The sequence below is a fragment of the Culex pipiens genome, chromosome 3 (genome assembly GCF_016801865.2).
Source record: "Culex pipiens pallens isolate TS chromosome 3, TS_CPP_V2, whole genome shotgun sequence".
NCBI lineage: Eukaryota > Metazoa > Arthropoda > Insecta > Diptera > Culicidae > Culex > Culex pipiens.
Genome location: NC_068939.1, coordinates 104,999,291 through 105,071,379, shown reverse-complemented (window position 1 = coordinate 105,071,379; position 72,089 = coordinate 104,999,291). Strand labels below are relative to the sequence as shown.

Below are 72,089 nucleotides of genomic sequence, written 5' to 3'. Positions count from 1 at the left end.
AAAAAATAATTGTAAATTATATTTATTTTCATTGAGAATAAGATTGAATTAACTTTAAACACTTCCATCCCATCAATGTAAACCAGACTTTAGTTTAGTTTAGTTTAGTTTAGTTTAGTTTAGTTTAGTTTAGTTTAGTTTAGTTTAGTTTAGTTTAGTTTAGTTTAGTTTAGTTTAGTTTAGTTTAGTTTAGTTTAGTTTAGTTTAGTTTAGTTTAGTTTAGTTTAGTTTAGTTTAGTTTAGTTTAGTTTAGTTTAGTTTAGTTTAGTTTAGTTTAGTTTAGTTTAGTTTAGTTTAGTTTAGTTTAGTTTAGTTTAGTTTAGTTTAGTTGAGTTTAGTTTAGTTTAGTTTAGTTTAGTTTAGTTTAGTTTAGTTTAGTTTAGTTTAGTTTAGTTTAGTTTAGTTTAGTTTAGTTTAGTTTAGTTTAGTTTAGTTTAGTTTAGTTTAGTTTAGTTTAGTTTAGTTTAGTTTAGTTTAGTTTAGTTTAGTTTAGTTTAGTTTAGATTAGTTTAGTTTAGTTTAGTTTAGTTTAGTTTAGTTTAGTTTAGTTTAGTTTAGTTTAGTTTAGTTTAGTTTAGTTTAGTTTAGTTTAGTTTAGTTTAGTTTAGTTTAGTTTAGTTTAGTTTAGTTTAGTTTAGTTTAGTTTAGTTTAGTTTAGTTTAGTTTAGTTTAGTTTAGTTTAGTTTAGTTTAGTTTAGTTTAGTTTAGTTTAGTTTAGTTTAGTTTAGTTTAGTTTAGTTTAGTTTAGTTTAGTTTAGTTTAGTTTAGTTTAGTTTAGTTTAGTTTAGTTTAGTTTAGTTTAGTTTAGTTTAGTTTAGTTTAGTTTAGTTTAGTTTAGTTTAGTTTAGTTTAGTTTAGTTTAGTTTAGTTTAGTTTAGTTTAGTTTAGTTTAGTTTAGTTTGGAGAAGCTAACATATTAGAGTTTGTATACACTTTGTTTGATTTGTTTGATCCCGTTGTTTTCACACTAAAAAATCTTATTACAGCTTACGGTGACGGCTCTCTTCATTTTAAATATGTTTTGCTTAAAAATATAAATTTTGATTCGGTGCACGCTAGGTGAAATCCTAGTAGAAACTGTGAATTAATTTTAATCAACACTTTAAATTTCCTTTCAGTGACGATTTTTATTTCCTTTAGCTGAGCATTTCGAATGACGATCAGCGAACCTTGAGAATGATGGACGATTTCGCGTTGAACGTATCAAGCCATGCGCGTAATTGGAACAAGCTTCCAATTGGCCCCAATTGATTCCAAAAACCCTTCGTCATCGATACATGACTCTGTTGCCCGTCGAGATTGCCAACACTAGCCAATTTCCGTCAGACATCACACCTTCCCGAGATGATCGACATGGACATCAATCTGAAGGTAGAAATTCCTCCAATTCACCGGCTGCTTCAAGCAACGTGGCGCCCGGAATGCGCTTGTTATGCTCGTCGAGGAGCAGCGCAGAATAGGAGTGATTTCTGCTTTCCTGGGAAATCATGCTCTGGTTTGTATTTATAGCTAGAGGTGTATGTTGTTAGTTTGAAGGCAACGTTGTTCGTATACAGAACACAAACGCTGAGTGAGTGCGGAAACGGGTCGAGGAAAATGTTTGTCCTTTAAATTAAATCCTTGAATAATGAAAAATCTCGCTTGGCAGCTGCTCAAAGTGAACTTATAGAGAAGGTTTGAGATTGAGACTTCAACGCACAACTAACATTCCTCCAAATACTCGTTTCACTTAGTAATTATTGATGAAACAGCTACGAACAGGGATTATATTTCCTGGTTCTTCATGGTACGTTGAACGATTCAGGGCTTGACTAACCATGACTGGAGGGCGAAAGCCTCAGTAACCGTACGTTGTAATGCCACCGAAGCCTCCTTGATAAGGAGTCAGAAACGCTGGGAATAGCGGGTTATCGTCTAGGTTAGAGAGTGCTGCTGCTGGGAAAATTTACAATATCTGGTGGGGTGGGAACTTACCTGCTTCAGTAGGTATGCCGTTTATTGGAGCATGACTTCTACAAGGTACTTAATGGTAAAATCTATATTATGCTAAGTTTCTAAGTTTTAGGCAGATCAATGATGAAGCATAATAACAATTAATCTTCTTCACCTGTAAATATGAACATTACCAAAAAAAAAAATACAAGTAAAAATAATGACCTTTTTGTTTTCAATCTACCTTGGCAATGTCCGATGCACACGTACTCCAGGGTTCAAATATATGCGAGGCGAACCGAAAAAACTCTGCGGCTGGCACACGAAACCGGTCTGACGTACATCAACGGTTCTTTGACCATCTCGACCGTGCAGGGCACCACACCATCGGCCGGGCAAGTCTGCAACAACGATGCCGACCCTGGGGGCTCCCGTAGGTGGTGGTCTGATTGCCGGCGTAGAACCACCACCACTACCACCACCAAGAATTTGAACCTCCTCACTATTGTGAGTCGTTGTTTCGTTGTTTTTGTCGTGCAAACACTTCCCGCCTCGGATGCCCTGGTGGGGCTGAGCTTGAACTGGTTACCGTAGAGTTCGAGCATTATCAAAGCACCGGAAAACAAAGAGCATGTCCCCAGAACAAGCAAACTTTAGCCCATGGGCTGGCCGTGGCACTACAGGTCGGATACAATGCGTTTACCATAACAAGGAAAGTGGTCAAAGAGGAATGGACTGCATTGGCCAAACTGTGACCAGTTGAGCTGGAAAAATGTGCGGTCGAGGAAACTAGAGATTGTCTAGCAACAGATTGTTCATTCAAGCACAGACAACAGACGTAGCGGCTAGAACAAAATAATTTGAAAATCGTGTGTAAAAACATGGCTGCCGCATCCTGCTAATCTACTAGCGCCATCTGTTAGCCTATTGCCACTCTCTAAAGCAGCCATGATGGTTTTCTGAGAAGGTGTGTTTGAAAATGCATCACCCAGAAATATAAAAAAAATATATTATTTCAATTTTTCGAAAAAAAAAATAAAAAGTTAAAGATTATGTTTAAATGCTATAGTAAATCTACTTTAATTATTAATTAACACGATTTACAAGCACGTGGATGTTTTTTTTTTTCATTTAATTATCGATATTAAAAAAATAGTCTAGTCTGATGCTTTTTTAAACACAGCAACCAAGGCCGCGCTTGAGGCTGTCAAATTCTTACTGGTTGTGTTTATAAACAAAACCAATAGAGGTGAGCGAAAAGGAGTAGGAGACCCGGTGGAAATCGGGAGGATGAGCAAGCGTTTCTTGGAGGATAAAAGATCCGGAACCAGAAACGAAACAATCCGGAACAAGAGCTACTATCACGGCCAACCCCGTAAACGTTTTGGCCCCAAACGACCGCATTCCGAAGATTATCTCTGGAACCGACAAACCAGCTACCACGATCATTTCAACGCTCACCTCCAAGACATCAACCTCTTCAACGCCCTCGAAACCCACCCCACCTTCAAGTGCCGCCACTTCCAGCGAACCCTCGTCGCCATACCAAAGGCCTCTCCCCGGCGCGTCAGATTCCCCCACCGGATTTCTAGTGCAAGCGATCCTCAAACACCCCCACCCCCCTCCCCTTCCCATCCTCTTCCTTGATGCGCACCAGGTTCAAGAAGCGTAGCCCCGTCATAGAGGTCATTTTGCGAATCATGCTGACAAGGAACACAAATAAAATCAAAATCGGGTGCGGGGGGAGTGTGGCAGCTTCCGTTGCGTTGATGATGACACCGGGCGACCGTATTTTCCGAGGGGATCTTGATTGGAACGTCGGTCGTTCGCACACCTCCTCTATAACGACGCCGTACTCCAATCGGCAATCCGTCGGGGCTAAAATCGGTTCAGGAACCAGGTTGGCCACTTTGGTTGCCTCACATTTGTCAAGCAGCTGCAAGCGCGAGTGATTTTACTGAAATCGGCTGAAATCTAGGCTGAAATCAACTTTTCATCCAGAACAAACGATTACAAACGTTGAAAACCAACAAAATGAAAAATGACAGTAGGCGGAAAGCGATATTTTGACAGCGGGCAATGTGTCAGGGCAAAGCGACTGCAGCGCCACAAACGGATTGCCACAACTAAAAAATCTGTAGCAATGATTTACACAAGGGAAGAATCGAGCCCAAACGTCTGTTGTCTGTGATTCAAGTTTGTGGCCACCCAACACTGGCAGACCCGAGAGAGTTTTTTTAGCTTCAGCAACGCCAGAAACAAAAGTTGCCAATCTGAGGAAACTGATGAATCGGGCTTAATAGAAATCGTAACTTGTATGCTAACTTGAATATAACTGAAAATAAAAAAAAACATAAAATTATAGAGTTTTATCTTCAAAACACCCAACTCTTCAAAAAAAACTCTACTATTTTTGAAAAGAACATGCAAAAAATGATTTTTCTATTCCATGAATATTTCTAGACAGTACCATTTTACTTCACTTTGGCAACATGGTCGTCCGCTTAATATGCGGTGACAATATTGACACTACGTTGTTAGTTCTGGATGTCTTGAACGTGGCATGGCAGCCTGAGGTCGTTTGCAGAGGTACTTTGATAACCACATTAACGTTCAAACACTGCTGTGTGTCTCTCGCCCAAGTTCACATCTGCCGAACACACACACACACACATACAAAGGTCACGTTCACCAATGTTTTTGCAGCATCTTTCTTCCACGTGTTTTGCAGATTCACCGCAGTGGTCAGCGATGGTCCGGGTGTGGTGGTGAAATTGTACAACTTATTGGCCAAACTTGGTGTTGCACCATTAAGGATCTAATGCAGCAACGTGCGTTTCTACGAGACGTCCATAGGATGGGAAGGTAAGCGCAGTTGCAGCAGCATCCCAGCTGGACCAAGTTTGCAATCTAATGGTACAAATGGAAAGATGCCCCAGTGAACAAACGTGCATGAGCTTGTTATCACGGGATCACTATGATTCTAGGTTTAGGGAAAAAAAATCAGCTGCTCTACATCTGCCGTGTCATTCATAATCATTATGCATTCGGAGCACACTGTGCACATATAACCAAGCACTGGTGGTGGTTTCAGACGTACGATAATTGCTTTTTCACTTTTCGTTACAGGTTACAGTCATCATTGGAACCCGAATCTGATTGTTCTTGTCCGCAGAAACACACATAGGAAAGCTGTAGGAAACATGAGAATGTTATATTATGTGCTTTAAAGATCCAATGGAACCTAGGTCTTGATTTATAAAATGATAAGCAATAAATAGAATTTACATTATAAATTCATGACTTATGTATTTCAAAACTGTGCTGAAGTAGAAATTCTCTAATTGATATTTTACAAGTCTATTTTATACTTGAAAAGTTACGCACAAATCATGTGTGTATAAGAAACTTTAGAAACCTTTTTTTCAATATGTTCTATTTTTTCAGGAATCAGGGGTTCATCTGTAATTTGACATTTACATTATTTAGGGGAAATATGCCCATTTTAATCACTCTAAGCCGTTCAACCAATTCTCATCACTTTTGCCGATTTCCGCTATTAAATCAACATTTTCAGATGTATTAACAATGGAGAGTTGCTTGCTCACTTTTGTTTGAGCTATTTATTACTTTGGAACAGTTAAAAACACTTTATGAAAGCTGTAATCCATTATCAAAGTGCTGATAGGCCGATAATAGAAATAGGCTGAGAAAGGGTATAGTTCCCCTACGTCAGAACATTTCTGATGTGACCCTACACAGCAAATAAAGTAGTAATCGAGCTGCGTGTGAAAGGCCTTGGTGTAAAATAAATGTTGCATTATTTTATGGAATTCTATGTAATATTACACCCTGAAATATGTAGCCCATCTGTATGGGAACCCTACTTGACCGAAATGTCAAGCTCATATATGCGTTTATCCTTTCCTTTCTTTATCAGTCTGATGGCCGAGCGGGCTAATGCGCCAATCCTTACTGTTGGTGCTGGGTTTGAATCCCGTCGGTTGCAACATTTTTTTGTGTTTAAAAAATTGTACATGCAGTGATTGTACATTGTGACGAAGGTGATGTGCATGCTTTTGCATGCGATTTTACCATCGGATTTTTTACTGTGTAGAAACGTCTAACCTTATGATCCTAAGCTAATGCAAAGCAACTGATTTTCTCGGTGTACGTGAGATGTAAAGTGAAGAAAAAACGTTACTTAATCCACCATTAGGTGGTTGGTGCCTTCCTCACATTTATAAAGTCAATACATTCAGTAAAAATAGGCACATTCCCCCTCAACATGTTTAACAAATCAACTTTATTACTCATTTCTTTTGATAGGGTTCGCAGACCTTCAATATTTCTTGCTCATCGGCAAGGTCTGATAAAAAACCTATCTAAAATCCGGCTTCAAAAAGTGTATAAATAACACTTAAGTGCTAATAACTTGTGATAGGGTTATCAGTTCTTCGATGTTTTGGGCTCATTTGAAAGGTCTTTCGATTATCTTACTAACGATGGGTTGCATAAGGGACCCGGACATCATTTTCATTGAAATATCTGATATCCAACCTCCAAAACGTGTATAAATAACACTTAAGTGCTGATAACTTTTGATATGGTTGTCAGTTCTTCGATGTTTTAAGCTCATTCGAAAGGTCTTTCGATTATCTAACTAACAACAGGTGGCATGATGGACCCGGACATCATTTTCATTGAAATATCTAATATCCGGCCTCCAAAAAGTGTATAAATAACACTTAAGCTCTAATATCTTTTGATGGGGTTGTCAGATCTTCAATGTTTTGGGCTCATTAGAAAGGTATTTTTAGTACCTTTCTGAAAATGTATAACATTATAGGTTTTCTTGCAAAAACCATCCTTTTTACAATCTTCCGGGCATACGCCAAATCGTTCTTTAGCATATTTTTTGAAGTACTTAACTAAACTTACTGATTTTAAATAGAGATCTATGGGACCCCAAGACGGATCAAATATTTTTTTTGTCCACCCACCTACACACATCCACACAGAAATTTGCTCAGAACATGATTCTGAGTCGATATGTATACGTGAAGGTGGGTCTACGAGGTCAAATTAATAAGTTCATTTTTCGAGTGATTTTATAGCCTTTCCTCAGTAAGGTGAGGAAGGCAAAAACAACAAACGTCATCGTTTCTGTGTGTAATACACAGTAACTTATAATAACAAAGTGTATCATTTCCAGGAAATTGTCGTGCTTGCGCTTGAAATGGTGTTCTGTTTTGCGTATGAATGCACAGAGATGCAAATATCAAACATAAAACATTAAACATCTCAATAAATGACAATTCAAGTGCACTTGCCAAAAAAATTTGGCTTTGTTTTCTTGGAAAAATAAACAATAATAGACAAAAATATTTGCAAGATTAACGACATAGGGGATACATACCCATTTTAATCCAACTAAGCCGTTCGACCAATTCTCATCACTTTTCCCGTTTTTCGCTATTAAATAAACATTTTCAGATGTATCAACAATGGAGAGTCGCTTGCCCACTTTTATTTGAGCTATTTATTACTTTGAACCGTGGTGTAGGGGTAAGCGTGATTGCCTCTCACCCATTCGGCCTGGGTTCGATCCCAGACGGTTCCGGTGGCATTTTTCGAGACGAGATTTGTCTGATCACGCCTTCCGTCGGACGGGAAGTAAATGTTGGCCCCGGACTAACCTAAAAAGGTTAGGTCGTTAGCTCACTCCAGGTGTAAGAATCGTCTCCCTGGGTCCTGTCTCGGTGGAGAGTCGCTGGTAGGCAGTTGGACTAATAATCCAAAGGTCGTCAGTTCGAATCCCGGGGTGGATGGAAGCTAAGATGTAAAAAGAGGTTTGCAATTGCCTCAACAATCAAGCCCTCGGACACTTAGTTTCGAGTAGGAATCTCGTAATCGAGAACGCCAAGGCAATGCTGTAGAGCGAATAATTTGATTTTTTTTATTACCTTGAAGCAGGGAAAACACTTTATGAAAGCTTTAACTCATGTTCAAAGTGCTGATAGGCCGATGATAGAAATAGGCTGAGAAAGGGTATACCCAAGTAACCACGGGACACTAAAAAGTAACATTATATCAACTCTATATCGGTATATAAAATAAGCCATTTACGGTAACATAACTCTATATTCCCTTTTAAAGTGGGATAAAAGCTAAAAGTGGCGACGTTCAGAGGTAATATACAGTAACCCTAGTAAATGTTGATATAGAGTAACACTACACTAAAGAAAAACAACAAATACTACTTTACCGACATTTTGGCCGTGGAATCAAAAAGCTTTTCAACGTCGCTCTCTTTTTTTTATTCTCTTTCTCTTTTACTTGAAGGAGCTTTCTCAGCTTGTTTGGATAATTTTTTGATGCAATGCCCCACTTTAAAGAATCGAACCTAGATGTTGTTGTTGAATGTTCCCTGCTAATTTCACGCGACGATCATCTCTCCTGTCGAGGAGTATGCTTCAGGAGAAGATTTTAATCGATATGTTTCTCACGTACAACAAAAGTAGTTCGATTTGTAGTTTTTGCGTAGTCTTGTTTAGCTTATCTTCTGAAACCATCATGCACAATGTGTGGCTTTCTGTGCATCTTTATCTTTTTCGCGATCTATCAAACAGTAAATAGTTAACAACAAAATCTTCGTTTATTTTTTCTCACTCACGATTATATGAACTGCAAAATTTAGATGGCCACTAACTTTTCCTTCAAGTCTTTAAAGTGTCCTACGCTGCCGGCGAGGTTTTTCCGCTGACTGAGCTGCCGCGCAAGCAAATTACCGTCCCGGAGGAAAACAAACTCTTGCTCCGGCCTACGACGGGTGAGTTTAGTGTACTATTTGCGGCACTGGTCGGCAACGATGGTTGTTCCGGGTCCACAGCCGCCACAGTTTGAACCGAATCTTCCGGTACGGTTGGTGCTCGCGAACGCAATCTTCCATTTAAATTTCTTCAAATGAACACCCAGATCCTGCAGAATGATAAACATAACTGATAACTTTCGAAATAGTCCCAAATAATCCAAATTTACCTACCGAAAAGCCGCACGAAACAATTTTCCGTAATGTTTACATTTTATGATCGAATGCTTTACAACATTAATTGCTACTACTAAAGTGGATTTGGTGGTTTGAAACATTAGAAGAAATGTCAAAGTTTCAAAGCATTTTTAGAAGTTGATTTAGTGTTTTAGCGCATTAAAGGCTTACTCTATAGAGGCATTAAATCATACCATTAATGCTTTGAAGCATTATTGTGCTTAGTGTTTTGAAGCTCTAATAGGAAGTTCTAAATGTAATTATAGAGTTAGCAATAATGCTTCATGCTATAAATGTTTCGAAACATTTTCAAAGACTATATAAAGTGACATAGCATCGAACATGTTTATTTAGAGTGAATTTAGAGTTTTGATCTAGTGCTTGTGGTTACTTGGGTAGTTCCGCTATAAAGCCTAATTAACATTTCTAACGGATTAAGAGATGTTTTACAACAGAAAAACGTGCACTTTTTCTAGCATTCAAGAGTTTTCAGGGACGTTGGGAAAACATAGTAAATGAGTTCAACAACAAGTTCGGAAATCTCTTAAGGAATCACGTAAGAATTTTCTTGAAAAAAGTGAAAAAGTTTCTCAAGATCATAATCCAATCCAATAAATAATAAAATATGCTATCCATCATAAACAAATAATAAAATAGTAATAAAATAGGCTTTCAATCATATTACGTCACATTTTATATTCGTCAAGACATTTTGCCCCTCGTGACAATTTCATCACATATTTTCCTAGCAAATCGTGCCAAATCAGAGCACACACCATCAATCATACATAGGAGCAGATTCATCATTTCCTGACACAAACATAAATTTGCGACAGACGACAGGGCTCGATGAAACACCAGCGGCTCCAACGTTCTTTACGGCCATTTCTTTACGGCTCCGCGAATTAATTCAAAGAAGTGTTGACAAATGGAATCATGATAACGAGGGATGCAGAATGCGTCCTCAGCTTGCTCACTTTGACGGCTCGTATGAGTATATTAAAAGATTATGGGGCTCTCATGGAACCATTCTTTCCATATTCTCCATCCATTTCAAACGATGAAAATTCAGCAACTTGTGATGCTGGCCTTGGGACAATCAAGGAATCTTCCGTAAATATGCCGATGGCGATGCAAGATGACTCTCTACATTTACATCGTCACCCGGCTCATTAAGTGCAAACCAGAACGCACTTGTAGATCCGTGTGGCATGTCAGCCGGAAGCATTTTGCCTTCGAATGCTCCATTATACACAACATTGTCAGTCAGAAATACTTGGCAAGGTTGGAGGATCCCGTCAAGGGTGGCAAGAACAATTTAAAGTTTTGCAAAATCGCAAGAGACTCGATTCTTTAGGCAAAATAAATAATTTGTATCAATTTTGAGCCTAACGCCCACGTTTGGGCCCACGGCCATTCCAGGATCTTGTCATGTCCTACGAGTGGGGTCTAGTACCAACTTTGAGAAACACTGCTCTAAATTGTGAAGCTGAACTTTCAAAATTTCATGTTTCAATTGATCTGGAATATCGTAGAGAAAATTGCCACCAAACTCCACAAAAAAATATACAGTAGCGTGATGGCACGTTTCTGTTTTACTAATTGTTAAATGAATCGTTCAAAATCGTTGAACCAAAAAACGCCCTGATTTCGATTCGGAAGGTTTATTGATTTGTTCTAATCAAAACTGAACGGTTGGGAGCGGCACTAAACGGTGCAACAATACTTTGAACAACTTATTCGGTCAGCGAGGCGTAAAATATCCCCACATAATGTATATTGTTTGCATTCCCAGTTTTGATTACGTGCCTATCTGGGTTCCTCACAAGCTTCCGAGTGTGTACACGTGTTTGTGTTGTGGTATGGAGGGAGCGGGGTTTGAAGGGTTGTTCATTAACTATTCCATTAAAAAGTGGAGCATAATTTCAACCCATCGAGATTAATCTGGGCTAGGCTTTTTTTATATGGACAGTATAAAATATGGTAATTATATGCATATTAAAATTGTGCCACCTCTACAAGTTGTTGTAGCTCGTGCAGTTATTTGTGTAGGCTTTTAAGGCATTCGATGCCAATCCGGAACTTTCAGATGAGACGGACGGGTGGGCTTTGGCAGGCACCGACGAACGGATTGTTATTCCGAGCGCGTTTTCAGCGAGGTGTCGTTTTTTAGATCGAGTCCTGGCCGGCATTCCGACCTGTCGCAGCCGGCAATCCAAATTGGATCATTGCCCGGGAAGGGAAATTGTTTTCGTCCCTCTGACCGGTCCCTTGTCTAGCCTTCCCATTCCCTTTTTCGAGAGACGAGTGCAAACAATTGGAGTTTGCTTATTTTTGCATTATTTATTCGAAACTATGAAGCAAAACAAAACTGGACCGTGTTCAGTTGAATGAACGGTAATTTGCCTGTCGGGTCTAACTCTATTTTTTAAATTGAATCAAAGAAAGCGTACAAAAAATGTACTTGATATTGCACAAAATGTCACCTAACGGGTTTCAAACAGAAGTTATAAACTTAGTACAGGTTCGGAAAATAAATGGCATTCTGTTTAAGAACCTAAGCAAAAGAATGTGATTGATTCGCATTAAATTGCATGAAATGTTTTTAAATTTTAAACTTTTTACAAAATTCTTTCTTCCTGGAAATCTTGCCTTCTTCAAAAAGTTCCCCTTTATGCTTTCTTTGTTAAGAAATCACTACCATGAATGCTGAAAAAGAAATTTCCATTCCTTAGCTGCCATGTTCCATGCCTACGGCTAAAAAAGACCAGGTGTTTTACGCGAAAAAAAGCGGGATATTGAATTAAATTGCCCACCAACAAAACGCTGGAAAACCGCACAAGAGCTGCGCTGGTGTTTGAGCAGAAAAGGAAAACCGTCAAGAATGAAAAAACGCTTCTACAGAGAAACTCACTCAAGAAGCTTTTGTGTATGGAGAGAAAAAATCAGACGAAAATAAATTTTCTCTCATTAAAAATTCTATTGCAGAACATTTTTTTGCTTCACTTTTCGCCGGAGGTGCATAACATTTTTTGGTCTTACCGTTTTCTTTTCTTGTTGCGTCAGAGTTCTTATCATTAGGAGCATGATATGCAAAAGCGTAGAAAGGAAATTTTGAAATCATAAATATTTATCTAATAAAATTTGCAATAGTAGATAAAGTTTTCTCCCACAAGGAATTGATTTGATCCCTTTGTTCGTGGTTCCCAAATTAACAAACGCTTGTGTACGATTTGAAAAGTCATTTTTCTCCGTGCAGAGTTTGAAAGTATTGAATGAAAATTGAGTTTATCAATATTGCCCATGTTATGACTTCTTTCGGAAAGGCTGTTCTCAATGTTCCGCTGACCCGATTTTTTTCCGTGTGAGAATTGGCATATTTTTCCTCTGATCTAAGAAAAATGAATATAAATCGTTTTTTGAATCTGACCTCTTGTCCTATAAAAACAGTTTTTGAGCCTGCATGATAAGATTTTGAGCAATGTTCACAGAACCAAGAATAAATTACTCCGGTTGCTTCTATGAATTTAGATAGGGCAAATGTTTACCGAACATTCCAATTGGCCAAAACAAATACGTTGAACCGTTTCGATGAAATTGAAGGTTAAGTTGGTTACGTTAGGATAAAGTCAACAACGTACGGATAGAGTTTGCAATATATTTCATTCCTCGGAATTCATTCAGCTGTAAACGTTCGAACATGGTTTCTCCCATCACGAAAAAAACATGAAAAATCGCGAAATTTATAGCAGAGGTGATTCCAATTGCTTCCGCCAGATGAAAACGTGACATCACACACGTGTGTAGTGTGGCAAGGTATGATCATGATGGTGTGCTGTAATGTTAGGTGTTTTCGAATGTATTCAGAGATTTATTTTTAAGGCTGGACATGGACAGAAATATTATTAAATAAATATTATTAAATATTAATTTTGTCAAATAAACTCACAGAAAACATCTTAATGTGTCGTTGATGAAGGGTTGAATACATTGGATGTAATGTACATAGATATTGATTTACTTTTGAGAAGTTGGATCCTAGATATTTTGATCAAATTGATGTCCGAATCATTTAAAGGCTCATCGTTGAAATGTTAATTGAAATATTTTGTCGATAAAAACAAAAAGTTGGGAAACTTGTGTAGAAAAAAAATTCTCGTTTTCAATGCAAATTTTTTTGACAGGTAGCATTCTTTTAGATAATTGGAAAATGTTTCAAAAATGATTACGAATTTAACGGATTGGCTTGCAAGATTTCCACCCATAAATTATTTTTGTGATCTTTGAAATCCATATCTAGATTTTTGGTCACCGTTGGATCCTTATTCATCGGTTTAATATCAAATGCCAGAAATATAAGGAATATTTTAAATTATATCTCCAATTGAGCCATACTTTTCGGCTTTAAACGTGGCTTCTGAAGAATTTATGATTTATCTGGCCACTGGGTGAGGAAAGATTGACCACTGAAATCGCAGCGTCATAAGTCCATAATTAGAAGTGGGAGCGGAAGGTTTTAATTGAATTATGTAGACTAAAAAGTGAACTTTTGTTTGTGTATGCCTTTTGTTTCGCATTCTTGGGAGTTTATAAAGCAAATGGTGTTGGTTTGATTTTTTTTTTTTGCTTTTGCTGCATTGTAGTTTTATTTCTTTAGTTCAGTAATGCTCAAAGCCGTGGCTGATTTTGCGTTCGCTTTTCATCGTTGTCGTGCTATCTTGTCGCACCCGCCATTTTGACGTTCCGAGAAAAACGCGTTTTAATGTTTGACCTTGAATAAACAAAAACGAGAGCACGCAATGTAAACAATAACAAACACGTTTTGTTTGGCTGACCATTCTGTGCATTGTCCCGAAGGTTGGTTGAGGTTGGTTGCTGGAGTAAAAGTAAATCTTTCCCAGTTCCTGAGGGGAACACCCTTGAAGAGTATTGGGGCCGGCATTTATAAAGCGGATTCAATGGCAGTTTCATTCTCAACTTAATGTTAACATGTTAAGGTTAATGATAACATTCCATAGGTCGCCTCCCTAAGGTGTCGTGATAAGGTCCAGTTTGTGACGAAACACTACCTTCCCTTTACTAAGCAATCGATTCCAGAAGGGAAAAGATCACCAGTTGTGTTGGTCCGAGCCGGGATTTGAACCCCGATCTACCGCTTACGAGGCGGAAGCGTTACAACTGGGCTACATGGCTCGGTCAAGTTGCTGGAGTCCCGAGTTATAATTACAAATGTTTACTGTAGTCTAGCTTGTACGTGCGTCAAACGTATCCTGACCTGAAATCCCTTTGACTTTTTGTCGCACTTACATCAATTTTCAGGGAGTGACAAGATAGCACGACAAGACTTTTTTATGAAAAGTGACAAAAATTTTCGGAGCATTTTTGGTTTTTATTGAATATCTTAGGATTGAAATCGAATTTTGGGGGTCTGTGAAGGTCAAAAGATGTGGCATTGTGAGATGCACAAAATGGCGTTCTTAACTCAATTTGGCCCAAAATGCACGTACGACAAATTAGCACGACGGCGACGTTTTGTTGTTTGCAGTGGTAGCAGTTTCATTATTGAATTTATTAATTACATAACAAATTTTTAATTATGGTATTTTGCATTGTCTATCCTAACTTTATGTAATTTTTAGACGGTAATGGAACCATCTGGAGTATTTGTACTTTAAATAATGGCAATGTTTTTGACAGGTTCCTGAAATCATCTTTCTAATCATCATTCATGATTTTAAAACATTACTCTCCATCAAAACTATATGCACTTAACGCACTTTTGGCACTATAAACCAACAAAGATCACAAACATCCCTCCAAAATCACCTAGGAACTTTGAAGGCAAAGTCTTAGATTGTACTGGGCAACAGTCAAATTGTATAAAAATATTGAAAATACCACACAGAAAAAAATATGGTAATATTCATCAGGAAATGGTGACAGATTTTGTGTCGAAAAAAATGTCTAATATTACATAAAAAAAATTAAATAACAAGCCATGGTCTCAACCAGGGGGTAGCGAAGAAGCCGCCATCTTGGAAGTTTAGATTACAAACACTGTGAATCAGTATTAATCATATTACTTTGGTAACACGAAAGGTGTTATCTTGGTTAAACTCAAAAGTCCCATGCAAATGTGTAAAACCAAACTGAAAAAGTTGTATTGCCGATTCATAGTGTACGGGCGCACTGTTTGATCGACCAAAAGAAAAAAAGCAAAAAAAGGTAAACAGAAAAATCACTTTTTTCTATATGAACTTTCAGCCAATTTTGAGATGGAATCTCCAAGGATATGATAGATTTTGCCATCAGAAACACAATTCACGTGTTTTTTCAGGTATTTATCGTTTGAATTGGGGCAAATTTGAAAATCAAAAACCCAAACAATGATTTGTTATGGGCTACCATTTGACATGCTATTGGCTTCATTTAATTGCCGAGAACAGTACCATGTCGATGGCCCTTACGTTAAAATAGGGCTTTTTCTGAAAACTTTCGACCATAGTTTGTAACAGGAGATGCACTTATCTAACTTACCAAATTGATCCCCCCCAAAAAGAGCATTGCAGTAAATTATCGGAGTTTGATCACACTTCACTAACTTGTGTCGAAGATTAGATGGCAAAAGTGGTACCGACTCATATATTTAGCCTCCAACCAAAACATGAGTTAGTTTATTGTAGGTGTTAAGTTAAAATAATGGTACTACATAAATGTATCCAGGGTCGACCCACATTAATAACAGCTAATGATCTATGCAAAAAGATCTTTGGAAAATGTATCGAGGGTTGGGCTTTTTTGTGCTCCTTTTAGATATCCGCATTTGACCGTTTCAGAAGGACCACTCTTTAAACTGGACGCTGAATCGCTCATGCTCCATCGGAAAAATATCGACGGATCAACATTAATGCCGGTGGCCACCGGGGACTCTGTACAACGGAACGGCACGGTGCCTTGCAAAACAAGATTAAAAAAAGGTTATCGGGATAATGGAACCGGGTGAATCCGTAGCGATGGTTAACATAAATCAACTGGCCAAATGTGTATATCTGGCCAGGTACGGTGGAGCCTTGGGCACAATTAATCTTGGCAGAAGAAAAATAAGGTTTGTTTCCGAATAATGTCACCAAACAGAGATGTTACGTCTTATTGAGATACCTTTTTGCTATGTTTGTCTAGGGTGTAATATGGTTGTATGGAAAAAATTAAAGTTGTCCAAATTTGGTGAGCACAGCAATTTTTCAGTTCCTTTTGGGGTCCTCAACAACTCCCCAAAGTTTGAGACCGATTGGTTTAGTCCTCACTTTGCGCAAAGCGATTCAATTTTCCATATGAATTTGTATGAAGAAAACCATTTTTTTGGATTTTAATATTTATTAAATCCACGTGTCATGCTATATCAAACCAGGACTCATATTCGGATGCTCTGGAATCTGCTCTACAACTTTCCAGAAAAGAGTATGGTGCTAGCTTGCCCCTAAAAAAAGATACAGCGTGTTCAAAACTCGTCTAAAACGTGTTTTTTGCTCGAAAATCACGTTTTAGACGAGTTTTGAGGACGCTATACCTTCTTTCAGGAGCAAATTAGCACCATACTCTCTTCGGCAAAGTTGTAGAGCACCTTCCAGAGCATCCGAATATGAGTCCGGTTTTGATATAGCATAAAACGTCGAATTGTTAAATATCAAAATCCTAAAAAATGGTTTTCCCCATACAAATTTATATGGAAAATTGAATCGCTTTGCGCAAAGTGAGGACTAAACCAATCGGTCCCAAACTTTGGGGAGTTGTTTAGGACCCCAAAAGGAACTGAAAAAGTGCTGTGCTGGAAAATCGATTTTGATATTACACCCTAATGTTTCTCCCGTACAAAAAAGTTTGTTTGTATCGACAATTTGACACGAGGAGGGAGGGGGGAGGGGGAGGTTTGTATCCAGTCTTGAATTTAAAAATAAAGTGATGCAATTCAAGTCAAATCCAATTATTCGCTCTACAGCATTGCCTTGGCGTTCTCGATTGCGATATTCCTACTCGAAACTAGGTGTCCGAAGGCTTGATTGTTGAGGCAATTGCAAACCTCTTTTTACACCTAAGCTTCCATCCACCCCGGGATTCGAACTGACGACCTTTGGATTGTTAGTTCAACTGCCTACCAGCGACTCCACAGAGGCAGGACCCAGGGAGACGACTCCTACACCTGGACTGAGCTTTTTTTTTTTTTCTTGGATGGCCCACCTCTTACCCATACACAGTTTTTGTAGCATGGAAGATTTACGAGCAGATATCTTTCGATAATTCGTCGTTCGTGTTTTGAGAGTGTCCTTTAATCTTAACTCTACTTCCGTGTATGCCCATCCTTATCTCTCGTATCTTATCTCAAGGCGCTCTTACAAATCCTATGTCGAGTCTTTTTATCAATCAGATTGCAGCACTTTATCCATTTAGGGTATTGGAACCATTTGCTATTCCACACGCATATGAGCACATAGGGTTAAACCGCGCCCAGATTCGCGTTACTTTTGATCAGGTTTATCATATGCGGCCCAAAGTGATCCCATGCGAATGCGTACCGATAATGAAGATGGCCGACTGTCATAACGTGCTCTTCCTCACAGTACCATCGTGGGTCACTTCTACTCCAACGGCCGTTGCCGTACAAACTCCTTGCAGGTCCGTTTGAACTCGTTTATATTGCTCGTCATCTTTGCTGCCTCTGGAAGCTGGTTGTATAGTTTAAAACCTTTGTAAAACAACGTGTTCTGCGTACACGCCTTCCTCCAAATCTGCAATCTGATATCGTCAGCTCCTCTAGTGTCGTGCTCATGGATATCCCTTCCGCATACCATGGCTTCCGTCAAGTATTGTGGTGCCATCCTTTCCTTCACACGAAAAACAAAGACAAGTGTGTTGTATTCGATCCGTTGCTTCACCGACATCCACTGCAAACATTCCAGCATGCTCCGTCTCGGTGTCAGTCTATCACATCTAAGGATGAGCCGCATGATTTTGCTCTGGAGAACTTGCATCCTCTTCAGTTGCCGTTGTGTTGCCAAGAACAAGATCGATGAGCAGTAGTCGAAGTGCGGTGCGATCAGCGAGTTGTACAACTGAACCTTTGTCTCTGCTGTCAAGTAACGATTAATCCGACACAAGACGCCAAACTTCCGCGCTGCCTTCCGAATGGTGTAGTCAATGTGCTCGTTGAAATTCAGCTTTTCATCCAGCATGACCCCGAGGTATTTCATCGTAGTTACCCGCTCCACGCTTCCACCATCCATCTGTACACACCTTCTACACTCGTTGGTCTGCCGTGTCGTCACCACCATGCACTTTGTCTTTGCAATGTTCAGCTGCAGCTTCTTCCACTTTAACCATTCTGAGAACCGGCCCAACTCTTCATTCAGGACATCAAAACATTCATCGAAACTGTCACCAACCACAAACAGGACCGTGTCATCGGCGAACAGGTTCACCTGTACTCTCTTCAGCGCTTGTTTGATGTCGTTTATGTAGAGGATAAATAACAGTGGCCCTAGCACGCTTCCTTGCGGTACACCGAGGTCCACTGCTGTTTCCGCTGAGACTGCGTCGTTGTACCTCGTGACCTGCTTCCGGTTTTCTAGGTAACTGCCGAACCATTTCAAGACCGTTCCGCGAATCCCGCTTTTCCTCAGCACACTTAACAATTTAGTCCGGTCAATGGTTTCGAACGCCCGCTTCAAGTCTACGAAGACTGACAGAACAATGTTTCCTTTTTCGATACACTGCTTCCACTTCAGCAACAGAAGATTCAGGGCCGACTCGCACGAATGATGTTTTCGGAAGCCGGATTGCTCTTTCAGCAGAACACCCGTTCGGTCTATGAACGCCGCCAGTTGTTCCTTCACGATCGTTTCCATTACCTTCTCATACAGCGGCAGCATGTTGATAGGTCTGTGATCTTCAGGTTTCTTGGATTTTGGAATTTTCGGGATGGGAATTACCAAGGTCTTTTTCCATGCGTCCGGGAATTCACCTCGTGACAGCGATTTGTTGACGATGTCCAGTAAGTCCACAGCAACAACGTCCAAAGCGTCCACCATTACCCGTTTCGTGACGTTTTCAACACCAGCACAATCCTTCAGTGATCGTACCGTTTCCTTAAGCTTGCTAACGATCTAACCTCTAGGTTAGACCGGGGCCAAAACTTACTTCCCTGTCCGACGGAAGGCGTGATCAGACAAATCTCGTCTCAAAATTTGCCACCGGGACCTTCTGGGATCAAACCCAGGCCGACTGGGTGAGAGGCAATCACGCTTACCCCTACACCATGGTCCCGGTCAAAGTGATGCAATTATCATTTCAAAATTAAAAAAGGAGAAAAATTTAACTGAATTATTTTTTTTTTTATTTTTACACGAAAACCATTTCTGAAAAATGGCTTCCATATCAACACAATTTGAAGTACTAATTTTTCAAGTTTAACATAATCAGCCCTTTTTTCAAAAAGCACATGAATTGTCAAAAAACCTAATTTCATCATGTTAAAAAAACAAAAACTTTGAAAAGTTATAATAAAATAAAAAAGTAATTTCAAATCTAATAAATCTGAAAATATCAAAAGCATGTAGCCACCATAACCATATTGTTAATAATATGTGAAAATTAACAATAAAGTTGTTAATAATCATAAAAGGACTACTTTTAAGAAAATTTTATCGAAACGAATGTGTTCCCCAAGTTAATATGGTTATATCTTGTGAAATTCAAAATAAGATTTGATTCATAACCCTTGTCTTGATTTGTTGTTCGAAAACGTAAAGTTTTTTTTTATCTCAAGTAATGAGAAAACCAGCCCATAACAAAAATTACAGGTCTCTTTCTTTAGCACCCAAGACAAGGTCCAGCTCAAGATTTTGCACTACCTTCCCTTATTATGCTAAAAATTATACGCACAAAAAAAATGGTTGCCAGTGTTCTTCATTCAAGCCTGCGGGAGGGTGCATTGAAAATTTGCTTGACGAGATGAGACGTAACGCTCATCGGATTACGTTTGTTTACGCAGTTGATCTCGGATAAGCTCGGTGTTGTTTTCGAGCATGGTTAATACTTTAAATTGAAATTAGTCACTTATAGCAATTATAGATCAATCACGTTTCCAGTTATTTTTTTAATTGATGAATGATTCATAATTGAAATAGATTGTGGCTTTATTTTTTGTACCGTCACATTTTGTATTTCGAAATAACAAAAACTTTTTAAATGGTATCGAAAAATTTATGAACTTTACTTTCCATGCCAAGCGTTGTAAAATCTGAATAAATGCTAAAAATAATATAACCATTAGCTCTGTGGTGAATGCTGGGGCCGATTTGTTATCAGCGGTTGAAATGGGCCCCAGTATCGAGTATCACGAGAATTGCACAATTCTTGGCATAGTTTTCAGTAGAAGAAAATGAAAATTCCCAGGCGCCGTAAATATTTTGCCCATCAAAAGCCCATAAATCACTTTCAACTTTGTCGCCTGGAACACCACTCGAATTCACCAGTGATACGGCACTGTTTCGTCCCGTGCTAGTAGAAATGGGGGATAAAATTCAACTTTTCTTCAATGTGGCTCTGAGACTGGCAGATAACGTGCAAAAAACCGTACGCCGGTGATGAACCATAAAGTGAAAGCAATAACAATGCCTCCCTAATCCTCGTCACTTTTCCAAACGACAAACTTTCATTCCTTCGAGCAGAGTAGAGAACTTTCAAAGAGAATTTATGTGGCACTCAAACCCCGTCCCGTCTCTTTCCCGCTCATGAGCTTCTAATCGAAGGAACTCAAATTTGATAAGAAATCCAAGCGCTGCACAGAGTGACGACGCTTCTCTCTCAGGTTCTCTAGTCACTTCTCTTTGAAGGTTCTCTAGTTTGAGAACTCATTGAAAGGGTCACTCACGAGAGGAGAGTGATGGGTACGTATTAGGGTGGCTCGACATGATCGATTTTACAGAACAGGCATTTTCCGGTCCCATTTGGGCCCCCAAACAACCCCCCAAAATTCGGGAGCGATTGGGTTTGACCCGGCTTTCCGCAAAGCGATTCAAATTTGTATGGAAATTTGTATGGGAAAACCATCTTTTTTACATTTAAATTTTTAAAATTTTCATTTTTCACTCAATTTTAAAACTAACACCGTAGAAGTATAATCCTGAATGTTCTCTAAAACTTTCCCGAAAAAAGCATGATCCCATCTTGCTTCTGGAAAAAGGTACAGAGTACCAGAGTACATAGTACTGGCAGTGCTGGCAAGAAATATAATTTTCAGCACTTATTTTGAAACGCCTCTTTTGAAAACTCTGTATCTTTTTTCAGAAGCAAGATAGGACCATACTTTCTTCGGGAAAGTTTTAGAGGACATTCAGGACTATACTTCTATGGTGTTAGTTTTAAAATTGAGTGAAAAATGAAAATTATAATAATTAAAATGTAAAAAAGAGGGTTTTCCCATACAAATTTCCATACATATTTGAATCGTTTTGCGGAAAACCGGGTCAAACCCAATCGCTCCCAAATTTTGGGGGGTTGTTTGGGGGACCAAATGGGACCGGAAAATGCCTGTTCTGATTGAATTATTCCATTTTGAAATATTCCCATACAACTTCAAGCCACCCTAGTACGTATTCACGCTCGCAACTATTTCAGGAGAAGATACTTTAGCGTTTCGAGGAGTACCAAATGTTCGGTAAGTGGGGGGGAATGTTTTGGGTCGATTTTATGAGCGAGTTTGTTTGACCGGCAAACCTTTACATCCGGAAATCTTAGTAGCATTGAGCATCAGGAATGTGGAGGATATTTATTAACCCTTTGAGGGACTTCGAGCGCAAAGGAAAAGATTCGTAACGAAACAGGCGAAACGGAACCGGACACAAGCAAGGTCACGCGGTAGCACAACTAGTGTGTCAGTCGGGCGGAAACACTGATTTGCAATTCTAGTGTGTTTAGTAGGATGTAACAAAACGGGTCAATTTTGCGGACATTTCAGGGCATGATCCCTTAGGTGTAATGAGCTTGAATCCCAAATATGAGCTTGCTTGGCCAGTTTCATGCCCCTTAACGATTTTCCAGGGAACAATTTTGCCGAAGAGTGCGAAATGATTCGTCCATTATTTAAAATGTAACAGAATTTATAACACCGTCGCTGAAAACATCAACCTTTTTTCAAGCTCTTCTGGCAGCACCATCAGCTTACTTGGTTGCATGAGCGTCGCAACGCCTGCCTCAATCTTTTCTACAGGATCAGCAAGTGCTGCCAGAAAAGAGTGAAGAAAAAGTTGATGTTTTCAGCGACGGTGTTATAAAGTTTGTAACATTTTAAAAAGTTGACGAATCTTTTCGCACTCTTCAGCAAAATTGTTCCCTGGAACACGGACTATGAGCTCATAAGGTTTTTAAAAAATGCAAAAATCGTTAAATGGCACAAAACTGGCCAATAAAGCTCATATTTTGGATTCGGGTTCTTTACACTTAGGGGATCATGCCCTGAAATAGACCCGTTTTGTTACATCCTAGTGTGTAGCGACTCGTAATGATGATGGTTCAGGCGTACCTGAGAGACTTTTATTCCGGCATTTACGTAAAAACAAGAGGATTTGACTCTCGAAACAGCAGTTGTGATTGTTTGTTTAATTTACGAACAAAATGCAAACAGGCTGTTTTATTTATCCAATAAAACATAGTTACTCAACTAAGGCAACGACAAAACAACTACATAAATTAAAGGGGATTCTTTTCAGCTTTCATCTCGTCTGATTAAAAGTGCCTTCGGCAGGGCTGATGTCGCTTTCAGTTGAAAGCATACATTTTTCTCTTTTTTGCTCTAACTGGACACATGCACGTTCTGCCAATTGGATCAGCTATTGCTGGCCAATTCGAACCTGTCATACTATTCTGACGCACTACCATGCCGGCCAGCACGGGCATATTTTAGCAGGTGATTGGGTTTCAATTTGTAGATTAATTTCACGTTGCTTAGCACATGATGAGCTTTGGTCAAGTGGAACAGTTTGTTTCAAGGGGTCAATCAAAAATAATTGCAAGGGGGTATGGTACATTGTTTTAAATTGCTTTTCTCAAATTTTCACAACCATTTCAGATTTCTGCTAAAACTTGTAGATAAGAAAACAACTTCGCATCAAATCAAATTCCTTCCGTCCATATCCCAATCATCATATGATTCTACCAGAGGCAAACTAATATTCCCAATTCAAAAACTTCGGTTTCTCCAAACTGAATAGATAAACGGTCCTGAACAAACAAGAATTCATTGTTGGTCTCTATTAGACCACAATTCGAAGAATGCAGCATCATCTATTCTGCGGATTACGAACCCCAGTAATATGGAAAATACTTTTGGCTTGTGTCTGCAGTTCGTTGGGGAAGAAGGGAAGAAATTCATCTTGTCCATACCGAAGCAAATATAAGAACATAAGCAGACCTGCAAATTCAACCGCACTGGTCAGGCTGAAAATTGAATTTATGGTCAAAAAGCATCTGCACCACGCTCCACATGTGGACTAGACCAACATTGGTATGAGCCACAGTATATCATACTGGAGTTATCGTGCCAACTTGTCACACTTCACTATTTGACGTTTCGGAAAACGCGTTTTAATGTTTGACCTTGAATAAACAAAAACGAGAGCATGAGATGTAAACCATAACAAACACGTTTTGTTTGACTGGCTAATTTTTTGAAATTTGATTGATTTTGGTTGCCGAGGTCTAAAATTATAATTACAAATGTTAACTGTAGTCAGGCATGTAGGTGTGTCAAATGCGTTCTGACTGAAATCCCTTTGGCCAGTTGTCGAACTTAGAGCAATTTAAGGGTTTGTCAAGATAGCACGATCTGTTTGAAACTTGTTTCATATAAATAGAGACAAAAATGCACGGAGTTTTCCCGGTTGTTGTCGAATATCTCAAGATTGAAATCGAATTTTAGGGATCTGTGAAGGTCAAAAGGCAAGGCATTGAAAGGTTCACCAAATGGAATTCTTTCTTAACTAAATTTGAACCAAAATCGACGTGCAACAAGATAGCTCAATCACGACGATAATACTTGTTACATCATGACTGTATAAATATGACCAGGCATTTCGTGATGAAAGGAGAATCAAACTGAAATAATTCATTGGAGACTTATTCGTAGAAAATTGTGTTTCATATTACTGTGATGAATGGATATCAAATACATAACCAACCAAATAAAAGTGATTTTCCCCGGCTAAACTGCAAACTCTTTCTCGCATTCATTTTGAAAGATACATCTCCAAGAAACCGCCATATGCTACCACTGGAAGCTGAACGGAACAAGATGAGGGGGGAACACTGTGATTAATTGGGTAATATGTATCATCTTCAAAAGTTAAGCGAAACAGCGTGCACCAGCCAACCATGAAGTCACCGTCGCTGAGGTTCTTTAGAGATAAAACTTTCGACCACCGAGAGTGATTATCTCAACACGCGATGTGGAAGCAAAACTAGAACTAGGGGAAATAAACCCATTTTAAGCCTAATAAGCGGTCGTGTTTGAATGATGCTGGATAATCTGAAGTGTTCCTTGAAATTTACTAGAATCAAGTATACATTTCTGTTTATTTCCACTTTTACTAAAAGTTATTCCATTTCTTTTACAAGCATTTGAAAAAAATATTTCCAAAATGTATTCTAATCAAACGAATGCCTTGGGCCACGTCCATCTTCCTATTTTCAGCGTTTTTTTTACCTCTACCGCTCTTTTGGGTCTGCCTAGTGCTGCCAAAATTGATGAAATGTTAAGCGAACACTCACGAAAAGTAGCATTTATAGAGAAAATTTCCATACAACACTGGCTCACTCCAACAGGCGCTGCGGTGGAGTTGGAAGCCACCCTTTGTTCTTTATTTGCCTTCGCTTCTCGTTTGGTTTTCTTCAGCCTTCGATTGGAATGGGTAGTCAAAATTGAAACGTCAAAAGACTTGGCGCGTTTGTTTTTTTGTTTGCGCTTGCTAACTATTTACATGCTTGGGGATTATTTTTCAAGTGAGTGACTAACTACTGTGCAAAAGAACACGATGGTGAGTTTAAAGCCTAAATAACGTCATGATTCGAAATCCGGACACTTAGTAGCATATCATTTTTGTTATAGCTGGCAAAAAAATCATGCAATAAGTTGGAAATGTAGAAATATCATCAAGATGTAGTATAAACAGTCAATTTCAAGAAAATGCACGCAAAATATGTCTTTTCTAACAATTTTTCACCACAATTTGTAAATCAAAATGACTTGTTGTGCTTCGAATCCCGGACACTGATAAGAGCTGATTCGAAATCCGGACACTCGATTTTACTTATGAATCGCACAAATTTGGACTGAAATGTTAGTGAAAGGCATTCTCTAGCTCTCAAATAAGCTGTTAACATCAAAACAATCGATAGTTTATATAAAAATTTGCTAGAATTGAAGAAATCGAAACCACATATTTCTGCGCCTATGAAATGTTTCAAGTGAAATGTTTCGCATTTTTGGTAAATTTACAATTTTATTGTATTTAATTGTTTTTACATTAACTATAGCGTGCAAACAAACTTTATATAAAAGTTGATATTGGAATTCATCAAATCACACAGTTTTGACATTCATAATGCGAACTTATATCCAAATAATTGATAAAACAAGATGAAGTGTCCGGGTTTCGAAGCGTCCGGGAATTCGAATCATGACGTTAGTATTTTTGTAGCTTTAATCGAGCATCAAACTCTTCATATGATGAAGATAGATGTTTGATTAGAAAGGGTATATTTCCCCTAATTATTATACTCTTGTGTGGATCAGCATTTTCTGTGCTTTTAACTCTTGAAACAAATCCCACAATCGAATAAACTCTACGAAGAAGAAGATACACCAATGTTACAAGATTGCTTACAGTCGCGAAATTATCTTGATTTTTGGAGCAGAAAACGCTCTCAATTTTATGGCAAGATAGACAATGACAGTCTTATTAGTGAATTTTTTGACCGGCAGTATGAAACTACGAGCTCGCAAAAGTACGGTATGGCTAAATTGAATCGTCATTGTTTGATTCAACTTTATCGTGTCCTACGTGCAAGTGCAGTGAAAGGCAGCTGACGCTAGGAATTGAGTTATAAATACCATTTTGAGAGAAATGCCCAGACAACTTGCCAGCATCTGTGGATTTCTCTCTGTGCGCATACTACAAACATGTGCAACTTGGTGTGATAAAGCACGTTCGATGTGGCAAATGCGAGGAGAGTTTAAAGTCTATTATAACTTCAACGGACTTTTCCTTCTCGTCGAGCAGCAGAGCTGGAAATCAAACGACATTTGGTATTTGCATTCTGTGTTTGTCACCACCGGCTTCCGTTCCAGGGTATGCTTTGCCTTGATAAATTTGCAGAACTGCATCATTATGGGCAAAAATGGATTTGATGTTCACACTTCAAGTCACACCTTTTATTTGAGATCACAAACAACAACTGTAAATGTTTGCCTTTCTTACAAAAAAATGGATTAGCTTGGAAATAAAGATCTAAGTTTCCGTTCTCAGGCTAGATACAACCACATTAAAAGCAGTGCACAAACCACAACAAATCGATGACACTGTGCTCTCATGTCTCTAGGAAAACCTACAATCTTAGTACAAGAAAGCCCAGAGGTATCGAATATCCAAAGAGTCATTCATATGCAAAATTTGATAATTTAAAACAACGTTCTATGCTTTTGCAATTTGAGGCGTTTTGGCCACTACAGCGTTAACTTTCATCATCTTTGGCGTTGTTCGCGCGTGTGGTCGGTTCGGGGATTTCGGACCCAGAAAAACACCGTTTTTACACTATTATAAAACACTTTATTACGCGAACAGAAAAACGTTTATTCTAACGTGCAAACGGTCGGGTGTAGTCAACGGTTTATTTAAGACTATAATCTAAAATCCATTGTACATGGGAGGCTGGCCGGGAGAGATCAAGTAGAGCGAGGATTCCCTCTGCTCTCTGCTGGCTCTCATCAAAGATGGACCAGGGACGGTGTGAGAAAGACAAGGACAGTGTAACATTTATTCGTGTGGATCACATCTAGGGTGTAACAAAATTAAATTTGATCTCTCGCGCGATCATACCGGCCGCCTTGGAATCACACTGATTCAAATCATCTTCTCCGTGTCGCTATCACAACTACTACTCTAATTCCCACTGATAACCCACTGGTTTGTTTTTGTTTTGTTCCTTATCCGTTATCTTCGTCTCTTATCTACTTCTACTGTTTCTGCTATTACCCTAAATCAAGATTGGTCATTGTTCTCCTTATATACTAGCGATCGCGGCTGCGGCCGTCGATCGAAATCGAACAATAGCCAGATATTTTTCTTCTTCTGGACGGGCTGGATCGTGCACTTTGCTGCAGTCAAAATGCACCGATTTCGCGTAAAAATCTGCTGTTTCTGGACTGGACTGGACCTCGGGCGATCAATCAGGATGCCGCGCTGCTGCTGGGGACGCTGCTAGGTCGATAGGTGTCGCGGTTCTCTGCCAAATGTTGATTTTTGATGTTCTTTCCATGGCGTCAAACGACAGCAGGTCGACCTTGAACTTGGGCTGGAACTGGGATGTGCTGCTACCGTCTGCTGGTGTTGATTTGACATGCTTGCTCTGCTGTGCTCGATCGGTTTAATCGTCTGCTCGTTGCGGGGGTGGATGCTTCGATGTGCTGCGGTTGTTCTTCGACGGCGTGCCGCCGACGTCGGTTGTCGGTTCGTCTGTCTGCTTGCTTGCTGCTGTTAATCTGCGAGGATCTGCTGAACGCAAAGCCACCGTGCGTGGGTGGCGCCGTGCGTAATCTGCTGCTCTGCTGTCTGATGCTATCGGTGACGCCGACGTCGGCGTCGATGCGATGCGAGACTCCCTAATCAGATGAGAGGGTGCTTTTTAATCGGAAAAATTATATTCTAAAACGACTTGCCTGAACTGGGGGAGACCTCCGTGGCCTCCCCCGACGCCTCCTGGCGTCGCTGTTGACCCTCAGCGGTTACCGACACGATGGTTCTCCGGGTGTACGATGCTGCGATGACGGGGGTTGGCTCCATCGGGCTGCGATTGGGAACGAGCTGGCCAAGCTCGCTGCTGGTCGTCGCAGATGGGACCGGGAGGACGTCTCCTCCGCTGCTGTCATCGTGTGCGTGTGTGTACCTCGAAGAGTTCCAAACGTGGAATGGATTTAGCTGGGTTCAGAATTGGGAGCAGTCTTTGCGACTGAAATGGCGCTGAGCGCCGCTGTTTTCCGTAACCGTAATTATGCTGGGCCTTTGCCAGCTAGATCGCAAGCAAACATCTTCATGCAAACCACCACCGAAACAAAACAGGTTACCTCAGAGCATTTCGAAAGTTCCGATCTTTTTGACGGCCTCCGAGCGCAGAACGACCCGCAGGTCTGGGCGCAGACAGGGTGGCGACTCTGGAGGAAAAAGATTCGGTGAACTTTTTGAAATTCAAAACAACACATAACTTAACTGGTGTGCGGAGGCCTTTCGACCTCCGCCGTTGGAGGAGTCCTAGTTCTCCCCTTGCGCGGTAGAAAGGTTGTCACGGATCGGCAGAATGCAGATCTTAGAGATCGCACGCTGATAGCTGCCGTCCTTTGTACGCACCGTGACGACACGGATATTGCCGTCAGCTCCCGGGTGGATATCGGAAACGCGTCCGAGCTGCCACTTCAACGGCGGGAGATTCTCGTCCTTCAGCAGGACCATGGTTCCGACAGCAACGTTGTCCTTTTGCTTTGTCCACTTCGTGCGATTGTGCAGGTCCGACAGGTAGAGGTTGGACCACTTCTTCCAGAGCTGCTGCGTGTACCGCTGGACGGTTTGCCAGGCCGACAGTCTGTTCTCGGGAATGTGGTCGAGGTTTGGTTCTGGAATCGCAGTGAGTGGACGCTGGATCAAGAAGTGACCTGGGGTCAGTGCTTCAAAGTCTGCGGGGTCGTTGCTGAGCGGCGTGAGCGGTCGCGAGTTGAGGATCGCTTCGATCTGAACCAGCACAGTCTGGAACTCGTCGTACAGCAGGGTGTGCAGCCCGATCGTACGTTTGAACAGCAACTTGAAGCTCTTCACCGCGGACTCCCAGAGGCCGCCGAAGTTCGGCGAGCGAGCGGGAATGAACTTAAATTCGATGCTGTCGTTCGCTGTTTCGCGGATGATCTCCTCTTCGAACTGCTGACTTAGGAACAGCTTGGCGAGTTCGCTCAGCTCACGTCTTGCGCCGACGAAGTTCTTGGCGTTGTCGCACATGACCAGCTTCGGTTTGCCACGCCGGGCAGTGAACCGTTTGAGGGCCGCCAGAAATGCCTGCGTCGTTAGGTCTGCTGCTAGTTCTAGGTGAACGGCCTTGGTGACCAGGCAGACGAAGATGGCAACGAAGCACTTCACTGGGCGAGCTCGGCGCTGCGGGTACGCGACCTGAAAAGGTCCGCAGTAGTCAACTCCGACTCGTGCGAACGGTGTGCACGGAGTGACTCGTTCGGGCGGCAGATCCGCCATAAGCTGGTCCAGAACCTTCGGCTTGACACGGAAGCAATCGACACACTTGTGGATCACCTCGCGAACGAGGTTGCGGATGTTGATCGGCCAGAACCGCTCACGCACAGCAGAGATCAACAGTTGTTGTCCAGCGTGAAACATGGTCTCGTGATAGTGTGTGACGATAAGCTTCGTGAACGGATGACGATGGTCGAGAATGTACGGATGCTTCCGATTGTCCGAGACTGCGGCGTGCTGCAACCGGCCGCCGACGCACAGGATTCCATCGATGATTCTTGGGTTCAGCGCAGCGATGCGGGAGTTGTTTGGAATCGCGCGATCTCTGGACAAAGCATCGTACTCTTCCGGGAAGCATTCTCGTTGAGCGAGGCGCACCAGCTTCTTCAAAGCGACCTCGAGCTCTTCAGCCGTCAACGGACCAACTCTGCGACAGTGCTTGTTCGCCGCACGGCTGTTGAAACAGAAGCGGCAGATTACAGCGGTCGTCCGTATTGTCACGGTGTACGACGAATTCGCTGTGAACAGTCTGCAGGGCTCGGCGTCATGTGCAACTGCAGCGACAGCGTTGTGTTCCTCCAGTTCTTCGTGGTCGAAGTCTGCTGCGTTCGGCACTTGAGCGTGCGGCCAGTGCTGGTGGTCGAGACTCAGCCAATCAGGACCGTTGAACCAGAGCTTTGAGTACTGCAGCTGCATCGGTGTCATGCCGCGAGAAATGATGTCAGCTGGGTTCTCTATTCCGGGCACATGGTCCCAAGATCCGCTCTCCGTCAGGTGTTGAATCTCGGACACACGGTTGGCCACGAACTGGTTCCATCTGGACGGCAGTGACGCAAGCCAGCAGCGTACGATCATGGAATCCGTCCAGAAGAACGCTTTGCCTCGGAAGTTGATGGCGTTGGCCACCTTCTCGTACAGATGCGCCAGCAGCAGAGCGGACGCCAGCTCCAGGCGGGGAATCGACTGCTTACGCTTCTTCTTCTTCAGGTTCTCGAGCGGTGCGATGCGGGATTTGGAGGCCAGCAAGCGGACGGTGACGTCGCCGTTGGCCGAAACGGTTCGGATGTAGATGCACGCACCGTAAGCGTTGACTGAAGCGTCGCAGAACCCGTGAAGCTGCACATTCTGGTCATCTGCACCTGTGCCAATCCAGCGGGGTATCGACAGGCTGTCTAGACCGGCTAGATTTCTGCGGTATTCACGCCAGTACTCCTGCAGATCTTCTGGCAGAGCGGCGTCCCAGTCCAGTTCCATGCGCCACAGCTTCTGCACGAAGATTTTTGCTTGGACGACGACAGGACCGATCAGCCCGTACGGGTCGAAGATCATGGCCATGTCTGAGGCCACGACACGCTTCGTGATCACTGCAACGTCGTTCCACTTTGGCGATCTGAAACGGAAACAGTCCGTACTTGGCTCCCAGACGAGCCCGAGCGTCTTGACGGTTGCGTCAGACGTGTCCAGTTCTAGCAGAGTCCGTTCGTCGCGAAGATGTTCCGGGACGTCGAGCAGGATGTCTCGGGAGTTTGAATGCCACTTTCGCAACGAGAATCCGCCAGATTCCATCAGATCGACCATTTCGGCGACTAGCTCTTTTCCTTCTGCGACCGTGTGCGCACCTGCCAGCATGTCGTCAACGTAGAAGTCTCGTTTGAGGACCTTGGCAGCGGATGGGTGCGTCTTTTCTCCGATCTCACCGAGTTTTTGCAAGCACTTGGTCGCTAAATACGGCGCAGACGCCGTTCCGTACGTGACAGTTGTCAGCTCGTAGATTCGGATGGGTTCGTCAGCATTGTCTCTCCAAACGATTCTCTGCAGTCTCTGGTCGTCAGGCTGGACGCGAATCATACGGTACATCTTGGCGATGTCAGCGACGATGGCAACAGCGTGGAGTCGAAAGCGTAGCGCAATGTCCAGTAAATCGTCCTGCACAACTGGTCCCACCATGAGCGCATCGTTCAGAGCAACTCCGGTAGACGTGCGACACGAAGCATCAAACACCACGCGGAGCTTCGTAGTGGTGCTGTCCGGCCTCAAGACGCAGTGGTGTGGCAGGTAATACGCTAACTCTCCCCCGGCCGTGTCGCCGGCAACCCGTTTCATGTGTCCCATGGCTTCGTACTCGTGAATAAAATCACTGTACTGTTGTTTCAGGTCTGGATTCGCTGACAGCCGCTTCTCCAGTCCCAAGAAGCGTTTGATGGCTGTTGATCTGGACTCACCGAGACGCTGGACAGCGTACTTCTTCTTGGGCAGCGTCACAACAAATCTGCCAGTTTCGTCACGAACCGTCGTCTCCTCGAACAGCTGCTCGCACGTGGATTCTTCGATCGAGTGCGTGCTCTTGGTGCGGCACGTTTCCAGTTCCCAAAATCTGGTCAGCAGCTCGTCGATTGCCGCGACGGATACGAGAGACGTCGATTCTGGAACGCTGCCGGGAAGCCGGCCGGAAATGATCCAACCAAACACCGTGTTGTGCAGCGTGGGACCGTCTGCAGCTGGTTTCACCCGTTCGTCCGTCAGCAAGTCCATGTAGAACTCGGCACCGATAATGACGTCCACTGGACCGGTTTTGTGGAACTCCGGATCAGCCAGGAACATCCAGTCGGGCAGCTGAATTGTAGACGGGTCGATGTACGACGTCGGCAACGAGATGTTGAGCTTGGGCAGGACGTGGAACTGCATCTCCGACTCGTACGCTGAAATCTGATCGGAACGCGGACCGACATCTGCACACACGAGCTGAGTCGACACACAACGGGAAGTTCCGATCCCTTGGATCGGCAAATACGACGATTGTCGCTCGAATTTGAGTCTTCGCGAGAACTCTCTGGTCATCAGACAGTGCTGTGAGCACGAGTCAAGAAGCGCACGCGCTAGCAGCGTGTTTCCGAAGCGGTCTTTAATGCGGATGAGCGCGGTTGACAGGATGATGTTGTGTGTGGGCGTGACGGGTAGTGCAACGTAGTTTTGGCTAGTGGTTTGTGGCTGTGTGGCTTGAGAGTCTGTAGTCTGTAGGTTAGTCGGATTAGCAGGTGCATTGTTGGCTGGAGTGTGTGTTGTCTGATTCGTGTTCTGTGGTCTGGGTTGTTGTCGCTGTACTGAGGTCGTCGCGGTCGGTCTCGACTGCTGTTGTGGAACGGAGGATCTCATCTGATCGTTGTGCAGCATCGAGTGGTGTTTCTGGTGACAGTGGTGGCAAGTTCCTCCTTCGCACGTCCGCGGGTAATGTCCAGGCTTCAGGCAGTTTCTGCACAGCTTGTTCCTCGAAACAGCGTCGTTGCGCTCCGAGATCGTCATCTTCTGGAACTTGAAGCACCGGAACGGGGTGTGCCACGGGCCGCTGCAAAACTGACACTGGTTACTGCTCCGCACAGCAGTGTGACAGACCGCTGCCTTCGGAGGCCGCTGTTCCGACGGTTTCGTTTTCGCTCGTTTGATCGACTGAAGAACCGAACAGTGGCCGCGCAGGTACTCCAGTAGAGCCTTGTAGGTTGGGACTTCCTTGCTGTTGTGGTGGGTCTCCCAATTCCTAAGCGTGGCCGAGTCCAGCTTTGAGCACAGGACGTGCGCCATAACCGTACTCCAGTTGGCAGTATTTTCACCCATCTTGTCCAGCATCTGCAGATTTTTCTCAAACTCACCGAGCAGGTGGCTGAGACCGTCGTACGACTCCTTGGTCAGCGGTTCCAGATCCAGAATGACATCGAGGTGGGCTTTCACGATCAGCTTCTTGTTTCCGTACTCCTCCTCCAGCGCGTTCCACGCGACGGAGTAGTTTTCTTCCGACAGGTCGATGCCACTGATCTCCAGCAACGCAGGACCAGAAAGAGACGATTGGAGATAGGTGAACTTGTCCATCGATGTCAGCTTCGAGTTCCGGTGGATGAGACTTTTGAAGGTGTCACGGAAGGTCACCCACTCGCGCAGATTTCCGCTGAAGTTCGGCAGATGAATGTCAGGCAGCTTGACGCGCAACGGAAACGAGGTATCCGCATCACCAACACTTGGAGCTGTCTGTGCGAAGATCTTGACCGGCCGCTTCGCAATCAGCATCGCCTTGACCTTGCAGAATTTGTTGTCGAACTCCTGTACCACCTGTAGATTGGCCTCTTCACGATGTGACACGACCTCCTGCTTGACCTTCGGCTCCGCATCCGCGTACTTGGCCGCATCCTTTTCTTCCAGCAGCAACTCCAGCTTCGTCCGTAGGTTCGTAAACTCCAGGTACACGTCGTTCAGCATACCGAGTCGAACTTCCAGCTGGCACTCGTGTTCTTCCGCCTTGTAGTGCTCGACGAACTGATTCAACACCTCCAGTTTATTCAGCAGGATCTCCTGCTTCTTCCGCAAAGTCTGCAGATCGCCCATCGTGACTACTGATCGCCAACTGAATAACATTCACTTCACTTTCAGATTCACCAGAGACAGACGGATCGACTCGACGTTCCACGACGCGACCGCGCAAGACAGATTGCGAACTGTACGACCCAGTATTGACAGCAGCGACAGGGGAATCGACCAGGGAACTCCAGAGGACCAGACAGAACGACACAACACTCATGCAACCTGACCAGACTAATAAAAACTCTCGTGCAATTTTATTTTCAAAAGCCACTTTATTTCGATCCGCAAAAGAGCCAAATTAACCAAGCCACCGTACTACGTGCAAATACTCTCCTGTATCTCCGTCTTGATCCGCCAAATCCGTCCCGAAAGCTCCCAGCGCCAATCAATCACCGACTCCAACGATGACGTCAGCCAACCGGTTGAGATGGTGACGTCGCGACGCTTGCCAAAGCGCGCGCACACCGTGAGTCGCCGTGAGTTCCGCGATGGCGAAATCTTCTTCACCGCACTGCACTAGTCGCCGCCGCCTTTGTTCAACACGAACAATTCACTTTTGTATGCACAATTGTGCCACTGTTCAGCTCCGCTTTTTGGGTTTTTTTCCCGTGTTTTTTTGCACTTTTTTCACGGATTTTCCGTGCACTTTTTGTCCGTTTTCACGCGCAACACGCACCAAAACTGTCCAGGCGCGCTTCTGCACCGTACACTTTGCGCTGCTCTTCGCGAGCAGGCCAACACTTCGCGCACTGAACTGTCCGTTTCGCGAAGTGTCCCGAACCTGGCCAGACCGGATCCTTCGGATCCGGTTCGAAGGACCAAATGTTCGCGCGTGTGGTCGGTTCGGGGATTTCGGACCCAGAAAAACACCGTTTTTACACAATTATAAAACACTTTATTACGCGAACAGAAAAACGTTTATTCTAACGTGCAAACGGTCGGGTGTAGTCAACGGTTTATTTAAGACTATAATCTAAAATCCATTGTACATGGGAGGCTGGCCGGGAGAGATCAAGTAGAGCGAGGATTCCCTCTGCTCTCTGCTGGCTCTCATCAAAGATGGACCAGGGACGGTGTGAGAAAGACAAGGACAGTGTAACATTTATTCGTGTGGATCACATCTAGGGTGTAACAAAATTAAATTTGATCTCTCGCGCTATCAGGCGTATAGGCCAAACCTTTGCGTAAGTTGAGGTATTTATAGCAAAAAAGTGTTAGACACATTGAAGCTTCATAGCTTTAATTTTTTGGAAATGGCCCCAGCAAAAAAACAAACATCATCATATGAATTGCCTGGCTAAAAGTGCATCAAAAATTGAGAAAAAGCCGTTTTACGGGTTAGTTCCATTTATTCAAACGCAAAGCGCCAGCTCCTGTTATGTTCAATCAAGCTCATATATGGGATAGGCTCAGTACGCCTATCGGAACAAGCCTCCACCCAAAGTTAAAGAACGAGGGGATAGTCCTCACGAAAAGAAACGTGAGGAAAGTGCTATTTTGTGAGAGTATAGCCCTCTCGCGTGTTCATTCGTTCATTGGAACAGTTCATCCTATTGAGTTGCTTATATGTACAAATGACCGCCACTTAGTCACCGAACCATGGTGGCCCATACGGCAAAGGTACGGTTCAATATCCCGAAGGTCTTGGGTTCGAGTCTCGATATCGGTACTTTTTTTTGATAAGTGAACTTTTTCTGAAGATGAACCCATAAGTAAAGTACTCTCGGTTATTTCGGGATTTATCCTCTCAGTCCGCACACAGTACCATTTTACTACCGAATCGTGCTCTTTATCCTCTTGTATGCCGATGTCCAGTTCTGGGTGTCTGAATGCTCAAAGTAATTAGCTATTAAGAAATCGTTTTTGGTAACGTGAAGACTTCCATCATTGCCATAATTTTTCGTTCAAGGTAAACATTATGCGTCCCTATCCATATTTTGAAAAATGCTTGTACAAGTTGTTTAGAATAGTGCCCTACACATGCTGATACTTTTTGGTATCGATGATTCCATTCCTTGTAATGGATTTTTTTTTATCGAGATCAATTGTGTTTCAAAATTTATATAATTTTGTGGCACACAGCAAAAAATCCGATGGTAGAATCGCATGCAAAAGCATGCACATCACCTTCGTGAAAATAAACACTTAATATTGCACACTGCATGTAGAATTTTTGCAAACACAAAAAAAGTTTCAACCGACGGGATTCAAACCCAGCACAAACAGTTAGAACTGGCGCCTTAGCCCGCTCGGCCATCAGACCAATGATAAGTTGTAAGGATAAACGCATATATGAACTTGACATTTCGGTCAAGTGGGGCTACTGATGGGCTACATATTTTAGGGTGTGAAATCACATAACATTGCATGAAATAATGCTACAGTCGACTCTCTGGTTGTCAATATCCAAGGGACCGTCGAGGAAGAGAATCATCAGTTTACAGAACGATGCAAAATGAAGACTCGATTGAAATTTGTTTTTTCTTGCTGAACAGCTATAGGAAAGAATCATGGCAACGTCCAGCAAACAAAAACAAATAAATGTCAAACACTCTTCAAAGCTTCGTTTCTCAAAGAAAAATGTCTATGCAAGCCATGAGAAAGTAAAATTATTGACAACCGGAATAGATATTTAAAGCAAATAGAATTCAAGGGACCGTCGAGGAAAAGATCCTTTAAGTAAGAGAAAATATCGAGGAATAAAGACAATCGAAGTATGCAGTTTGAAGGGACTGAAGAATTCATCGGTACATGGAGCATTATTGATATCGAGAAGATCGACAGCCAGAGAGTCGACTGTATATTTATTTTACACCCAGGCCTTTTACACGCAGCTGGATTACTACTTTTTTAGCTGTGGCACAATCATTGACGTCCAAGTTGGCATTCAATGGATGCCAACTAGGACGCCAATGATTGTGCCATATAAATTTATATAAATTTTGAAACACAACTGATCTCGATAAAACATTTCTTAAGTAGCTTCAAGAAGGCAAAAAATCGTTTTTAAAAACCAACTTTCAAACTATTTCTCGTCACGCAACAACGTTCCACTGTCTGAGGGAAGTTTCTGCTTTGTAAAACCAGGATAATTAATGAGAACTATGCAAATAAGCTACAACGCAGCATGCTGCACCATTTTCCTATTATAATTAATAATAATTAAAGTGTAGTTGCAGTGTACTACTACCAAGAACGAAAGGTGATGTGGTGCATATTTTCACTTCATCACATTTTTTGCACCACGGGGTGTCCCATCCTTCACTAACCCTCACTCTGTCATCACCCTGAACTTTTTGCTCACCTTAATCCTTATCCACTGTGGTTACGGAGGGCAATAAAATTTCTCGCTTTTTCCTATCTTTCTCTTGCCATACCCGGAAGGACGTAACGAGCGCTTTTGTAAACGTGGAGTAATATGTTTCTAATTAGCGAACATGGGGAAAACGTTCGGGAAAACCAAAAATCACTACCCGGTCCGGAAAATGATGCTTTTTTCTGCACTGAGTTTCAGCGCCCAGTTTTCCGTGACCACAACTTTGCTGGATTGTGGTTTAAGCTGTTCGCATTTTTAATTTTTCCCATCGTTCTTCTTCACGCTCTAGGTGCTGATTCACTCCACTTGAAGTGAACAAGTTTTTTTTAACTGTTGCCCAAGGATTAAATCAGGGGTGACCAAAGTATGGCCCGCGGGCCAAACATGGCCCGCGAGGTGATATTTTGTGGCCTGCGGACCCATTTTGAATGATCATGTAAAATGGCCCGTCGACCACTTGTAAAGTGATTTTATAGTTTTCCAAAATGTAGGTTTATTTTAAACTTGTATATGCTAATCTTTTTATTTTTTGTTGATTAAAAAAAACTTATGATTTATCAATATTTTGATCCCCACATCCCCACAGGATACAAAAAATTTGTTCACAAAAAAAATTACAATTAAATTAATTTCACACGTTTCAATGTGAGTGAAAGTCAAAACTTTCATCAAACATTTTTGGAAATATTAAAAAAAACGTTCAAGTTTGACTTAGATAGAATTCTGTAATAGTTGCAAAATAGTAGTTTATGCAACAAGTTGCAAAAAGAGGATGTTTTTGCAAATCATTTAGGTGTTTCGCCTAAATTGCCTAAATCACCCAAGCTATTTTTGCACATTTTTTTCTAATTGTATGCTTTACAACTTTTCAGATTTTTAAAAACTCACCCTGCAAAGTTAGAAAAACAGGAAATTTCAAAATGTTTTTATTTTTGTTCTAAATGAATAAATGACCCTTCTGGATTATTTCAGATAAAAAAAGAACATTGAATTTCCTATAAAATGACGATGACGTAACAAAATTACTGACTTTTTAAAACTATTCTTGTATTTGTTATTTTTTTCGATGAAAAATATGTTTTTTTTTCGAAATTCGAAGTTTGCAAATCGAGCGTCCAATGTTACATAAAAATCCCTTGAACACCAAATTTCCAAGCTGTAATTTTAAGCTGCAAATGATTGTAAATACTTTTTTTTTATAATATTGAAAAATGAAAGAGATCGGGGAGCGGCCGTGGCTGACTGGTTACGGTGTTCGCTTTCTAAGCGAATGGCTCTGGGTTCGATGCCCATCTGCTCCCAACGAGAAAGTTTAGAACACAGAAATTTGAAATGATGAATATGAACGAAAAATAAAAGTCGCTCGAGGCGGGGTTCGACCAAAGAGTATTGAAAATAGAGCGACTCGGAACAAATTTCCTTTAAATTCATGGTTCCAGCCAAAGGTACAACCGTAACGCCTAGCTGAGGCGTTATGGTTGTCTGGTGTTATGAGATGGTGGCGTTACTCTATTTTTCCATCACAGCAATCTCGTCAAAATCTTTTATTTTCAAAACAAAACATCGTTGTCAAGCGGAAAATGTCAACCATCAACAGACATGAAACTTCAACCCAATTACGAGTCATCTCTGCGATACGGTTTTACGCAGTAGGCCTGGCCGCTTTAACGCTTGTGATGTTTCAATGCATTCTAATGCAATGTTGATAAATGACAAGAAGAGTGCTAGGCGTAATCTAACCTAAGGCACTCTCCAGGATCCCTTCGAAAGATTGGCTGCGCTAGGGTCTGATTAGATTAGATTAGATTAGAATTGAAATAAATGTCCTTTATGGATCAATGCAGATTCGAAAAGTAAATTAAATTTTTATCCTACAGTTCAACAGTTAACAGATGTGAAATAAGAACAGGAACCAAAATTTCCCCCTAGGACTATGTTTTATGAAAATCGGCCTTCTGTGTGAGGTGGAATAGAAACCCCAATGGAAATTATCATTGAAAATCCCTCGAAATTAGATTATATATTGACACTCACCAAGAACGCCAAAACGACAAAATCTTGAACTTTTCACTCACCTTGGCGATGTTCCACTAGCATTTAAGGATCCACTACACGCAAACAATTTTTCCGGAATTTGTCATTTTGTGTTGGTCTTGCAGAAATGTTTTGCAAAGTTAACAAGACCTAAGCTGATCTGATTGTTTCAATAGTTTCTTCAAAAAGCCAAAAACAAAACTTGCGAAAATAGCTTAAAAAGTTGAAGTAAAAAATGTTGGCGTGTGGTGGTTCCTTACGCTGAAATAATGATTTGCTCCTAAAATAAGCGACATGCTCCGAACTTCCCTGAAACATCCCATCAAGAAGCTCAATTCCACTTATTTGGATTCCGCATCTGATTTATCATAAAATGATCCCCCCTTGAAGTGATTTTCAACCCGTAAAAGAGCCGTCCAAACGGTACCTTCGCTTATTGTTTTAATTTGTTGCTCTTTGGAGAACGCAGGGTTATATGGGAGTTTTCGTTGCTCAAATCAAGAGTAATTGAAAGGATTAAAAGAGAGGAAAACTTTTGTAATATGATTATATGTTTACATGGTAATCATGTAGGAAAGGTTATCAAATTCATTATCTATTTTACCCAAATGACCCCACCCCAAAACATTTTCTGGAACAAACATTTGCCGTGCCGGTGGTCTGCCATCAGTCTTGTTGCTGTTGTGTGATTTTGCTGCCCGCGCGGTTGTGGTTCACAAAACAAAGACCTGCGAGTTCCCAGACAGTAGTCTCGGTGTCTACAAAGTTGGGGTCCTGCTTGTCGACCCTCTCCGGGCTGTGTTCTGATCCTTGACCGTAATTTTGTTCGCTGCAGCTCATGCATGGCGTGGCAAAGAAAATAGAGCTAAGGGGGATAGCGCTCACATTTTTATTTATGCTTTCCACAAAGTTGAGTGCGGAATATATGCTTGATGTTGGAGAGCTTTCATGTGGCTTTCGCTGAACGAGGTTTTAATAACCAACTAAAGGAAATTGGCAACTGGGTGTGAATAAGTAGGGCCACCGCAGAATTTACCGGGAAATATTACGGTTTCGTTTACGGTGTGCTAGGTATATGCGTTTTGATATGGCCTCTGATTACGACAGAACATCTGCATTGCAATTGGGTATGTTTGATGATATCACGATTTTTGTTAAATACTAAAATAATAAACTATACTAAACTAATTCAACTCCCTGGATTGATTCATAATTAGGGGATAGTGGGCAGATCCCTATTTGGTACCTTGTCAGCGTGTGGGATGAAACATAAAAGTTGTGTGGACTTGACTCAAACACACTTTAGAAAACAAAGAACACTGCACGTAAAAAAACAGATTAAGATACAAACATTTTTCTAAAATTTGCTGCAAAAATATCCAAGAGATTTGTTGTCTTTCTTTTGAAAAGTATTGAAAGTTATTATAATTTATTAAAAATATTTTTTATGGATTATTTTGCACTTGATATTAAATTAAACAAACACAAAAATTTAACAATTATCTGTTTATGCTTTTAGGAATATTCGATTCAATGAAACCGGCCTTAAGTTGAGTTGATCAGTTCAGTTTTTTGGACGTGGATTCTTTAAGCATTATTGAAGATGAGTAACTGCTGTTTGAACCAATGTTCAAATGTGTTTCAACATTAGTAACCAGCTTAGTTTTGGAATAAATAAGTTTGTCAATAATCTTCACACAAAACTTGTTACATTTTGAACAGAACAACAACTAGAGAGTCGACTGTTATTTTTATATTATATAACAAATCATCGAAGCTTCTTAGGCATGTTTTAAATTTCATAAAATGAAATTCTCTTGAATGAAGGTAAATCAGTTTAATTTGAGATTGCTTAAAAGATCATCATTTAAATTTCCAATTAAAAATCAACATCTAAATGAATGTCTCACTTTTGGAAACCTAATGAGCTTTCAAGTCCAAAACTTAAAAACAGACATCAGCTGTAAGCGAACTAACAAACTGCCCAAAGTCGCAGCAGTAGCTGCACAGGATGTCGAGTGTTTATCCATCAAGCCAAATTTATAGCGGAATTAATCATGGTAGATTTCTTGGAAAATTCTTTACAGTTTTTCTCTGCAGTTCCCGTTCTTCGCCTGCGCTGTTGTTCACACGAATTCGTAATAAAAGTTGCCTGATTTATGACGTTTTTACGAACTGGTTTGTTGGCTGCTATCTTCACTGTTCGTGTTTGTAAAGTTTGGAAAAAAATGCAATCAATTTACATTTTCGCGTTTTTTATCTGTTCTGAAAATTGCAGATCTCGATGAAAAGTGGTGCATTTTTTATGGTTGTTTGCTGAACAATTTTTAAGTGATGGCAAATCATTATATTATAAAAAGAACGGTGGAATTCGTTTTTTCAATCTCTCAGATGAATTGCTCTCGTAATTTATTCACCAGATTTGTTCGTGGGTAAAGTTGCTTATCATTTGGCACATTAGAAAGTAACTTTTGTTTTGCAACGTGAAAAGCATTGGCCTTGGTTCAGAATTATTAGCAGCCAGACAAATGACACTTAAACGAGTAAAAATGCCCTAGAAAGTTCTCCACTTAGCATGAGTCATACTGTAAGGAGAAATAAAAAAGTGAGATTACTTAGTGGATGCGCTTATTAATGCATTGAGTAATATTGTTGTCTTTTTGTTAATGAGCGATCTCATTTTTATTGTATAAAGGCTCAAGAGCCCCCCCTCCCCACCCCACCGAGCGACATCAACTTCAAAAAATATTTGCAACTGCCTTACTTGCCGAAAAAAAACATCATCAATATCTTAAACGGAAATCTTATTTGGTCATAAGTCTGATATCCTAATCGTTCTTGAAATCCCAACAAATCAATCGGATTACCGTCCTATTTTGAGGTCGTTTATCCGAGAAATCCGAGTATTGAAAATAATCGCACATTGAAGTTGTATCGCATTAACTGATGCTTCGGTGACTCGTGAATAAATTAAAAGACTAAACATTTTTAGCACACCCTCTCACAATCAATTTATTAGTATTGTAGTGGATCATGATATATCACTTCAAATTTGGTTACTAACTGCTTACGCCATATTGCTTTATATAAAAAAGATGTTTCCTCAAGAAAAGAATGTTGAGAATTTTTCATTACACACGATTGAGATCATGTAAAGACTGCATGCTTTCCAAAAATCTTTTGATTCTCTTCACTTTTTGCTTGCCAACGTGACACAAACAGGTGAGCCCAGCCTTACTGAAACAGTCAGGCATAGCTTTGGAATTGTTTGTAAAGTTCTTAATTGAATTTCCAAAGTGAAGATTTCTTCTTTATTTTTTTGGTGTGAGCTGTCGACAAAAGTTTTATGAGTGACAAAAAGAAGACAAAGCACGAGACAAAGTGTGTAAGATCTGATTCAACATCTACGTGTGATGTTGACGTAATTCAATTAGTTGTTCTTTCTGTGTTGGTTTGAGTTTTATTTACCGCAGCTGATTGGTTGCTTTTGACCTCAGTCGACCCCGTCTGCATATCTTTTTGTCGCCAAAAATAACATTTCTTGAAAGTACTTTTCAGTATCCACCTAAGCAGTTCCCAAAATAAAACTTCAATTGGGACCACTGGCTGGAGTACGAGTAGGCGAGGTTGCCGTGGTTGGCCCCGGTCTAACCTTAAAGGTTAGGTCGTTAGCTCAGTCCAGGTGTAGGAGTCGTCTCCCTGAGTCCTGTCCCAGTGGAGTCGCTTGTAGGCAGTTGGACTCCCAATCCAAAGGACGTCAGTTTGAATCCGGGAGGGGGGGGGGGAGAAGCTCAGGTGTAAAAAGAGGTTTGCGAGTAAGAATTGAGAACGCCAAGGCAATGCTGTGGAGTGAACAGTTTATTTTTATTTCATTATAGTTATAAATTTGGATTTACATATTGGATTTTTTTTACATTTCAAAAAATAAGTTCATTTGACTTTCCTGCAAAGTACCTATCCCACGGGAACCTCTAATTTACACTACCCTCAGTCTTTTTTGCCTGCTGTCCTTATCTGTGATCTTTTAATTAAAGCCTCAACAGAGCATAGTTTTTCGTCAGCCAGAATGTGTTGGCGTTGAGTGCAAATTGTTTGCTTTTCTCTTCCTCGTCCGATGTCGTCGGTCAGAACTTGGATTAAGGACAGTTCTTTTCTATTTCGGCCAAAGGCTCGTTAAACAACACAGATTGTAGCAGAATCTAGGTCTTTTGGGAGATAACAGAGAGCATAGTTTTGCTTTGATTATAAGTTGCATAAAGCTCGGGCTCTGCTGTACGGGCGTACTGTCATCAGGATTGAAGATCAGTGCAGGATTGCATGATCTGGGTTGGGTTTTAATCGAAATGAAACTGGTATTTGACCCTGCTCCACAATTTCGAGAAGCATCTCCTACAATTTATGCATCGTATAGTTAGAAGTTTTTGCATACACACACAGGTTAAGAATTTGGTCGTAATTCAAGCAAATTGTTTAATTCCCACTGCATAAACAAATAATGTAGCAAAACAGTAACAATTTATCAATCTCACCACTTTAAAAAAAAATAGATAATAGGAATTTAAATAAAAAAGCTTTTGGATGCTCCGAAACAAATCCTCTCACATACATTTCATTAAAGGCAGAACAGTTTGATTTAAAGACTTAAATTGTGTAAGAGTGCATTACATTGTAGATGCTATTGCGCTATTGCGTTTTTATTTTCCAGGTCACCAAAAAAGTGGTGCAAAATTTATTTCCATTCACTGAGGGGGTTGACTTTCCTAATCCAATTGAGTGGAAATGGCGGATTGTTTGAATTTATCAGCGTCGGAATTGGTAGAACTGTGACAAGATTGATTAACTGCGTTCGCTGAACAAATACTTCGCAGTATTTGGTGCGGGAAATTTATGGCCATGTGTTGATCATGCATCAGCTGATCAGTACAGCGAGCAGCAACTGAATAAACGTTCGTTATTTATTGCTTTTTGAGAAACTGAGTGGAAATTTGCATTTTTTGAAGAAAAAAGTCTTTTATGAGAATTTTGGCTCAGTTCTCAAACAACAAACAAGCTCCTGAATGACCTTGAACAGTACTTTTGTATCTATCTACTTTAAATGTAAGATTTCAGCATACATGATTTAAATGAACATTTGAATTTGAAAAGCAAATGTCCTCGAGCACATTATAATTTTAAAAAATCTTCACGTGCTTACATATTACAATGATACACTCATAATAGAAACAAATGGCTGTCGGCTTTGAAGCCAATAGTTTCCAACTAAAGAAGATTTGTTGAAATCCGCTTATGTCGACAAAACTTTATTGCACCCATGCAATACAGTTTCAGTTGATGCTGCAGGGAATTGCAGCTGAGCCTTTTAAACGGAAAATGTTTAAAATTGTACCCATTTAATGTATTAAGTAAGTGATTTCAGAAGTTGAGAAACTGAGCTTTTGAATTAAAGCCATTTCTGTAATCATCACAGATATACCCTGATAAAAAAAATAATCGCAATTGTTTCACAATGTCAACATGATTAATTTAAATTAACCCAGCCGACAAATTTCCCGAAGCATTCAAGCAATAAGAGAGGTGCTTTTCCAGTTACTCATAAAGCTTCAACAAGTTTGCATTGCACCCAAATGAAAAATATATCTCAAAATCTGCAACAGTGGATTTGCTGCAAAAAATGTCACATTTTATAACATTTTTTGCAGCAAGCCCGTAGATCATTTTTGCCCGCGTGTAAACATGTCAGCGATCTGCAGTTCTCACCAACACATATAAAGCTGGCCCGTCCCCGAACAATAATCCAAAGAGAAGAATATGTTGGTGCTCTTTCACTCTCTTTTCATCAAGCGTCCATGGCGCGATGGTAGCTTGTCGGATCAAGAACCAAGAAGTTGGTGGTTCAATCCTCGTTCTGTTAAGGGTTTTTTTTGTGAAATACAACCAAAAAGCCGTCGGTAATGTCGATAATTGTCGGTAACGGGCAAAAATGTCATACCCCTATATCGCAAAAAATGCATAAGGACAGTTTTCATGCAAATTCTGATATACTTTCATGCCGCCATGCATCAAAATCATGCGACCGCCGTTTGGGTGTGGCAGTTTATGTTCTCATTCTGATTATTTGTTCCAAAAATGGTTCGGTAAAGCTTTGGAATAGAAGTGGTACCACCAACATTGCGTTGATTCAAAAGAGAAATAAAATTTCCTTTCAAAACCACTGGCCATAAAGAGGAGGCCGCTGGATTTGTTTGCAATGGTTTTGATACAATTTAATTAAGTTCATGTTACGTAACACGATCAACCCTGATCTTCTTGTACACAAAGTTGTAGGAAATTGAATTTCCTACAAGAATCTCACACTTGGACAATTTAGGCCAAGACCTGCGTTTTGCTTCCTTATGCATTTTTGTGCCTCTATTTGTGTAAACTTATAGGGGTCATCTTTTGGACAGTATAAAAAAACATGAGAAGTGACGCACGAAACCGGCATTGCCACTGCCATCAAGAATTTAAGTCCCCAGACCAAAATCATTGTAAGTCGTACTTTTTGTGGGTCGTTTCGAATCGCGTGCAAAAGTGCAACACAATCACTAAATCACCGGCTTGCTCATATTTCCACAGGGTGTGGAGTCGGAAAAGTGTCCGAGTTTCACAAAAGCACTGGAAAACGGAGCCCCAATCTACACCCCGAACAAGGAAACGCTGGCCGATGGGTTGGCGGTGCCACAAGTTGGGTACAATGCATTTGCCACGACCGTGCCCCTGCTGGACAAGATGATAGTGGTCAAAGAGGAGTGGATTGCCCTGGCCATTCTGCGCCTGGTCGAGCTGGAGAAGTGTGTCGTCGAGGGTGCCGGAGCTTCCGGATTGGCCGCTATCCTGGCCGGTCACATGGACGAGTTCAAAGGCAAGAGGTAGCAATTATTCTAGTCGTTATCAAACTTTGCCAAGGTAATTAAACGATTTCCATTCCTTCGTAGAGTTGTGCTGTTGGTTTGCGGTGGAAACATTGACACGACGATTTTCGGTCGTTGCCTGGAACGAGGCCTGGCCGCGGAAGGGCGCCTCCAGAGGTAATATGCAAATGGTCTTTTGGTTCTCCGATTGCTGGTGATGTTCAACAACGGTTTTTGGTCGTTTTTCCAGATTCACAGTCCGTGTCAGCGATGGTCCCGGCGGGGTGTCAAAGTTGTGCAACCTGCTGGCTGGGCTTGGTGTTTCCATTAAAGATATAATGCACGATCGAGCTTTCATTCGGGACGTACACAGCGTTGAGGTGGGTGGCCCATTTTGGCCTAGGGAGAAAGGCAAAGTTTCATGTCGGTACAAGTGCAGCTAATGGGAAAATAGATGAATTTCGCCCTCGGGCTTGGAAACGTGACATCGCAAAACAACACCGCATTGTGCCACTGTCTGTGTTTGTTCATTTTTCATCCCATATTCAAATCAGGTCCCACCCGATCGAAACGGTCCCCAAGTTTGATAATTTGAGTCTTGTTCCATCCAACAACCCTTCCCTTTTCGGTTCTACTTGTAGGTCAAAGTTATCTGCGAAACACGTGACTGGCACCACACGAAGGAAATGAGGAACCTGCTGCAGGAAACGTACGAAAATGTGTGCTTTTTTATATGTAAAGTAAATCTTTCCCAGTTCCTGAGGGGAACACCCTTAAAGAGTATCGGGGCCGGCATTTACAAAGCGGATTCAGTGGCAGTTTCATTCTCAACTTAATGTTAACATGTTAAGGTTAATGTTAACCAAGCTGTCAAGCTTGATTCAGCTTGCTGAAAATATTTTTCCAATTAAATAAGAGCAAATTAATTTGTATTCATTTTATTAAATAATTGTGAGGTGCGTTTGGTCAGACTGGATTGGGCCTTGATTAAATTTGAAGAAGGGTCATTCTCTGTCAAATCACACATAATCGGAAAATTTATCCCGAATTTCCTCTGGTTTTCAATTAACTTTGTTCTTCTTTGAAGTTAGGGGTTCCATCAAACGATGTAAAAAGACCTAAATTGTTTAGTGTTGCTCAATTGAGTGTTGTCCAATAAAATTGAAGAATAATTTAAAAAAATAATGATCCAACTTGGGTAATGACCTCCGAATAACATTATCTACGGTCAAATGAAAACTGTCACGCGGCCGCTTTTTTGCTCAAATCCTCTCAGGTTATTACATTAGCCTTCATTATACATGCTTTTCATCCTTCATGCACTAATTGATTGAGAATCTGTGCCTTATTAAACAGCCCATCGGCAAAATACGGTGTGCTTTTGGGCATTAATGGATTACTGCTTCTCATGGTGAATCGAATCAACTTAATTGAATTCAATAGGCCAATCGCAATCCAATTTATTGATGGCGGTTGGTTTGCTCTTTTGTGGGTTGACCATTTTCTCCGGTTTTTACTGCTCAACTTGTACGGATCAGATCCAAAAAACCCGAAACCAAAAACACGCAAACCGACTAAAAGAACCCTCAAAGAGCTCATTTGCGCCATTATTGTCCACCATCAGCCATTTTGAGCGCGGTTGGATACCGGACACACGGTCCACCCGAAACCTGATATAGTCCCCAAAACTGAGCATCCTTTTGTCAATGGCAAAATTCACAACTTCGAGGCATACCATTAGCTGCGTGACGTTGACACATTGGATCAATTTCATTAATTATAATTATCGTTTAGTTATGGACCCACTTGTAATGGCCATCCGGTGTCGAAGCCGACGAAGGCTCTATTAATCATCCAGCTCATGCAAAGATGCCACGGGCTGGGAATTAGGTGATTCTTCGGAAGCTTGGCACAAAGGATTGACATAGTGTAGCTGTTTAACGCACACTACTTGGTTGTGGTCAATTAATCATTATCAACTCTCCTTTACAGTTTCACATATTGATACCTCTGTTCCCTCTTGTACTAAGCTTGCTGGTTTTCATATCTAGTAATCATAAGAGAGCACAAAGGCATCGATATGTTATTTGATCGTTTCCTAATCTAACGTTATGCGAAGTTTTGATGTTTCTCAATATTGTTTTGCGTTGTCTTAAATATTTCAGACTGACTGTCGTAAAACTTTTACGCGATTTTTGCTTCCAAGCCGTACTTAACTGAAAACATATCTTCTAGCAAGATACTGTTAATCGCCTGCAAACCATGGAAGAAAAGAGGCTAGCTGACCATAGGATACGGGTTTTATGTGTCTATCGGTGGTGCGTAAACTAGAAACAGATTTTATCGAATATAGGGGAACTATACCCTTTCTCAGCCTATTTCTATTATCGGCCTATCAGTACTTTGATCATGAATTACAGCTCTCATAAAGTGTTTTTGACGGTTCCAAAGCAATAAATAGTTCAAACAAAAGTGAGCAAGCAACTCTCCATTGTTGATACATCTGAAAATGTTGATTTTATAGCGGAAAACGGCAAAAGTGATGAGAATTGGTCGAACGGCTTAGAGTGATTAAAATGGGCATATTTCCCCTACTAGACGGCACTTTTTGCGTAAAATTATCTAGCGCATGGACACAATTCTGGCCAAGATGTCTAGATGGAACGAAAATTTGCTCCAACCCCGCTTCTTCTTCTTCTCGGTGTCTGCACCCACTCAGATAAAGTTTTTATTCCGTACTTAACTTCTACTCCAACCAAGGCAAAGCGTTCTGTACTTGAAGGCTATTGAGACATCTTCTTGCGGTTTTCCTACATCAAATGAAACTTTTAATCGGTCTTGAGCGTACTTGGGATTAGCAGCAGTTCTGTTAGAAATCAGGATTTTTGCTGCCATTTTCAAACTTTCCTTATCGTTTTTACTGACGGAATGATGTGAAGAACTTGTATTTTTAAACTTCATATTAAAACTACTAATTATTACTGGCATAATGTAACAAGAACTAGAGGAATTAATAAACCGATTTCTTGGACAAATTTAGGAGAGACCTGCGCCACCTTCCACAATCCTGAAGCGTTTTCCCATTAATATTTGTGTTTTCCCAAACAAACTTCAACGCTCGAAAGCAACCCTTAAACGTTAACCGATTTGGCAAAAAAGTATGCTTATTTTTGGCTAACAAAGAAGAAAAATCTGTTCCAAAAATCGTAAACACGATTTTGTGACCTGATTTTTCATCGTGGAGTGAGTTTCACCTAGGTTTTCCAAAATTTTAATTTTTTTTATAACGTTTTTTTTTATAATCCAGCGTGGCTAGGACAAGTCTCTTCAGTTTTAGTCATGTCACGTCATCAATCTTATCCAGCGTATCCAAAGGTCCTGCCAACGTTCCCTCATTTTCTTTTTTTTTCGTGAGTGTTGTTCCGGCGTCATAAATCCCTTCCGCTGCTGTTGTCACGCTTTTCCGGATGAAGCACTCACATGACTCTCTGGTTTGTCAAACGTTGGAAATTGCTGTTTTTCCATGATCATTTTTTCCTGCCATATACATCGTGTCAAAGGGCGTCAATGTGAAGCACCATCAAAACCTGCCAGAACTGGTAAAATGTTTCGCGGTTACTCTTTGGAGAGCTTGTCAAGATTCATAAGCCGATCGGGAAAAGTGTCGAGAGCAAGCCCACGTGTGGAGTGGGGGCCACGCATGGTTAAGTATACTTTTTTTTTTGCTGCAGAAAGTGAAACCTTGAAGCAATTAAAAAAAGAATATATTTCAAAACGTACCCCAACGTTTTTTTCAAAAGGGTCGTGCTTACTGCATAAAAATTTTCTCTGCCAAAAACTGAACAGTAATTTTCAACACATTAAACTCTCATTCAAAATCAACCTATCGATTCTAACGTGAATTCTACCTTGACAATATTTGCATAATCTGATGTAATTAAATTCGTCCCAAATGTTGTTGACACAATGAACGCTACTGATGGCTGTGATCAATCGATTGAATCAACACGTGAATTGGGTTGAGGTACACTTGATGACCATGTTCGATTGAAATCCCATCTATTCATCGCATAATTGGTGTTGGAAATTAGTCATTAGTCATCCAAATTATCCATTATTCGGACAGTGCATTATTGTTTCAATACAATGATGATTTATCAATGTGGCATAATTGAAATCACCGTTGTGGTGGAATCAAAATCAGTGACCTTCCGTAGCTTGTGGCATTTTACAAATGCCATCAGGTCACTGTGGAGCAACTCTCTACGAAATCGGCCGATTTCGACCATTTTTTTTTGTATTTTTTTAATTGACTCAAACTATGTGGGGGCCTTCCCTATGACCAAAGAAGCTATTTTGTGTCACTGGTTCACCCATACAAGTCTCCATACAATTTTGGCTGCTGTCCTTACAAAAATGGTACGTAAATATTCAAACAGCTGTAACTTTTTAGTGAATTTTCTGATCAATTTGGTGTCTTTTTTAATTGACTTTTTTTACACTAAACTCAATTTCCCAAAATACTTATTTTTTGATTTTCGAGATTTTTTGATATGTTTTAGAGGACAAAAATCCGCAACATTTGAGCCATAGAGAAACATGGTCAAAAAATTTGCCGCCAAGTTATGAATTTTTGAAAAAAAACAGTGATTTTTGGAAAAAATCGAAGTTTCATACAAAAACAAGTTTGACATTATTTTTTGATGCAAAATTGAATTTGCAATCGAAAAGTACTCTACAGATTTTTTGATAAAGGGCTCCGTTTTCAAGATATAGCCACCGAAAGTTTGATTTTAGCGAAATATTTGCAGTTTTTCAATTTTTCAAAATAGTGACCATAAGTGACCATTTCTAAATTTTGTTTTTTTTAGAAGTTCAGAAAATTTGCTATAAAATTGTCTAAGAGACATTGAAGATTGGACCTCGGGTTGCTGAGATAGAGCCGCTTTAAGAAAAAGAAACACAAAAATTGAAGTTTTCTTGATCTCACCAAAATAACCCACTATTTTCTAATGACGATATCTCAGCAACTAATGGTCCGATTATCAATGTCAATGCATGAACAATTCGTGAAATTTTCTGATCTTTTCGAAAAAAATATTTTGAAAATTTTTAAATTTAAAAAAAAATTTAAAAGGGCCAAACATAGAATATTACGCCCATTTAAAATGCTGGTCTTGATTAAAAAAATCAATTTTTTTTTTCGAAAAGATTGGAAAATTTTATGAATTTTTTATGTGTTAAAATTGAAAATCGGACCATTATTTGCTGAGATATGGTCATTATAAAATGATGTGTTGTTTTTGTTAGATTAAGAAAACTTCAATTTTCGTGTTTCTTTTTCTTAAAGCGGCTCTATCTCAGCAACACGAGGTCCAATCTTCAATGTCTCTTGGACAATTTTATAGTTAATTTTCTGAACTTATCAAAAAATATCTTTTTAGAAACGGTCACTCATGGTCACTATTTTTAAAAATTGAAAAACTGCAAATATTTCGCTAAAATCAAGCTTTCGGTGGCTATATCTTGAAAACGGAGCCCTTTATCAAAAAGTATGTAGGGGAAGGTGGGGCAAGACGACCATATGGGGCAAGAGGAACAATCGCTCGTACGGCCGTAATTTTTACAATTTTGATTATTTCCAGTATGAGGAATTGTTGCTAGCAATGCAATTAGCTGATTCTACTACCACATAACCGTCAAAACGACGTAAACGCCACGGGCAAGAGATTTAATGAAAAAAATTTCAAAACCTTTGTTTTCTTATAATATTTGGAAAGTACAAAATAAGGCTCATTTTATCAAAATGCTATTTTTCCTAGATCAATAGTGTCCCTACCAATGACTTGCACCTATTATAAAGTATGATTTAACTTTTGGCTATTTTTGTTGAGAGCTTTTAAAAAACCTTGTCCAGGTGGGGCAAGTGTGCCATATGGATTTTTATTATGGAAAAAATACGAATTGCTGCAACATCTTATTTTATTGGGAAATAAATACATAAAAGTACTTAAAAACTGATAAACAATTGATAAAAAAAAATCCGTACAAAATAAAGTGATATTATGAAAATTTCCTTTTTTTCATCTAAGTAATAATTTGTTTTTGTATACACGATCAATTTTTTAGTAAAATATTATTAATTAATCTAAAAATTAAAGAAACGTTTCAAATACATTCTAATCTGATGTACCTAAGTGATAACAGTTCAATTGTTAGCAAATTAACATGTTATTTCATGCATTGTTCCTATTGTCCCAACGGGTTGTTCGTCTTGCCCCACTAGTTGAGAAGAACGTACGGAAAATCATTTTTTTTTAAATCAATTTTTTACATTAAAAAACAGGATTTTTTAAAAACTTCTTCTATGAAAGTCTTAGTCGAGACCTGGAATAAGATGATTATAAAAAAATCCGACAGATTTTTAACGTTTTTGATGGGTTATAACGAGCATTTCAAAAAAAAAACAAAATGATTGTTTGAAACTGAATTCTTTAAATTTGATAGTGTTATCTGTAAAATAGTCCAAAAAATACCTCTAAAAATGGCTTTGACCACATTTACTGGTCGAAAATTGTGAATCGAAAAATAAAATGTTCGTCTCCGACCCCACGGCTACAGATCTGACTTATAAAAATTGTGGGTTTTACGAGCGGTTTTCCAGTGATGGAAGACACAAATTTTTAAAAGCGGATACAGACATCGCTCATGTATTTCAGAAAAAGAGCTCTCAAAAATCAGACATTGAGTTTCGGGTTTCGGGCCAAAATTCAATCGAAAGAGCGCAACTAAACCTTCAATTTAGTAATAGGATTTTTTCCTGGGACGAATCCTCGCCGTGCACGAATTTTTTAAGATTTCTGAAAAAAGCGTTTTTCCAAAAGCAAACCTTAAACCTTTCTTTTGTAAGAAAGGCAAAAATAATGTCAAACTAGTTTTTGCATGAAACTTCGATTTTTTTCCAAAAATCACTATTTTTTCAAAAATTCATAACTTGGCGGCAGATTTTTTGACCATGTTTCTCTATGGCTCAAAAGTTGCGGATTTTTGTCCGCTAAAACATATTAAAAAATCTCGAAAATAAAAAAAAAATGTTTTTTGGGAAGTTGAGTTTTTCTGAAAAAAAATTGATTAAAAAATCTGCAATTTTTTTTTCCGTGTACCTATTTTTTTCTCAAAGATCCTCAACAATACCTACAACTTTGCTGAAGACACCAAATTGATTTGAAAATTCACTCAAAAGTTACAGCTGTTTGAATATTTACGTACCATTTTTGTAAGGACAGCAGCCAAAATTGTATGGAGACTTGTATGGGTGAACCAGTGACACAAAATAGCTTATTTGGTCGTAGGGAAGGCCCCCCCAAAGTTTGAGCCAAATAAAAAAATACAAACAAAATACATTTCCGGTTTTGGTAGAGAATGGCTCTGTGGCTAGATGTAATTAACTGTGGAAAACTAAAAGAGCTTTTTGCTGTAGCAACCCTAAAGGCGTATCACTAAAGAGCAAGACCCTGATATCGAACATTCCGTGGCACCGTTACTGACTTACTTAGTAAGTAGTGATTGTGTAATCATCAAATCTTCGCTGAAAAGTTGTCAGGATTTTGGTGGTTTGGTAACAAATAGTCGTCCTTTTTAATTGGTGCACAAAGAACTCCATAAAAAAAACATTTGTTAGTGAAACACCATTAAGTCGGCCCAATTGTAAGCGTTTCACAAAGTCAATAGCCATAATAATGAAATATCCGGTGCCAAAGGAAAACCTCGAGTTACTGAGAGGATACATGAAAATTAATCAACAGCTGCCGTTTTGCTGAAAAAAAATGCGCCTCCCAGGTGTGCAAAAGTGGAAGTGTGAAAAAAAAGTATTTCCAGTACATCCGTTTTGATGTACGACTTTGTATGTGCAGAAAGGCTGGCACATTGTGAAAAATTATCTTTTTTTCACAAAATGTACTCGTTTGTGTACACTGCAAAAGAAGCAATTTACTCCCCCATTTCTGACCCAGCAGTTTGATGAAATGGGATAGACCTTTTCGGCGCCAGTTCAGAACGATTTACCGTAATTGTAGCCCTCATCTTACCTGAAGTGTGCTTTACCGGTGAACCTAATCACCGTTGGAAGGATTTCCACCGCGACAAAAGTGTGTCATTTAAGGAACCACCATTCCCATTGGATTAAATTATCTTCGTGCGGTTCAAGATGAATAGCGCTGGAAATTGGAAACTTTTTCCTTTGATCATTTGATGATGGTTTTGTACACTTATGTTTTTGATTATGCTTTCCATGGAAGATAGAAGAAGACAAGTTGTACTTTGATCCAACTGTTAAGGTATTATTTTTTTTTGATGTCAATGAACATTCATTGTCATCATTTCGACACAATCTTTATCTAAGTTAAGTTCTATTCAAGATGATGTTTCCAGATCCACTTTTACTCAGCATTTAATTAATAAATAATGACATAACAGTAAGGGAAACCCAATATCCACTCTTAATCATATTTTTCGATACTATCATATTCCATTTCCTAATATTCACCAAACTCAAGATTAATCCCCGTTTGATAAAACTATCAGCGGATCGTTTTTTTTTTATTAGTATTTTATTGTTTTTTTCGTAAGACATTTCGCTTCAGATGTCCCAAAACCAAAACCAACTCCAAATCGTTGAGCTGGCAGCACTTTCCCTCTTCATAGCCGTTCATAGCCCCTCAATCCTTCCAAATTTTCACGTAGTTCCGGCAACGGACACTTTCACTTTTATGCCTTTCAGCATTTCCACTTTGCGCTCCCCTTAAAAGGCCTCGAAGGCTGGTCACGATCGATGAAGTTGCTGGAAGTAGCTCGAAGACGACTCAATCACGCACAGTGCCAACCGGGAGATGCCGAAAATCTTTCACAACAACTTTTATAGAATTATCAATAATAAATTTATGGCCGCATGGCTTTATCCGCCCATCACAGTTCGGGTAGGTTTTGTGCGAGGAAGATGCTTGCTAGCAAGTTTGACCCAGGGTGGTTTATAAATAGGTTCGGCGATTATGACCGCGAGACCCTGAATGATTTAAACGGTTTCCATGCTCGAAATGTTTTGCCTTGCGGGGATTAAAGCGAGTTTGGTTCTTCTTTTATGATTCAGTAGCTAACAAGCATAAAAACAGCTAATACTAGGAACACGCGGTTAATAGGGGGAGAGGGGGTAATATGCACCCCCTAAGGGAAAACTGTGATTTCTCAACCATTACAGCATTACTGTGGAATAATTTTGTTCGATGTTCTAAAACAACTATTGTTATATCTCGAGACTATCCAGGATGTGATATTAAATGATCTACTCTTGCTGGTTTCCCAGAACAGACTGCCTGTGCATCACGCGCAGCCCCTTTATTCTCAAACTATCTCTAACCAGTCTCCAAACTAACCTGCGCAAACCTACGTCCCTTCTTGTATTATCCACGCATCGTTGTCTATGAATATGGGTCATCTATTTTGGTTGGCCCACGCATCAATGCGTGAAGATTTCGAGATCGAGACTTAATTTATTGTCATTCCTCTTTAGCGTCAGCTGCAACGCGTGCTTGTGCAATCATTGATTGCAGCTACGCTAAGGAATATACCCGAAAATGTATAGTTGTGCATTTTTTATGCACAACATTACTACCCCTTCCGAAAAGCTGTTCAATTACTCCTTAACAAATGTCACTTGAGTTAAAACATTATATTTTATCTGTATATCTGTTTCTGTTGGTCTTCCCTAGTATAACATTTTGCTCTTTTTCTCATAATATGCTTATATTGGCTGACCTAGATCAAAATCTGTTTTCTACTTGAGTGTTATTCATTCTCCATTTTAATTTATTTTTTCTTGGTTCAATATCTAAACCTGGTTGTTTTTTGGGACGTACATTTTTGCTCGTTACTTTGTATATGTATTTTTTCTACAATTTTCAATTTATTTCCTTAAACTAATTACCTATTATTAAAAATAAATGTTAATGTAGGAAACCGATTACCCGCGGTTGACTCGGGGTTAGTAGGAAACAATTTGTTTGGGAAAGGTAATAAGGAAAGGATTTTATTGAGTTAATCTCGCTTACTTTTTCAAAAGATCTATGTACATAGGAAACCCATGACGCATTGGTTGTTTTGAAAAAGTAATCTAGTAAAAACCCATTTGTTATTCTTCGTTGTCCTTAAATTATCTTAATTGTTGCACGTTGCATTGTATCTTTTTCTGCAGATCTTTTTGTTTTGTATTATTCTTATTTTTTCTCGTTTTATGAAATTGATAGATAGTAAAAATGATATTGTCATTGTTTTTGATTTATTATGTTTGTCAATGATTTAGCTTATTTCTTTTACTTTTTCCAATTAATTTGAATGTTTCTTGTATAGCTAAGTAAGATATGAAGTGCAGGATGACTACAGGCATACATTATATTTTATATAATAATGTTGTTTGTGCTAATTAATTCAAATATTTTGAATATATTATATTGAAACTATTGAATGTTTCTAGATCAATATTCAGGATGGCTGTTTGTAGGCGTTGAAAGTGCGTTAAATCTCCGAAGTTGTCCGACGACGGTTTTTCCACTGTTATGATTTTGTTGCAGTTGTTGGTCTTGGCCTCGGTCCTGTTGTTGATTTACCGATTGCGATGATGTGTTATAGTTGCACTGTTGATGTGTTTGACGACGAGGGGATTTCCTTCCCCCTAACAAAACAAACTTCTACTTAATGAATGTTATCTCTTTAACCCTATCAATGTGTACATTTACAACATATTTTTCAGATTTTTTGAGATTAAAATAATCAACCATGTTAACTTTCATTCTTTTGAGAAGGATACATTGTTTGAAAGAAAATTATAAAAATATTGTCTTACTAAGTGTGAAAAAATGTATTTTTGAAAAATAATTGAGTTTTCAGCAAAAAATCTTTTAAATGTTTCTATTAGTTTATGTTTTTTTTTAATGCTATTAGTTGTATACTGAATTTCTTACAATTGTCGATCTATTACTTATAATGATTTAAAATATAAAGTTATTAGCTTTTAATTTTATAAACTTTGTAAATGTGCTTTATACTGCTTTATACATTTTGATGATATTTTTATTTTCTGTTTTTTTTTTGCTGATTTTTTTTTTTTTGCTTGTGACAATGAAATATATATGTACCGTTTTGGTGAAACTTTTTGTTTTTATTTAAAAAGTGTATAATAGAATCAGTTTAATTATTTTAAATCCAAATATTGAATGCTTTTCCTTTTGTTTGCTACTATTCAAATTATTAATGATTTTTTATTAACCACGTAAAGTTTAATAACCAAAATAAATTATCTGTTTTAAAATATAATTACATTCATTTTTGTTTTATTTGATTTCATTATGCAGTAATAAATGTTATTTAAAGCAAAGTACAAAAAAAAACAAGTATCATGAACATTGAATTAGATAACATTGAACTCAATTTGTTAACGTTATTTATTTTTATTTATTTTTTCTTGAAAATTAACTGCGAATTATTTTTATTTGCAAAATGAAATTATTTATTAGATACCAGATCATTGCTTTTCCTTTTTTTTTGTCTATCGATGCTATGTGGATTTCACAATAAGTGTAGATTAATAATTTCTTTGTTTTGGAAATCGTATTAATAATTACGAACTTTATCATTTAAGTTTTCATAAATAAAAATTCTAAAATCCTTTAAAAATAAAATATTTTTAAAATAACCTTGAACTAACCTAACAAAAAGACTTTATCTTTCTCCGTTAGACCTCTTTTTAACATTCCAACGCCCAAGGCTCCAAAAAAGTTGGAACGGTAACTTCAACTCAATAGTTCTCGGGCATAACTCAACCAATCAAGATGATTCTTCTTTCCAGTGATTTGTTAGGATGTCTAGATAATTCTAGAATTTTGCAGAACTTAATTTGATCAAATTTGTAATTTTTGCGATCAAAAACATCGTTCCAACTTTTTTTTCCGCGTGTAAAAAAAAAATCGCCAAAAATTCCGCGGAGGCGGTCGTTTTTAAAAAAGGTGGAACGATGTTTTCGGTCGCAGAAATTACAGATTTGTTCAAATCAAGTTCTGCAAAATTTAAGGATCATCTAGACATCCTTACAAATCACTGGAAACAAGAATCGTCCCGATTGGTTGAGTAATGCCCGAGAACCAGCGAGTTGAAGTTACCGTTCCAACTTTTTTGGGAGGCTTGGGCGTCCGTGTAAGTTGGACAGGCGTTGGGCGTTCCAGTGTTAATATTACTTACAGATTTTTGCAATGCTTATTATTTTATTTCAAATGTCTATTTTTAGGATTCCATTTATTACTGAATATGTATATTTGTCTATGTTTGATTTAATTCTTCATTGAAATATATATTTTTGTTCTCGTGACAATTAACTAGGGTGTAATTCTATTTATATGTTTAGGAATATTTCAATATTTTTTATGTTTCAAACTTTTTAGAGTGAGCTCCGTCTAAAAAGTTTCAAACTCTTTAATATTATCCTAAATAATGTTTTAATTTTGTTTTAAATAATTTGTATTGTTTCAGAATAATTAATTGAAATTGCAATTGTTTTGATTTGTGTATAAAGAGAAAACAAAATAAAATTATGCTGTTTCCTTCTTATAGATGGAACCAATTATTTTTATACGTACGTACAATAATATCGTACGTATAGAATTGTATTGTTTTCTTCTTACACATTTATCAAAAACAAGGTAGCTAAAAAATTTAAACGTTAAAATCGCTTCCATTTTGTTTATCAAAACTTCGTAGTTCTTTCTTTTTTATCTTTAGCATGTCTATTTATTTTCCATGATTTGCTTTTTTTTACATTGTGATTTTTTATGGAAATTGATAATTATTTTTAAGATATTTGTTCTGTCTGAGCTGAATATTATTTTAAATTTTCCGAAATTACTTTACAATTATCATCCACGTCATTTTTTTGTAGAATCAAGTTTTCAATTTGAATAATAAATCATTTGCTATTTTCCTTCTTTGTATTATTTAAATTCTGGCAAAATGTTAAATTCTTAGCAAGCCGTCAATTATCAATAAAAAAAAATATGTGATTTAAATGTCATTATAGATTTGTTTTAATTGAATATTTTTATCAAAATAGTTTCTACTTTTTCTTATTGTACTTTTTTTTTTTTTGGTTAAACGTATGAAAGGTTGTTTTAGCATGATTAGAAAGTTATAATAATGAATTTGTTTACAAATCCTTGTAACAATATTTAAAACCCTAATATGTTAGTGAAAAAGCTGATTATTTACCCATATTATTTGCAATCAATATTATTTGATGTTACTGATTTGATAAAAAAAAAGAACAAAATCTTTTCAAATTATTTTAATTTTATATATATTTTTTTAAACATTTTTCAGGCATGAAATTGAAATCTTTAAAAGCGTTATTTGAATCATTTAATATTTTTTTTAATATCCACTTTTTTTTGTTGGAGTCATGCAATTTTATTAGAATTTTTAATAAATTGACTGAAATAGTCAACTAAAATGTTGAAATAAAATAATATTGATGTAATACAATTTACCATTGTACTCAACTATAAAGTTATCATTACTATAGTTTCAAATAAATTATTAGTCTGTTATTGTTTAGTATTGAATGGTATTATTTGTGTTTTTATGATGTTTGAATGCTTTGATATTAAAAATGCGTGTAACAGAAAATCATGATTAATAAATTTATTGAAATATATAAACAAAAATTTACCTTTTTAAAATAGTTGACAAAAACTTGAAAAAAAAAATGATGAAACTGCTTTTCTTCTAAAATGGATAGAGGTACTTTAGTTCAAATATAGCAAATGAAAAATAAATATATTTTTAACAATTATGAAACATTTTTTTTTTTATACTAGATTATGCAAAGTGTCAGTTTAAACATGTGATTACCATGCTTAGTGAGCTTTCACAATGCAACACGCGGGAACCACTACTCAAAAACACAAAATTTCACGGAACGTTAAAAAAATGCTTAATTAAGCGGGATTTCGCGGAAAATGTGAAATTTTGTGAATTTCATGCTGTCCGTGAAATCGTGAAAAGTCACTAACACTAGTGATTACATTAGTTTAATGAAGCATTTTTTTTTAATTGTGATGCTTTTACTTTACTGCTTGAAACATCTAAATTAAATCAAATGAGTTAGTCTATATTTACAATTTCTATTCGATTTAACTTAATGTTTTGCCTGATGTTGTATATTGAATTGCTGATATTTGAACCTTTGAATTTTCATATTAATTTTTTTTAATAATAGATTTTTTTAATATGTTTAGTTCGGTTTTCAATTTTGAAACATCGTTTGGCAATAAATAATACATATATATTTTTTTCATTGTTGGTAATAAATAAGTGTAAACTTTTTTATGAGTTTTTAATTATTTCCATGATATTACAGTTTTCTAAAGAAACAAAATTATCAGAGTGCTTTTTAATTTTATGAGCTTTAGTTTTTTAATGTTAATTTCATTTATCGATTTATGAAATGAAAATTAAGTTTTGAACACGTAAATAATCGATTTTGATTGAATGTTCAATAATATTTTAACTGAATGAATGTATAGAAAAAAGAAAATCTGAATGGACAATCAAAGAAAAAAAAATCATATGATATTGAATTAATGACAAAAGAGGAAATATTATATAAGATCTAAAATCAAGTTACTAAGTTACTTACCAAGCTGGAGAGGAAAAAAAATGGGGATAAATCACCAGGTACCAAAAATCTATGTATCTGAATTTGTCTCATCTAAAATGTATGAAATGAATTAATTTGAATGATTTGATCATCGTCTGGAAGTTTAATAAAGCGATTTGTTAAACAAAATATATTGCTTACCTTAACATTACTCAATTTTATACAATAATGCAGCATAGAAAATAAATGTTATCAGACCAAATATGTATAACTCAACTGTTGTTTTTTTCATATCAATGTATACATTTGTTCATTATTGCTTCCACCATAATAATACGATTGGTTCTTCTATTAATTGATCTTACCACTTTATTACACGCAAATAAAAAAATAAGTCATTGAATCAACAAAATGTTTTTTTATTTTGAACAACAAGATTCTTGTTGAATCAACGCTGAACGTCAAAGCAACTTTCTCAAAACAACAAGAGAGTTTTGTGGAATTGAGAAAATCAAGGTTTGTTTTATGGCAATTTTTATTGACTCCCTTCTACAAAAAAAATTGCTGAATCAAATCTCGTACAGGCTGATCGTACAAAACATTTTATTGCGTGTATTAAAATATTTATTAACTATTATTAGTGCTAATAATTTTATAATTTATTTATTTGCATGTTTATGTTATAATTTAAAGTTTGTGATTAATTTTATTCATGTTATGTTTTATTCTCTTATTTGAGATGTGAATTATTATTATTTAAATATGAAGCTTTACGTTCGAATCGTTTCATATAGCTTTGATTACATTAAAAAAATGTGTTTTTATTCATAAGATCATTTACTCTCATTGGAATCAAACAAATTTTTTTTTAATGTTAAAATTTGTTTTATGTTATCAAAATTTGATGATATTCTAGATTTAAATTTATTAGGGTTTAAAAAACATATTTTTAAAGTGTAGGTTTGATTTATTCATTAAATTTTTTTTTAATTCAATGGTTATTATTTCCATGCATTTTACAAAGTTTAGAAACAATATGATTAGGTTTTTGAATGTTATGCATACAAATGACTTTTACTTTAATATTTAAATGTTTGATAAAATTTAAATAAATTTTAAATAAATTTTGGATATATTTGAAGTTTTTATTTGTTTACTTTTATTGGAATCAAACATTTTTTTTAATGTTAACAAATTTGTATGATATTTATCTATAAAAATAGTTTTGAACTTACAAGGGCTTAATACAAATATTTTTAAGTGTATGTTTGATTTGTTCATTAATTTGTTTTATTTAATGGCTATTATTTTAATGCACTTTTGAAAAAAATGATTAGATTTTTGAAATTTGTGCACTATTTTTTTACAAATAACTTTGACCTTTTATTTTTAATCAGAATAAAATTTTAGCTATATTTTCGATGTATTTGAAGTTTTTGTTTGTTTTATTTATCAATAATCAAATAAAAATGTATTTTTTTAATATTATTTGAATTAAAAATTTAAGATTGTTTAAGAAAAGCTTAACTGATTATTGATTGAATTTATTTTGATTTATTTTTTTCTATGTTTTAATCTTATTTTATCATTATTTTAAAGAGATGTTTCCTGATTATTAATTGTATTGACTTGATACTAACTTTTACTCTTTTTGATTTTTTATACGTCATATTAGGGTACGGAAGTGTTGTTGATTTATGATAATTGAAAATTCTTTAAAATATTTTAAATGTCATGCTAATGAAATTAGTGAACTTCGTTTTTGGACTGTTTAATTTATTTTCTATTGTAGTAATTTATATTAAATCATTATTTTTTGAATTGTTGGTTTATTTTTTAAATTGTGTAAAATTGATTGAATGGCTTTTTTTAAACAATGTATTGAAATTTACATGAAGTACTGATTTTTGATTTATTTCATTTTGAGTTTAGAAAATTTGACATAATTTGACTATAATTTATTTTCAATTGAATTCTGTAGTTTTAGTTTTTCCTGCTTACTTATTTTAATTTTATAAAAAAAAAACATATTTGTTGAATAAACTGAAATAATCTTTTTTATTATTTTGTTTTGTCGAAATATATTTGTTTTAGCATTAAACAAGGCTTCTGATATCTTAAACATTCGTTTGACATGTTCAACACACGAAATTACTCAATATCTAATCTGAAGGAGAAAAAATAGAATTGTAAAATAATAATAGAGTTCTATTATTATTCAAAAATTGTATTTTTACACTAGTTTGAATTTCCATTTTAAAGATAAGTTTAATCATTTCACTGGACATAATTTTGAATCAGATTTACTTCCAGGAAAAGTAAATGTAATTTCAAGTATTATGTTCTTACGATCAATACATAGTAGATCTTCATCATTAAATGTTTATATTGGCCAGATATAAACACAATGTATAGTTAAGATGTACTGTGTTATGATTGTAGTTGTTGAAATTTTGTTTTAACAATGCATGTTTTCTAAATTTTCAATAAAGTCAAAATATTGTTTATACAAGTATTTATCATTGTTTTGAACGTAATTCAGTTTATTCTTATATTTTTCAGTTCCTATTAACTTTTTTGATTTTTTTGAACCCTTGACTTCATTTTCTCCATCATAATTTTCAAGATTATTTTCTCTTTTACAATCATTTTTATTGGATTTGTTTTTATTTTGATATTCGTTTTGAATTTGGTGCGTTCTAATTTCAACACTTTTAATGTTTTCTTTGTTTTCAGTAACATTTATATACGATTTATCATTTATAATATTTTCCGATATGCCATTTTGACTTTCATAACTTTGTAATTCTTTTAACTTAAAATTGTTAGATGTTTCATTGTTTCCTTTATTTGTTGTATGTATTTTGTATTGAGCTTCTTTTGATAGCATTTTGTTTTCAATTATTTTTGGCTCCTCCTTTATGTCCTTACATTCCTTTTGTTGTGTCGCTTGTCGTTTTTCACGTGTTTGTATATAGTAATTATTGTATTTGATTTTTTCTAAATCGTTTTGATACGTTTCAGCTTTTTCGATTAGTTTGTTCATACTGTTTTCATTATAATGGTTGTTATTATTCCACTTATAACTTTTATAACCATAATAATTGGATCTTTTTCCAGTAGAAAACCGATTGTAATATTTGCCCTTATAACTAGGGTTGTTGTTTCTGAGATCTTGACTTTTTTGATACCAATTGTGAAAGATGTTTTGTTTATTCACCCATTCGTTTTGGGCTCTATAAATAATTGGTTGAATTTTTCCAAACATTTTTAAATTGTGGAGATTAAACTTTTTCAATATAATTTCAACTTCTTCTAAAGTAGAAGCCGAACCTAAAATCAAAATCGCGTTTGTGGACAGCAAATCTTTTACTTTCCATACGGATTTGTCCATAGCATGGTCGTAAAATAACTCATACTCATGGCCACAATTTTGTTTAATTTTTATTAGTTTTTGGTCTAATCTGAAAATAAATTCAGAAAGCGTTTCATTTTGCCTGACTGATATTGAATTAACTGAGTCGAGCAGCTCAAGCATTTGTTTCAAGCTTGGTTTGTATCTCTCCTGTAAAAACAGTTTGAGATCATTCCAAGTTTGAAAAAAATGGTTCTTTATTTCTGATTGAATTTTTTCAGAGAGCTTACAGTGTTTAATCACTGTAAGGAATTGTTTCTCATTTGTGGCTTCCGTTTTAGTAATTTTGTGGAATAGATCTACCATTTCAATGAACGGTTTTAATTTTTGCACCGAACCATCAAATAGTTCGATGTGTTCTAATTTGAACCAATTTTCCATCGTTTTAAAGTTATTGCTGAAATTGTATAATTTTTGTTTTCTTATGATTAATTATCTTCTACTCACCATTCGTGTCCATTGTCATCGCAAAGTCGGCATCTTTAATACACTGCGTTTTGTTTTCACTACTCTCACATTTTTTTTTCTGACACCAGTGTTATATCTCGAGACTATCCAGGATGTGATATTAAATGATCTACTCTTGCTGGTTTCCCAGAACAGACTGCCTGTGCATCACGCGCAGCCCCTTTATTCTCAAACTATCTCTAACCAGTCTCCAAACTAACCTGCGCAAACCTACGTCCCTTCTTGTATTATCCACGCATCGTTGTCTATGAATATGGGTCATCTATTTTGGTTGGCCCACGCATCAATGCGTGAAGATTTCGAGATCGAGACTTAATTTATTGTCATTCCTCTTTAGCGTCAGCTGCAACGCGTGCTTGTGCAATCATTGATTGCAGCTACGCTAAGGAATATACCCGAAAATGTATAGTTGTGCATTTTTTATGCACAACACTATTATTCTTCGTCATCCATGTGAAAAAAGTCTTAAAAAACCTCAAAATTGTTTGAAAATATCAAATTTCTAAAAACATTTTTGATTCATTTCAAACAACCATGCGGGGCAATATGCACCGCAACATTGGGGCAAAATGCACTACAACAACGGGGCAAAATGCACCGCAACATGGGGCAAAATGCACCGGGTAAAAGCAGTTTTCACTAGTCACCACTAGATGACACCGCTGTTTTTACAAAGGAGCTTCAAAGCGGTGCATTTTGCCCCGACCACGCTTTTTGCAGAAAATTAAATTAAAAATGGATTTTTTTATGTTTTTGGACTCATCTATCTACAGAATAAGGAAGATTATGGCAAAAACTATATACCTCAACACTCACAATATCAATAATTGCTTTTTATATTGTCCGAAAATCATAATGAAAGTTCAATGAAAATTAGATGAAAACACAACATTTTAAAGTTTTGCAAATAACTTGAGCTGTTTTGATACTGCGATGCTCAAATTTTTCCAGCATGGTTTAGCAATGTTAAGCTTCCAATTTCTATGATTTTTACCCCGGAAAATTCTTCCAAAAACCAAGAAAAGTAGGGGTGCATTTTGCCCCGGGGGTGCATATTACTCCCTCTCCCCCTACTTTCGGACACATACCCCTCTTTCTTTTAAAAGTTTTGCAAAACCTATTCTTTAGGCTTTACATAATTTCCCACGCCAATCGACTCCAAAGAGGTGTGGATTGCCGGAGGTTGTGGATGTCAAGTTTTTTCTAGAAAACAACAATTTGCATATTCATGAGGATGCGATTTTTTGTCGTTACACTTGAAGTCTCGTTTGCTGTTGAAATGTACTGTGTTATCAATTCGAGGCCTGGTTTAAGTTAGAGACACGATGCTTTCTTCTGCCATAAGTAGTGACAGCTTGTCAGATTGTGTTGAATTCGTTGTTGTAAATTTTACTTTTTGGCCATGAATGATAAAATGCTTTTCTTTGCAAATTTAACAATACATCTCAGTTTTGCAAATCAACTGTGATGAATCAATTGTAGACGATCTGTCAGAGACCATAATTTTTGTTAGAAAAAATTGAAAATCATTTTTTTAGTGACTAAATATCAATTTTAAGAAACATGCTCAATTTAAACGCAATTGTAGAAACTGATTGAGTCATTTGGAAACAAAAAAAAAATACTAAATTTCTAACCGAAGCCGCAATTAGCACTGAATGACTGCATTTAATTCAATTATACAACTTTGTCTTTGAACTTTTCCAAAGAATCATGACCCAATGGCTAATGAGGTTCGTTAGTCAAAGTGCCGAACACTGGCACTGAAGTCAGTGATGCAACTCTGCGTGATCTTTGAGATACCAAAGTTGTCCTCCCCTCAAATTGGTGCAACCCACATTGTGTTTTACCTCCCCCTGGACTTGTGAAAATGAACTCATAACAAAATTAGCCAAATGAGGGCAAATTGAAGCTGCACACCACTACGATAGAACGCTTGAGCACACCTGGCCACCGGTAAAACTATTCTCAGGAAGGGTTCTCATTGCATATGCAAGCACTTTTGGGTTCACAATTCCCATGCAAATGAGCAGGAGTTTTCTTTACGGGACGAGTTTTCCTGGCGGTGGGAAAACCACCAGCATGCATGGAATAAGCCATATTGGATCTTTTAGCAGCTGACACAAACGATCAGAATGGGAGATTATGGTATGATTGTCCGATTGAAGTTGAAGTTTGGTTTCTTAAAATCAGTTTAAAACATACTTTAGTATTCAAAACAAATAAATATACCATGATCTGGGGGAAAATCGGGGCACATTTAGACAATATTTGAACATGTTTGAATGATTTCGGATAGAACAGAGACAGAACAACAATAACAGTACATCTTTTTTTTTTTTCAAAATTCAAGCTTTCAAGTGTTCTAAAAACTACTGTCCATATTCAGACTGTAGTCCCGATTCAACCCAGTTGGCGGTACTTATATATTCCTTCAGTAAACGATTGTCCAGTTGGCAATATCAATTTAGCAGTCTCATGACTGCTGTTAATCTATTAATCAATTATCTTATTTAGATGATCTGTTTGGGCTGGTACAAATTAATGATTGTAAAAAAACTGAAGCAAAATCATTCACGGTGCCCTCAGGGGAAGAGAATCTCTTTCCTACAGTAACCTCCAATAACTCCGAAAAAAGTCTGACAAAGCTGAAAAACAGGGCTCGCACCCTGTTGGGGGCCTAAAAGGGTGCGGCAGACAGCTGGAAACTGACAGAGGTTAATAGATTTAGTAATTGTACAATCCTTAAAAATTGTACAATTAATAAATGGTAAGAAGAGCAAAAGAAGTACAAATAAAAAGAAACAAGAAATAGTCAATACATATAGAAAGACAACGCTGAAAATCATACAGTATGTAAAAAAAGTATTTACACCCCTTGGGCACTATGCACATTTTGTGATGAAACATGTAAACATTTTAAAATTTTACAGAAACCTAGTACTACGTTTTGTTCAGAAACTCATGCCGAACATTTTGCTACAAAAAGCTCATGAAAAGATGATTTCTATAAACGGTATTCAAAAACGTGGGTTTTATAGAAAACCTAGATGTATGGGTATTAGGGTGGCTTGAAGTTGTATGGGAAAGTTTCAAAATGGACTGATTCAATCAGAACAGGCATTTTCCGGTCCTATTTGGGCCCCCAAACAACCCCCCAAAATTTGGGAGCGATTGGATTTGACCCGACTTTCCGCAAAGCGATTCAAATTTTTAAAAATAAGTGCTGAAAATTATATTTCTTGCCAACACTGCCAGTACTTCGGAAGATATTTCGAAATCTTATTTTTTAACGTAATAAGGAAGCAACCTAGCAAAATGGTGTCTTAGGAAAAAATGTTGTACAGTCGTGCCTCGGTTAAGCACCGCATATGGGGGATGCAAAACCGAGGCGTGCATAACCGAGGCACAGAGCTTATGGGATTTTGGCTATATGGGAGACATTGGCTTTAATCGTACGAAAAATCACGCAAACATCAGAAAATTATAGTGTTTTGGAATCGGGTTGATGTCAGCTATCCATTAAAATTATTATTTCATGAAAGTTTTCACAAAAATACGTAATTTTCCTGTATTTCGAAAATGCATATTTTTTCTCTAAAGAAACCAAAAATTTATTGTTATTGCAATATGGGTATCAAATGATCAGGTTTTGCCTTCCTCACTGAGGTAAGGCTATAATCCTGCTCTAAAATGAACTTTTTATTAAAAGCTCGAAGACCCACCTTCATATATACATATCGACTCAGAATCGAAAACTGAACAAATGTCTGTGTGTGTGTATGTGTGTGTGTGTGTATGTGTGTGTGTGTATGTATGTATGTGTTCAAAAATCTTGCCAAGTTTTCTCAGCACTGGCTGAACCGATTTTGATCGAACCAGTTGCATTCGACTTGGTTTAGGGTCCCATACATCGCTATTGAATTGTTTGAAGTTTCGATAAGTAGTTCAAAAGTTATGTATAAAAATGTGTTTTCACATAAATCCGGATTTGAATTATATGCATGTAAACGATGTCGGGATCCATCATCCGACCCATCGTTGGTTAGGTAATCAAGAGACCTTTCCAACGAGTCCACAACATTGAAGATCTGGCAACCCTGTCTCGAGATATGAACACTTAAGTGATATTTATGTACTTTTTTGAAGCCGGGTCTCACTTAAATGCATGTAAACGATGTCCGGATCCATCATCCGACCCATCGTTGATTAGATAATCAAGAGACCTTTCCAACGAGTCCACGACATTGAAGATCTGGCAACCCTGTCTCGAGTTATGGCCAAATGATATTTATGTACTTTTTTGAAGCCGGATCTCACTTAAATGTTTGTAAACGATGTTCAGATCCATCATCCGACCCATCGTTGGTTAGATAATCAAGAGACCTTTCCAACGAGTTCACAACATCGAAGATCTGGCAACCCTGTCTCGAGTTATGACCACTTAAGTGATATTTATGTACTTTTTTGAAGCCGGGTCTCACTTAAATGCATGTAAACGATGTCCGGATCCATCATCCGACCCATCATTGGTTAGATAATCAAGAGACCTTTCCAACGAGTCCACAACATCGAAGATCTGGCAACCCTGTCTCGAGTTATGACCAATTAAGTGATATTTATGTACTTTTTTGAAGCCGGGTCTCACTTAAATGCATGTAAACGATGTCCGCATCCATCATCCGACCCATCGTTGATTAGATAATCAAGAGACCTTTCCAACGAGTTCACATCATCGAAGATCTGGCAACCCTGTCTCGAGTTATGACCACTTAAGTGATATTTATGTACTTTTTTGAAGCCGGGTCTCACTTAAATGCATGTAAACGATGTCCGGATCCATCATCCGACCCATCGTTGATTAGATAATCAAGAGATCTTTCCAACGAGTCCACAACATTGAAGATCTGGCAACCCTGTCTCAAGTAATGACCAGTTAAGTGATATTTATGTACTTTTTTGAAGCCGGATCTCACTTAAATGAATGTAAACGATGTCCGGATCCATCATCCGACCCATCATTGGTTAGGTTATCGAGAGATCTCTCCAACAAGTCCACAACATCGAAGATCTGGCAACCCTGTCTCGAGTTATGACTACTTAAGTGATACTTATGTACTTTTTTGAAGCCGGATCACACTTAAATGCATGTAAACGATGTCCGGATCCATCATCCGACCCATCATTGGTTAGGTAATCGAGAGATCTTTCCAACGAGTCCACAACATTGAAGATCTGGCAACCCTTTCTCGAGTTATGACCACTTTAGTGATATTTATGTACTTTTTTGAAGCCGGGTCTCACCTAAATGCATGTAAACGATGTCCGCATCCATCATCCGACCCATCGTTGATTAGATAATCAAGAGACCTTTCCAACGAGTTCACATCATCGAAGATCTGGCAACCCTGTCTCGAGTTATGACCAATTAAGTGATATTTATGTACTTTTTTGAAGCCGGGTCTCACTTAAATGCATGTAAACGATGTCCGGATCCATCATCCGACCCATCGTTGATTAGATAATCAAGAGATCTTTCCAACGAGTCCACAACATTGAAGATCTGGCAACCCTGTCTCGAGTAATGACCAGTTAAGTGATATTTATGTACTTTTTTGAAGCCGGATCTCACTTAAATGCATGTAAACGATGTCCGGAACCATCATCCGACCCATCGTTGGTTTGGTAATCAAGAGACCTTTCCAACAAGTCCACAACATCGAAGATCTGGCAACCCTGTCTCGAGTTATGACCACTTTAGTGATATTTATGTACTTTTTTGAAGCCGGATCTCACTTAAATGCATGTAAACGATGTCCGGATCCATCATCCGACCCACCATTGGTTAGGTTATCGAGAGATCTTTCCAACAAGTCCACAACATCGAAGATCTGGCAACCCTGTCTCGAGTTATGACTACTTAAGTGATACTTATGTACTTTTTTGAAGCCGGATCACACTTAAATGCATGTAAACGATGTCCGGATCCATCATCCGACCCATCATTGGTTAGGTAATCGAGAGATCTTTCCAACGAGTCCACAACATTGAAGATCTGGAAACCCTGTCTCGAGTTATGACCACTTAAGTGATATTTATGTACTTTTTTGAAGCCGGATCACACTTAAATGCATGTAAACGATGTCCGGATCCATCATCCGACCCATCGTTGGATTGGTAATCAATAGACCTTTCCAACGAGTCCACATAATAGAAAATCTGGCAACCCTGTCTCGAGTTATGACAACTTAAGTTATATCTGTGTACTTATTTTTCTGGACCTAAAAAAATAGCTGAAATATGTGTCCAACCACTCATATTACCCATTGTTGGTAAAAAGTGAGGAAGGCATCAACCACACAGGTGGATTAAGTTAGTTTTTTTTACTGTGTATACACTGTGCCCAAAAAAACAGCTTTAATGAAAAAATGGCAATCCTGGATTTTGAAGCCATTTAAAGATGTTCCGTTTGATATTGTTTTTAAAGAAATCCAACATAATCTAATATAAATTTCAGCATTGCATTTTGAGATACCGTAAACTGGGGTCAATCGGGACACATGGGGCTAATTGGGACAGCAGTTTTAACCATGTTGGTGCACAATATTTTGATTTTGCCTTCCTCACTGAGGTAAGGCTATAATCCTGCTCTAAAAATGAACTTTTTATTAAAAGCTCAAAGATCCACCATCATGTATACATATCGACTCAGAATCGAAAACTGAACAAATGTCTGTGTGTGTGTGTATGTGTGTGTGTATGTGTGTGTATGTATGTATGTGACTAAAATTCTCACTGAGTTTTCTCAGCACTGGCTGAACCGATTTTGATCAAACCATATGCAATCGACTTGGTTTAGGGTCCCATACATCGCTTTTGAATTGTTTGAAGTTTCGAAAACTAGTTCAAAAGTTATGTATAAAAATGTGTTTTCACATATATCCGGATCTCACTTAAATGCATGTAAACGATATCCGGATCCATCATCCGACCCATCGTTGGTTAGGTAATTGAAAGTCCTTTCCAACGAGTCCACAACATTGAAGATCTGGCAACCCTGTCTCGAGTTATGACCACTTTAGTGATATTTATGTACTTTTTTGAAGCCGGATCTCATTTTAATGTATGTAAACGATGTCCGGATCCATCTTCCAACCCATCGTTGGTTAGGTAATTGAAAGACCTTTCCAAAGAGTCCACAACATTGAAGATCTGGCAATCCTGTCTCGAGTTATGACCACTTAAAAGATATTTATGTACTTTTTTGAAGCCGGATCTCACTTAAATGTATGTAAACGATGTCCGGATCCATCATCCAACCCATCGTTGGTTAGGTAATTAGAAGACCTTTCCAAAGAGTCCACAACATTGAAGATCTGGCAACCCTGT

At 38.4% G+C, this 72,089-nt stretch overlaps 2 protein-coding genes across 2 annotated transcripts; one reads left to right on the top strand and one right to left on the bottom strand.

Moving 5' to 3' along the window:
* Positions 1-28,554: 28,554 nt before the first annotated feature.
* On the bottom strand, positions 28,555-33,906 carry LOC120425674 (uncharacterized). The gene has a single exon (XM_039590257.1). It carries the CDS (start codon positions 33,904-33,906, stop codon positions 28,555-28,557), a length of 5,352 nt encoding a protein of 1,783 aa, XP_039446191.1.
* Positions 33,907-34,941: 1,035 nt separating this feature from the next.
* On the top strand, positions 34,942-46,958 carry LOC120425675 (L-threonine ammonia-lyase-like). The gene is made up of 6 exons (XM_039590258.1): positions 34,942-34,957; positions 45,698-45,759; positions 45,848-46,140; positions 46,207-46,299; positions 46,373-46,502; positions 46,764-46,958. Exons 1-6 carry the CDS (start codon positions 34,942-34,944, stop codon positions 46,956-46,958), a joined length of 789 nt encoding a protein of 262 aa, XP_039446192.1.
* The last annotated feature ends 25,131 nt before the right edge of the window (positions 46,959-72,089 follow it).

Coding starts and splice junctions, on each gene's coding strand:
- LOC120425674 (XM_039590257.1), bottom strand. CDS start 33,906: ATGGGCGATCTGCAGACTTTGCGGAAGAAGCAGGAGATCCTGCTGAAT.
- LOC120425675 (XM_039590258.1), top strand. Junction 46,141..46,206: donor GACGAGTTCAAAGGCAAGAG/GTAGCAATTATT, acceptor ATTCCTTCGTAG/AGTTGTGCTGTTGGTTTGCG. Junction 46,300..46,372: donor GCGGAAGGGCGCCTCCAGAG/GTAATATGCAAA, acceptor TCGTTTTTCCAG/ATTCACAGTCCGTGTCAGCG.